General features: G+C 50.9%; 1 protein-coding gene across 2 annotated transcripts; it reads right to left on the bottom strand.

Moving 5' to 3' along the window:
• Window positions 1-24,513: 24,513 nt before the first annotated feature.
• On the bottom strand, window positions 24,514-69,251 carry LOC138497664 (myelin P2 protein-like). Of its 2 annotated transcripts, none has more exons than XM_069621271.1 (4): window positions 69,099-69,251; window positions 31,711-31,883; window positions 25,896-25,997; window positions 24,514-24,736 (listed from the first exon to the last, which is right to left on the bottom strand). In XM_069621271.1, exons 1-4 carry the CDS (start codon window positions 69,166-69,168, stop codon window positions 24,686-24,688), a joined length of 396 nt encoding a protein of 131 aa, XP_069477372.1. In that variant the 5' UTR covers window positions 69,169-69,251; the 3' UTR covers window positions 24,514-24,685. The 2 variants fall into 2 exon arrangements, with proteins under 2 accessions (XP_069477372.1, XP_069477371.1); XM_069621270.1 differs by lacking the exon at window positions 69,099-69,251 and adding an exon at window positions 33,403-33,565.
• Between the last annotated feature and the right edge of the window lie 2,687 nt (window positions 69,252-71,938).

Below are 71,938 nucleotides of genomic sequence, written 5' to 3'. Positions count from 1 at the left end.
ACTAAAATAAGGAAGAAAGAAACATCACCAGAAAATGTTAATAACATTAAAGTTCATCTTCATGTACACAAATTAATTGTGTTTGAGGCCTGCCTATTTCCCCATGTATCTGCACCATGAGCTGAGACCAAAGCGTAAGGAAAGTACTTAAAAAACACATGACACGGTTAACGTCTAGATATATAGCACCTTTTGAATTTTAATATTATGACTGTCAGTGAACAAAGCCACCTGGCCTAGATATGTCAATAAACAAAAACAAGCTCCCCAGATATGCGATGTCATCAGTGATGTCACCAATGACATTTGTGATGTAATCTTTCAGGGTACTGGGCGTTTGTTTTAGCAGTGCACGGCGGTGCAACGAGTTATCGTTGCTTAGCTTACCATAACTGGCAAATTTCTGCCACTTTTCAGTTTTACTTGTAACCATAACGGCCTTTTAACAATGTTTTTTCATTGAATTTCATAGGTTTTTATTAGTGCAATTTAACAATAACGTCCCTTTAATGTTGTTTCAGTATATATATATATATATATATATATATATTGTTATTGTTATTGTTATTGTTATTTTGCATTTGTATAGCGCCTTATATACCATTGGTATGGTCTGAAGGCGCTAGTAGGTTGAACGCCCTTGGGAACCGAAGTTCGGGTCAGTGGAAAGATTAGAGAGAGTCCAAAGGTGCGTGTGCGCACCGGTATGTGTGCAGCTGGTGCGGAATTCATGTGGTAGCTGCTTCTTAGCGGTAGGTGTGGTGGTTGAGAGATCAGGGATATGTGTTCGGTCTGGCTGGAATTATCCAGACCGAGTGTGGCGGCGTTAGGCCTGAGGAGAAACGCCTGGCTGGGGGTGTGAGACCAGCCATGTTTACTTAGAGTGATGGGGGGTGAGCGGCAGATGTTGATATGAGAACAGTTATACCGAATGGTGTCATAGTATCTCTGTGTTCTAGTTGAATGGTGGTGTAAGGAGAGAGTAAGCGTGGGGTCTGATATGCAGTATGCTCTTTCAAAGATTCCTTGCATTCCAAAAATAAATATGCACGTCGCGCAATTCTGAGCGGTCAGGTCCGTTCTATGTGTTTTGGTTCACATCCGCTCTATGCACTATTCACCCATACACTCATTTGTTCCATGCGTTCGTTCGTTCCGCACCCTCAGCCGCTCTCCGCACCCTCAGCCGCTCTCCGCACCCTCAGCCGCTCACTCCACTCTCGGCCGCTCACTCCACTCTCGGCCGCTCACTCCACTCTCGGCCGCTCTGCACGGTCCTCCGCTCTGCACGGTCCTCCGCTCTGCACGGTCCTCCGCTCTGCACGGTCCTCCGCTCTGCACGGTCCTCTGTTCCGGACGCTCTTCACGCTCCTCCCCTCTCTGCACTCAACCTCTCTCTACACTCAACCTCTCTCTACACTCAACCTCTCTCTACACTCAACCTCTCTCTACACTCAACCTCTCTCTACACTCAACCTCTCTCTACACTCAACCTCTCTCTACACTCAACCTCTCTCTACACTCATGTGCTCTCCACATTCATCTGTCTTCCACATTCATTTGCTCTTCATATTCGTCCGCTCTTTACTCTCAACCATCCTCCACACTCATCCGCGCTCCACATTCGTCCGCCAGCAGTGCTCCTCCTCCACGCTCATCTACACTCATCTATATTCATTTGGTCTCCTATTCAGCTCTCATCCTCCGCACTCATCCGCCCTCCTCATTCATCCGCCCTCGACACTCATCCGCCCTCGACACTCATCCGCCCTCGACACTCATCCGCCCTCGACACTCATCCGCCCTCGACACTCATCCGCCCTCGACACTCAGTCGCTCCCCCCACTCAGTCGCTCCCCCCACTCAGTCGCTCCCCCCACTCAGTCGCTCCCCCCACTCAGTCGCTCTCATGCTTCTCTGCTCTCCATGCGCCTCCGCTATCTACGCTCCTTCACTCTGCACGTTCCTCCGCTCAGCACGCTCTTCCGTTCTCCACGTGCCTCCGCTCTCTGCACATAGCCGCTCTCCACACTCGACTGCTCTCTACACTCGACGTCTCTCCACACTCTTCCGTCCTCCAAATTCATTTGCTCTTCAAATTCATCCGCTCTCCACACTCATCCGCCAATAGTATTCATCCTCCAACACTCATCCACAACTCATCTATACTTATCCACACTCATCCTTACTCATTCGCTCTCCCCACTCATCCGCTCACGTCCTCCACACTCATCCGCTCTCCACAGTCATCGGGTCTCCACGCTCATCCGCTCTCCACGCTCCTCCGCTCTCCACGCTCCTCCGCTCTCCACGCTCAACCGCTCTGTACATTCATGAGCTCTCCACATTCATCGGTCTTCCACATTCATTTGCTCTTCATGTTCGTCCGCTCTTTATACCCAACCGTCCTACACACTCATCCGCCAACAGCATTCATCCTCCACACTCATCTATACTCATCACAGTCATTCGTACTCCCCACTCGTCCAATCACGCCATCCACACTCTTCTGCTCTCCACGCTCGTCCGGTCTCCACGTTCATCCGCTCTCTGCACTTTCTACATTCCCAGTGATTTATTCCTATTGTCCACTTCACTGTTTTAGATCTACATTACTCGTTTTAGTTCGGTTTGTCATTGTAGGTTACAGTCTGGTTAGTTTAGCTGTACTTTATTTATTTATTTATTTTGTGGTTTGCTGGGTCGGTGTTATTGTGATGATTGATGTTGCTGGTTTGGAACCGGTTGGTTTTAGGGAAAGAGCCAGGTTTTTAGTAGTTTGCGGAATGCCGTTAAGTCCTTAGTTAGGTGGATGTGGGGAGGGAGCGAGTTCCATAGGGTTGGGGCCAGGGCTGAGAATGATGCTCCGTCTGACCTGACTGAGTTTGTCTTGGGAATTACTAGCAGGCCGGCTGAGCTTGATCTAAGGGTGCGAGTGGGGTGATAAGGTATTAACTTTTCTTGAAGATATTGCAGTCCAGTTTTATGTAGTGCTCGATGGGTGAGGCATAAGGTTTTGAAGGCCACTCTACGGGCTACTGGAAGCCAGTGCAGTGTCTTGAGGGCTGGGGATACGTGGTCTCTTGGACCGAGCGCGAGAAGCACTTTGGCCGCCGCGTTTTGGAGTTTATTCAGTTGGTAGGCATGAATTCCGAGGTATAGGGGGTTTCCGTAGTCCAGTCTTGATATGACGATTGATTGGACCGCGGAAACTCTGTTGGGAAATGAGAGATATGGAAAGATGCGCCTAAGGTTTTTGAGGTGGTAGTGGCAGGACTTTGAGACATTGTTGACTTGGCGCGAGAGTGTTAGGTCGGAGTCAAGGGTGCATCCAAGATTTTTCACTGTGTTGGAGGGGGTCGGTGAGTTGCCCATGGCGGGTGGCCAGGGTAGTGGGTGCGGTAGAAGATCAGAGTTGCCGCAAACCATGATTTCTGTTTTGGATGGGTTTAACAAGTAGTGGCTTTGGGTCATCCAGCGTTCTATGTTCAGGAGGCAGGATGCAATATCAGGTCGGGGGTTGGGTTTTGCGTTCAGGATTTTTAGAATTAGTGGAGTGTCGTCGGCGTAATTGTAACACAGGATGTTGTGTGAACGAATTATTGGTGGGAGGGTGATCAGGTAGAGATTGAACAGGAGGGCGGATAGACATGCTCCTTGTGGGACTCCTGTGTCGACTGGTCGGGCTTGGGAGGTAAAGTCGGAGAGTGTCGTTATTTGGTGCCTGTCTTTGAGGAACGAAGCTATCCATTTAAGGGCGGTTCCACGTATCCCTAGGGAGTGGAGGCGGTCCAGGAGGATTGAGTGGTTGATCGTGTCAAAAGGCGGCCGATAGGTCGAGAAGGATTAGTGCGGCGCATCCCGCGGAGTCAGCTGTCATTTTAAGGTCATCCCAGATCGAGGTTAGGGTGGTTTCAGTTCCATGACGGGTTCTGAATCCTGATTGGGCGGGGTCCAGGAGATTGTTGGCTTCAACAAAGGCATTTAGTTGGGAGTAGGCGGTTCGGTCAATGAGTTTGGCAAGGAACTTGGTGTTTGAGATGGGGCGGAAGTTTTTGGGCTCGAGAGGGTCGAGCGAAGGTTTTTTAATTAGAGGTTTGACGTGCACCAATTTGAATGCGTCTGGAAAGATACCGGCGGAAAGGGAGGCATTTATGATAGATCTTGCGTGTTCTCCTGCGAAGGTGGAGGCAAAGATTTCTTTTAGGGTTGTGGCTGGGCAGGGGTCCAATGGTGATCCAGATGGTTTGCGGGCGGATAGGAGTTTGAGAAATTGTTCTGGTGATATTGGACTGAAGGATTCGAACGTTGGTTGCGTAGAGGTCGCAGCTGATGGGCTGGCCGGTACAGGCGGAGGATTGCCAGGTGGCTGTAAGAGAGCCAGTTTGGTGGTTAGAGTTTTTGTCCTTTCGATAGCCGTGGAGTAAAAGTGGAGGGAGAGAGAGAGTCACACAGTGATTGTGACGCAATCGGGATGGTTGTGTTACAAGCCGGATTGGTGAATTCGGAGATAATTTTGTGAAGTTCTTTGCTTTGGTTTTTGCAGTTTAGGATTCGGGAGTTGTAGTGGGCCTTTTTTGCTTTCCGGATTTCGGCTTTGTACCGATACAGGTGTCTGGCTAAGGAGGTCTTGCTCTCATGGGTTTTCTCTTTCTGCCATTTGCGTTCTAGGTATTTGTATTGTCGTTTAGTGGTCTTCAGCTCAGGGGTGAACCATCTGGGGAAAAGGCCACGGCGGGTTGATGGTTTGCACGAGGGGGTGAGCCGCATCAGAGATGCGTTGAGCCATGAATCAAAGGCCTCAGGGGTTAGTTGGTTGTTGAGATAGCAGGTAGGTGGTGGAGACTGGAGGAGTGCCTCGGCTAGGTCCGGGATGATTATTAGTTTCTTCCAGCATTTGCGTATGTTTGGAGGTTCAGATGTGAGTACGGGAAGGGGTTCAGGTGAGTGGATGGCGAACGAGAGAATGAAGTGATCGGAGCAGATGACAGGGGTGGGTGGCATTAGATGGGTCAGGGAGTTGGAGCTAAAGATGGCATCAAGGGTGTGTCCTTTATAGTGAGTCGGGCCGTTTATGTGGGGTTGGAGATTAATTGCATCTAAACCGTCAACCAGGGAGTATGTCATGGGGTTGGTGGGGATGTCGAGCCATATGTTGAAGTCTCCAAGAAGGATGAGGTTGGGATGGTTTAGTTGGAGGGTGGCAATAGAATCGCAAAGGTTGTTTGCGAAGTGTCTATCGTAGCCAGGGGGCCTGTACATTATTAGGAAGCTGTGTGAGAGCGACGGGGAGAGGGATAGTTTAACGAGGAGAGATTCGCAGGATGGAATGGAGGGTTGGTTGTCGATGATTGAGGCGCGGAAGAAAGATTTGAAGACGAATGCTATCCCCCCTCCCCTGGACGGACGGTTCAGTGGGATGAGGGAGTAGTCAGGCGGAAAGGCTTCATTAGCGATTGGGCCGAAGTCGTCAGAGAACCAGGTTTCTGTGATGAAAACTAGGTCTGGTTTGACTGAGACGAGGAGATCAAAGATGCAATGTCTGTTTTTTGCCACAGATCGGGCGTTAAATAGGATGCAGTTCACATCGGCAGCCAAGGATGGTCTTGGTGCTGGAGCGGGATGGGGCGGTGGAGGAGCGGGTGGACGGAGGGGAGTAGGGTGGGTGATGATAGATGGGAATAGTGGGCGAGCAGAGAGATTGGCAGGCTTCGGGTGGGGTTGGAAGGCTGCGTGTGATAGGATGATCGGGTTTGGGTTGGGGGATTTGAAGGAGGGGTGTTGGCGGTTAGGAGTTTCAGTTGCAGGTGATGTGAAGTCGAGGGAGAGGGGTTTCAGGCAGGGAGAAGCCATGGGGGAAGGAGGAGATTGCAGGATAGAGGTGATGGGTCGAGACAAGGGAGGTGAGGAGTGCTGAGAGATTGAAAGGGACAAGGAACGTTTCCTCTTTAGTTTCTTTGCTGCGACTGGTGTGTGGGAGAGAGTAGGGGGGTCGGAGGGGGAGAGGGATGCAGCTTCGGTTCTTGCTAGGGCTAGGCATGCAGTTTTTAGGGAGGGGAAAGGGTGTGGTCGGGGCAGGAGGGTGGCAGGGGTATGAGGGGAGGGTGGGAGTTGGGAGAATGCAGGGTGGGGTGTGCCAGGAATTATAGAGAGGGGAGCGGGTATGGGTAATGCTGGTGGGGTGGGGGTGGGGTTCAGGGGATGAGTGGTCTTGGGGTGAGTGGCTCGCCATCATGCCCCCCTGGCTTGGTGTTTGGAGAGGGGAAAGGCAGGGAGTGCGAAGGAAGTTGGAGAGATTTGGCAGGGGGGCGGGAGGGAAGGCAGATCGGAGAGTGGGGGTGGTCCACGGGGTTCGTTTCTGACTGACTCTTGAGGAGTGGGTGCACTCATGATTGGTGCGAGCTTTTAGGTTGATTTAGGAGGGCTTTCTGATTGTAGTTCTGAGGCGCGGTGGTGGTGACACGCTTTTAGGCACACCTCAAGGTTCAATTGCTTGAAGATGATACTAGACTATTGGTGGTTTTCTAGATAGAATTGTAAACAGAGGTGATTTTAGTTTATTGGGTACACTTCTAAGTTCACCTGTACATAGAGAAGATATTCGGTCAGCCTCTAGATTCAATTTGCTTAGAGGGGGTATTAGATTATTAGTCACAGTTTTAGATTCTATATTACACAGATATACTGTTAGTTATACTGTTGGGATTGAATAGGGCACGGTAGTGGTGGACTTCTTTCAATTCACCTTTATACAAGGAGGGTATTAGGCATGGATCTAAATCAGCTTTGTAGTTAGATTATTAGTCACTGTTTTAGATTCTACATTACATAGCTATGCTGTTAGTTATTTCTAAATCAGAGTTTCACCGAAAGGTTGTTGGGCACAGATTTAGATTCTATATTACACAACTATGTTTTTAGTTATACTAATAGGATTGAATAGGGCACGGTAGTGGTGGACTTCTTTCAATTCATCTTTATGCAGGGAAGGTATTAGGCATGGATATAAATCAACTTTGTAGATTATTAGTCACTGATTTAGATTCTACATTACACAGCTATACTGTTGGTTATTTCTAAATCTGAGTTTCACAGGTTGTTGAGCACACTTCTAAATTCAACTATCACCGATAGTCAATTGGGTGCACTTATAAATGTATAGACAGGCTATTGGGCACACTTCTAAATGTAACTTTCGGGGTGGGTAACTTTCTAAATTCAACTTTCACAGAGAGGTAAGTTGGGCACACATCTAAACGGACTTCTCGTGTTCTGTTCACTTCTAAATGCAACTTCTAAATGCACTTCTGAATTCAACTTTCACATAGAGGCTATTGTGCACACTTCTAAATGAGCTTCTTAATTCAACTTTTCACATAATGGCTGTTGGGCACACTTCCAAATTCACATTTAGTCTATTGGGTACACTTCTACTTTTGACTTACCACAGACGGTCTGTTGGACACACTTCTAAATGCAACTTCTAAATGCACTTCTTAATTCAATTTTTCACAGAGAGGCAAATTGGCACACTTCTAGATTTAGCGAGGCAATTGGGCACATTTCTAAATGCACTTCTTAATTCAACTTTTCATAGAGGGAAATTGGGCACACTTCTAAATGAACTTTTTAATCCAACTTTTCATAGAGAGGCAGGTTGGGCACACATCTAAATGGACTTCTCGCGTTCTGTTCACTTCTAAATGCAACTTCTAAATGTACTTCTAAATTCAACTTTCACATAGGGGTTATTGGGCACACTTCTAAATGGACATCTCGTGTTCCGTTCACTTCTAAAATGCAACTTCTAAATGCACTTCTTAATTCAATTTTTCACAGAGAGGCAAATTGGGCACACTTATAAATGCACTTCTTAATTCAACTTTCCACAGAGAGGCAGGTTGGGCACACATCTAAATGGACATCTCGCGTTCTGTTCACTTCTAAAATGCAACTTCTAAATTCAACTTTCACATAGAGGCTATTGGGCACACTTCTAAATGAACTTCTTAATTCAACTTTTTACAGAGGCAAATTGGGCACACCTCTAATGAACTGGGTGCAATTTGAATTTAACTTTCTCAGAGAGGCTATTGGTCACAGCTTATAAGTGCACTTGGGAGCCACTTCTAAATACAGTTGGGTACACTCCTGAATGCAATTGGGTTCAACTTTCTCAGACAGGCTATTGGTCACAACTTCTAAATGCAATTGTGTATACGTCTGAATTCAGCTTCTAAAGCACTTCAAAATCAACTTTCGCGGAGAGGTACACTTCTAGATTCGCTTTCAAAGAGAGGCTATTAAAGATTCCATCAAGTGTGGCATATGCTAACATTCACACTTCTGCTTAGAGGTGGCGCAGGCTAATTTGTGTGGTTCTTTCGGGCTACTGTACTAGTTATCATTAGACTGCAGACTGCAGTCCATGATGGGTCTCAATCCCCCGTCTTTCTTCGAAATCAAAAAATAAGGGGAATACCATCCCTTGTTCCTCTCCGCTACAGGCACCAGTTCTATGGCGCCTTTCTCCAGCAGGGCTTGAATTTCCTGCGCAAGGAGCAGATCCGGACTCTTCAAAGAGAGGTTCCCTGGTGGATTGTCGTGATGCCTCTGCCGAAAAGGAAGTCAGTAGCCGTGGGTTATGATCTCCAGAACCCACACATCCGAAGTAATGGCTTGCCACTCTACAAGATGCTGCGCCATCCTTCCCCCAACCGGCGATCCATGGGACCTGGCCTCATGACTGAGTGGTAGCGGCTGCGGCGTTGCCGGAGGGCAAAGAGGCAACTGCCCGAGTGGCCTTGGCACCTCGAGTACCTTTGTTTCCACCTCTGGCACTCTTACGATGGCCTCTTTGACTGCTAGCTCCCTTCGCTTTACTGAAGGACGAGTAATGGCGAAAGGAACCTCCCCTCCATTGCTGTCCCCTAGGACGAAAAGGCGGAGGTTGGCGAACTGCAGTGCCCAACGACTTTGCTGCAGCTTTGGAGGTCTGCAACCTCTCAAGGCTCTCGTCAGCCTTGCTGCCAAAAAGGTGTTCACCGTCTAAGGGCATGTTGAGCAGCCGGGACTGCACATCAGGAGCGAATCCAGACTTCCGCAACCACGCAAACCTGCGCATTATGGTGCTCGCCGCCATAGACCGGCTGACACAATCTGCCAAGTCCAAACCCGACTGAACGGCCTCACACATGGCAGCCTTGCCATCCTGAATCATCGCAAGGAAACCATCCCGTTTGTCCCCTTCGGTAATATGTTCAGCCGCTAATGCAACACAGTTCCACAGAGTGTGCGTGAAACGAGACAAGGCACATATGGAGCTGGCCGCCTGAAGCGCCATACCCTCTGAAGAAAACACTTTCTTCGCCCAGCCGTCAAAACGTTTGTCGTCCCTATCCGCAGGGATGGTAGGATACAACGTCTGCTTTGCCGAAGCCGAAGCCGCCTGCACCACCAAACTCTCCGGAGTGGGGTGCCTGGACAAGTAGTAGGGGTCGCAACTGGCTGGATGGTATTTTCACGACAAAGACTTGCCCACTGCCGGGAGACTCTCCGGAGCAGTCCAAGCTGCCGCCACCCTTCTCTGCAGAGCCATATGAAAAGGCAAAACCGGGTCAGTGGGGGGACCGAGATCAAGGATGTCCGTGAGATCATCCTGAACGAACTCCCCTGGGGGAGCTGACCAACCCAAGTACTCGGTGACCCGAAACATAAGGCGCCGATATGAAGAATCGGCATGAGTGCCAGGCTCCGCCCTACAAAATTCCACCTCCGGAGAGGTGTCCAGTCCCCACTGGCATCATGCAGCGACTGCCGCAGGTCATCAAACTGGCTATCGCCCGAGATAAGCTCATCCGTAACCGGAACCGGAACTAAGCCGCCATCAGAGCCATCATCACCCTCTAAAAATGTACTCTAGGCGGGGAGAGGAAGACCTCTGGAGGCCAAAGCAGTGCCTGACCTTATTAGCCAGAGCCTTTCTAGGGGCAAACCCTGTGCCACGGGGCCCCTCCGACACCACTGCCTCGAAAGGCATCGAGGGCGCCGAACGAGTCGGCGCCGGCGTCGACAGATAAGGCGTCGACGTCAGCTGCAGCGCTGCCAGCATCGGCGGCGTCGACACAGGCCTCGAAGCCGGAGCTCCGAGCGTGTCTCTCGACGACCTAGGTGCGACGGCGTTGACGACCCCCTCAGAGGCGGAGCCTCAAAAGAAATCATCGACGACCTTGGCGCCCCAGGCGTCAACGTCTTTGAAGACGGCACAGGATCACGCGGTCTCGAGCGCATCGAGGACCGGGACCTGGAACGGGCATGGCGAGAACGGCTACCCTTGTCCGAGCGGGACCTCTCTCGCGAGCCGTGCTGACCACCCGAGCCCGAAGGCGTACGAGCGGCGTCTCTCGACCGGTGCCGACCGACCCCACTCGGAGGCGCGGACAGACCGGTGCCCTGCGATTCCAGAATCGCTAGCATCTGCTTCCCGAAGGAAGCCCATTCCTCTGGTGTCGCTTGCATGGAGGGATAAGCTACCCGCTGACGGGCAGGAGTCCTCGGAAGAGGACGGGGAAGGCGACCTATGCCGGCGCTTCCGGGAATGCCTCAAAGAGGCAGAGGAGTGGCGAGACCGACTCCTGGAAGGAGACCCACTGGACTTCCAACGATGACGCGGAGAGTCGCCCCTCGAGTCATCCGTCGAAAGCCCCGCAGACCTCGACTTCCAGGGCTTAGACACCCGGCCTTCCCGCAAGGCCTTTGCCGTGAGCGACTGGCAGTCGACAGTCGTCCGTATCGTGGGCCTCCCCGAGGCACCAGAGGCAGGCGTCGTGCGAGTCCGTGACCGACATCTTGGACCCACAGTCCCCGCATTTCTTGAAGCCCGGACGCGGGGTTGAAGACGAAGTAGACATCGCCACGAACAGGTCTTCACAACAAACCGAACAGGTTCAACGAACCGAGAATAGAAAACAGCAAACTCCAACGAGTCGAGGCGTACCGAGATTCATGAAGCGAACACGTTCGCGGAAAAAACGGAACTGAGGCTATGGGCGTCGTGCGTCCTACTTATCACATCGGGTGACGTCGGCCATCGGAGGAGGTCCTCGGGGATGGCGCATCGACGTCATTGACGCAGGACGCAGATGCCAAAGATTTTCCGAAGCAGCACAGCTGTAGACATTACCTGTCATAGATATGGAATACGTCAGAGGACCCAATCCCCTCGAAACTAGTTTATGGTCTAAACGGTCCAAAAGCAGATTGGGTGTTAGGTTCTGCAGGCAATAAAGTCAAGGAAACCGAAGCATAAAAGTACAGTAAGTACCACCACCCTTAAAGAAAGTTATAAATTGTGTATCAACTCATAAATCATGCAGGTTATGCACCTCGAGTAATATAGCGTAACTCAGGGAGCTGACTGCTTCCACTAGCGTCTGAGCGGAACCTGTGCAGAATAGGTTTGAGCCCAGCCTCAGATCACTCTTAGGTGGACTGAACAGGGCCGCTGGGTAGGCTTCCATTTTGGATGGAGAGCTTTTTTGCTGCCTCAAATGTCTTTATTCTGGCAAAGTCTTTAAGCAATCGATTAGTGACATGTTTCTCGAGCTTAGACAAAAAAACAAAAACAAGCAGTTATCATTCCAGGCTAAATATTGCTGAGGTTAGGTTAGAAAAACAAACCCCAGGCCTTCCGGCATAGAGTACAAGTATCCCAATAGGCTTGTGTATTGCACAAACAGATGGAGTCCCACTCAGTAGGGGAACACGGAATCTATTTAAAAACGGTTGGGCTGTTTGCTTTAAATTGTTATTAAAATATAGTTTGGCTCTTTCAGGTAAACACATTGTATGCAGCACTGTCAAAATAGTAAAAAGGGCACCGTGATTGCAGCTTATAAAATGCCAGGTCTTTCGGAGTCTTTCAGAGGAGAGGAGAGCCATGGACAGAGTCTTAAGTTTTTACTTTAAACAAACTGTTTTTCCAGAAATAAAAGCCATATAAGAACTGCAAAGCCGACTGTACAATAGCCTAGCAAAAATGAAACGGTGACATAAAATAAGCATAACAGTTCTCATGAAATCACAGATAACAAGGTGCGCAGAAGACGCCTGAAACCACATTTCTTCATACAGAAAAGCATAACAAATCCCTTACATCTATGCAAGTACAACGTCCACTATCAAGCGCCATCGCTTCCAGAGTCTTACATTTCTGATGTTCGGGCATCGTTACAAATGTCTCGCTCCACTTATCCCCGATACCCGACAGAATAACAGTTTGGTGGCCGTCTTCTCCACTGTTATTATGTGCCACATCTTTTTCCACCCTAGGCCAGCGCGAGCGGATTTTTAGTTCTGTGCAAATAAAAGCCTGGATTCTACAAGTCAGCATGTCATAAATGTATTCGTTTTTTAACCGAATGGACTGACTATTCCACTAAATCCGAGAAGTGTATCCGCTCCTGCAAGGATCGGGATCTCTGATTTAGCCGTATTTACTTCTAGGCCCATCTTCTCTGTGTAGGCTTTCAGGGCTGTTAGTTTCCATTGCAGACCTATCGGTGTAAGATCTAATAACACAATATCGTCTGCATATAGGAGTAGGCTAATTTGAGTTCCATTCAAAGTGGGCGGTGTACTTCTTACGCCCTCAAACGCTTTCCCCACTTCAACTTTTATATCTCCGAACAGCGTCGCACCCAAGGGGCACCCTTGTTTTATTCCTCGGGCGGTTGGAATTGCCTTTGAGTGATGGCCTTGGTTGTCCAGCTGGATCTTCACCGTGGTTTGTGAGTATATATGTTTGTGAGTATATATATATGGCCTGTAGTAGTGGCCCCGTAGTTATGGTTAAATTGCTCAACTCATAGGAAGATCACTTTTCACCAAACTTTGCAAAGAAAGTATATGGCCCTCTTGGAATAATTTTGGGAAGTTTGGTGCAGTTTCGTCCAGAGGGCGACAAAGTTAAAGGGGGCTCCCACAATTTTTTAAATCCTCATAGACGCAAAGTTTTTAAAAAATTGCTTGCGCCTGTATCCCAAACCGCTGGATGGATTTTCAGCACATTTTTGCGGCAAGAGTGGTGGCTTGGTCTCGAAAGCATGCTTTTACAAATTTGCTGTAAATATGTCCAGTAGTTCTTTAAAAAATTGCCAAATATTTGCGTGGAAAATTAGTGATATCTCGGTCTGGTCCACAGACACTTCCTGATTCAGTGTCTGCTGACCCCTCTGGACCAATCAGAGAGCAGCGTGATTTTCGCAGACATTATACGCACCCACTGATTGGTCAATTAAAAACGTGAGGCGCGTCAAAACTTTCGAAACAGACGCCATGTTGGGTTTGCAAACTGCACCCGTGGTCAGCAAACATTGTGGTTAAAACCTATTAAAAAACACATTGCACTTTTCAAACTAATTAAACAATCTCTGGGGAGGTGAGAGGTGATGAAAATGGCATGGGATATGGCCAAAAATAGGGTATTTTTTCTTCTACCAAGCCCGCGAACATCTCAGATGTTCATGGGCATCCATGCATATTTCTGCATTTCAGTGTCAGTGAAAAGCAGTTTTTGCATGGCTTATAACTTTGACGCCACTCAATAAAACTGTATGATATTTTGCAATATCATTTTAGGCCTGAGCCTGAATGGTTCTGCAAAATGTGGTGCTGTTTCACCAAGAGGGGAAAAAATTAAAGTGGGGTCCCAAAATATTTGAAAGGCTTATAAATTTGATGTTGTTTGACGGATCTGCACACATGTTTTCAGAAAGATTGTAGACCCAACCTTGAATGTTTGTGCAAAGTCTGAAGGGATTTTGTCACGTGGGCGTTAAGTTATATGACTGTTTTTGTATGTACATTTTGACACTTTCCATAAACTAAAACATGGATGGATTTGCAGCAAACTCGTCCTAGGAGCATTGGCAACTACTCGAAAGCATGGTTTTTCAAATGGGTCCGCGTTTTCTTTTTTTGAAAAGTGTCATAATATGGATACAAAAAAATAGTGAAATACCTTTGTTGACTGAGGTATAGCCTGTGACCAGGGGCAGTGGCCATCTAGCCATTGGCCATAATCAGGAGGGACCGGCAATGAGGCTAAAGTGTGCCTGGCCACCATGGACCAGCTATGTGGTAACATTTTTCTAAATCGGGATAGGTTTGAATGGGAAAATAAATTCTGCTTGTGACTACAGCCGGAAGTACTCGGCAAGATTGCAGCAAACATTCGCGAGAAACATCGCCTAAAACCTCAGAACATGGTTTTGCAAATCTGTCCTGTGTTTTATTTTTTCTAAAGTGTCAAAATGTAAGTACAAAAAATAGTGATATAACTTTGCTGCCTGGGTAGTGGCCCAGGCCCTCGGAAAGGACAAATGTCTACTCCAATTTGCCTATTGGGGAATGCATCCTGGCCAAAGCCCATGCCCCATGGACGGTGGGGACCAGCCATGGCAGTAAGCCATGAGCACTGACCATTGGTCACATTATGAAGGTATAGTGGACACTGAACTAGGATGCATGGTAGGTGTAGTGGGTAAGCGGGGTAGTTTGGTGGGGCTGGGGTCATGATTGAGCTGATAGGATACCATGGCCATACCACCAGCTAGCTATCAGATCCCAGAATGCCATGTGACAAGCCAAGAGTGACAGATATTATCTTGCATAACATGCTTATTACCGGAGGAGACTAGTTCCTTTAGCGCAGGATCTTCTTTCGAATCTGTGTTGTTCTCTGTGGTCTCGCTTCCCACACAAACAAGTGGCCCCGAGCTATCCCCGAGGCCGATATGGCAGCAGAATAGAATGCGGAGCCCAGTGGGACCCTTGAGGCTAGCAAAACTGCCCCATCCGTATGTCTGGCAAGCCACCCAGCATCTGGAGGGCCCACTGGCTTCGAGTTCGGCTAATGAGGCACAGGGGAGGAGATTGTGCTTCTTGGACCCCCTTGGTTCCCAAGATTTGCCCGGAATGAAGTGTGGATTCTGACCGAACGGAACCAAATCAAATTGCAGCATCAGGATATGTTGACTGAGGTACCAAATACTCGACCCTAGAGATAGAAGGGGAACCAGAGTATTCAAGAGTTGTGAACAAGTATAATTTGCAAGTTCACAAATGGACTCAAGCTACTGCACTGAGATTGGCCAGGTGTGTGTGGAGGACTTACCCAGTGCAGGACCACTGACTGCCATACTCTACCATACTGCTACAGAGCAAAAGTGGAGTCCTGAAGCAGACATCATTTTGGAAGGGTCTGCACAGGGTCCAAGAACACCTTCAGGTTTTCACTGCAAAGTGTCTGCTTATTTAGATTGCAATGAATCCATCCACATTTCTTTTTAACCCCAGCACTGCTGAGCGCTTGTGTCACGGCTTACCTTCACTTACAGCCAACGTGCACTGCAGACAAATGCACACAACCGTAGAGAGGTTGCATATTAATATGGTAAGCAGCCAGGCCATCACTGGTCCCACTGTATAAAATGTGGAGTGATTATATTCTAGTTCACAAGCAGAATTTGAGTGCAAAGTATGTACAAACTACTTTTCTTAAACACAATGTTCCTTTCAGGACCCACCCCAAGCTCTTTGTTGGCTGGGAGTCCAAGGAAAAGAGGAATGCAACATCATTCAGCTAGCGGGTTGATTGAAAGCAAGGTGAAAGGGTGTATAAGCACAGCACCCGTACAGGATCAATAGGGAACTTGGGGGTAGGGAACTCTGGCCTGGTTCAAGCCAATGACATCACATTTGGGAGCCTGGCGATGGCTTTGCATATATTGATGATATGGGGTAAAATCACACACCCTGTACACCAATAACCAAGTGGGCCAGGATGTTAGCCGGGGCTGCCCCGCCAGTCTCCCAAACCCTTGATGGAGACAGGTATCTGCTGCCACTGTTTTACTTGCCATGCGCTGCTGATGACAAGCCAGTGTCGCTTGACAGTCTATTGAAGAAAAAGGGGGCTAGGGGGAATGGGGGGAATGCGAAGCGTTTCCCCCCCCGGGTTACTTTGGCGCTGCACAGGCCAGTGAGCTGGCCTGCGCATAGAGCGCCCCCCCTCCGGGGTATTTAAGGGTCGGGGGAAGGTTCTTGAGCAGGCGATGGTTGGGACGCATGTCTGACAGGTCGCCTGCTCCAGAGCCTTTCCCTTTGTGGGTTCTATAGATAGTGGAGGTGAGGGAGGTTAGGGTAGTGTATTCATGTGCAGGGGCTTGGTTTTATTTCTTTAAAAAAGAAAAAAAATATATGTATAGTCGGAGGTGCTGTAGATAAGGTAGCTCCCTTTCCCTTGGAGTATCGTTTCTTTGGCTCGCCCTTTGTCCCTTTGGGGGTGGGGTGTCCTGGTTTGAGGTGGGCGGCCTGCATTGCGGGCTGCTGTGGCGAGGGTTTTTGCCCTTCTTCCCTGTTTTAGTGCAGCCGTTGGGTGGGGCTCAGGCCGGGGGGCGCTTCTCATTGAAGCAGCTTCTTTTTGTATTGGCCGTAGTTCTGTGTTGGCCGGCGCTCCGTGTGTATTGTGGGGGCATTAGAGAGCCAGAGGTGGCTGTCTCCTGTCTGTCAAAGGAGCCGCACGCCTTGACCTTGGAAGGATGAAAGGCTGAGTTTGGCCCCGCCGGGATTCACAGGTGTCAAGGCGAGCGCTCTACTTGCTGTGCCACTTGACTGGCTTGACCAAGCACCTCATTCTGTAATTTTTATATTTTCAATGTTTTAAAATTTGTCACAGCCTTGTTTCTTGGGTTAATTTTATCTGGCTTATTAGCCCTTTGGGGCCCTTTCTGTCAGCTGCATTTATTTTGCGGCAAAATAAAAAAAATAAAAATAATAATTGTTATTTCAATTAGTGCCTGATACTAGAAATTATTACATAGTTCTGGTTAGTTAGTTTGTTCCTTACAAGTTATTGTTTTCCTTTCCCTGAAGACCTGCCTGGTTAATTTCTTTAGTGATTTATATCTCTGGTAGTACATACCACATTTGGGGGGTGTTGGGTTTCTTTCCACAATTGTAAATATAAGAATTTTGGGCTTATTTGGAGGAAGCTATTGTCAGTAGAGTTAGCACTGTGTTCCTCTCTTTTTTTGCATTGTAGGGGAAAGGCTCTGTATTAGCCAGGCAGTACAGCAGGGCAGTGCGCAAGTGCGCAGTTGCACTGCTTAGGTAGGATGGTGGGTCAGGGTGCTAAGAAGAAGGGCCTGGTGGATGCTAAGGCCCTCAGGAAGGCTTTGGAGATCATTAGTAGGGCATCCAAGGCCCAGCTGGAGGGGGCTGTGATTGAGGTTACAGGGGAAGGCGAAGAGAGAGGGGAGAGGCCGCAGCGGAGGGCAGCAGCAGAAGGAGCTCTCGTGGCAGTAGTGGCTTGTAACCCTTCGGCTGGTAGAAAAGAGGTGGGTGAATCTAGGGGAGGAAGATGAGAAGGGAGATTGAGAGAGGGGCGTCCAGGGGGAAATGTACTTGGATGAAGGGCAGGATTTGGGTGTGGGAGATAATGATCGGGAAGTTACAAGGGAGGTTAGGAGTTCACTGGAAGGTGTAGGTAGGTCAGAGCATGAAGTTGGCAGGATAGGGGTGCGGAGAGGGGTGTCAGGACAGAGGGGCTAGGGCGTTAAGTACCTGCAGAAGAGTGCAAGTGAGAGAAGGAGGGAGCGCTCCCCATCAATTAGAGAGGTTAGGGTGGGGCGCCGAACGGCCCCGCCAGCTAGGAGCAGTTCGGGTGGAGGGCACGGAGCAGCCCCTGCTCTTTTAGAGGAAGAATATGGAGAGGGTTTAAGAACGGCCCCTCCTCGAACAGCGCGAGGACAGTCTAGAGGGTGCAGCACGGCCTCTAGCGACGAAGGCAGCAGGGTGGAGGAGAGTACACCTCGCCTGAGAGAAGAGGACCAGGAAGGGGTTTCTGCGGCCCACTGAGAAAACATCGGAGTGGCGGGGCGGATGCCCGGGCTCGCAAGAAGAGGATCTACTCAACCTGAGCATGTGCTCGCACCAGCAATGGTATTTCAAGGGTAATGAATATAGGAGGGATGAATATGTGGAGCAATGGGAGGATGAAGGACATAGGGAGGTAAGAAGGAGGGGGAGGGTGAGAAGGGTTGGTAGAGAGGTTTGTGAAAGACAGGAGCATGGGGGTTGGGGGGCAAGTGGTCAGGGGAATATTTGGCTGGGTGAGACTGCTGACATGTTTTGTCCCCACAGCAGCGGCCCGGTAAGGAAGGAGATGAGGAGCATCGGAGTGGAGGTCAGGCCGCAGACAGGCGATGGCAGGGCGGAAAGAGGTGAGCGGGAAAGGGACGGGTCAACTGCATGGCAGAGGGGGGACACGAGAACAGGGGCAGGAAATGAAGGGTCTGGATTGCAAGGGGTAAGGAGAGAGAGATTGGTGTACAGACTATTGGAGCCATGGTGGGAGAAAGGGAAAATTGCTTTGTGGAGGTACAAACGGACAAGATGATTGAGCCATTGGTGCTTGAGGTACAGATTTCAAAAGGAAAAGAGGTTGAAGTGAAGGGCAAGGAGAAAAAGCTACCATACATGGGCATCACAAAACCTTTGGGAGCGCACTAGATGGCAGCGACGAAGGATAAGATTAAGACAGGAGAATTTGTGGATGTGTTTAAGCTGCTTCATAGGGGAAGTGAGAGCAAAGGAGGGTTCTAAGGAGGAGGAGAGAGAACTAGCCTTGCACCCAAGGGTACCATTGACAATTGAAAATTGGCCGTCAGCATTTATTATCTACGCGAGTGTCTATTGCGAGAAATTTCCAGAGCGATGTGTGGCTCTGCTAAAATACATGGATGTGATCAGAAAGGCAGTTACAAGTTTTGGGGGCTTCGCGCGGGTGCTTTATGACGAGGAGTTTAGTGCATGGTTGGCGGAGGACAGTCAAGCGGTTTGGGAGGAGATAGATATGGATCTCTGGTTGCAATGGATGGTGCCGACGAGGCCAGCTCCAACGGTACACACAGCAAGCGGCTTATCCGTGCCTTACCGGCCCTTTCTTGGTCACCCCGCCCCAGAAGGGGTGCGGGTAGGAGGCAGGGGTCAGCCCTCAACAGCATGTTGGGCTTTCAATAAAGAAGGCTGCACGAAGATGATGTGTAAATTTAAACACGAGTGCAGCAGATGTGAGGGGCGGCATCCGATTACATATTGTCTTAAAGCAGGGGACAGTGGGACAGGGCGAGGAGCGGGGCGAAGGGGTGAGTGGGTAGGACCGCATGCCATTTAAAGTAGGGGGTTCCTGTAGGTCGGGCATTAGTTTATCGGAAAAGGGGGGGGCGCAAAGTTTCAGGAGAGGTTTTGGGGGTGCGATCTCAAGGGGATAGGACAGGGGTGAGGAGGAAGACACTTAGGTAGGGCAGGGGAGGGCCACGGGGGAATGTAACTGTGGAAAATGGGAAGGGTTGGTGGCCGTCAGAGGGCGGGGAAGATGGTGGCGAAGCCCTCACGCCAGGGTGAGCAAGCTTTAGGGGAACATGAGAGGGTTATTAGCGGCACAGAGTAAATACGGAGAGACTGACGGAGGATAAGAGGATATCGCAACTTCGAGCGTACGGTAGTAGCCCCGGTTCACAGTAGGGGCAGGAGACAGGGCACAGGATAGGGCGGGAATTTAGGATGCACATCACGGGAGGAACTTGGCTCATTTGAACTGGAGCAGCTGGGGGGGGGGAGAGAGGTGACTGCATGGACGGTGGTGTGGGAGCACCCCTGGTGCGGCAGGGGGAAGTGATGAGAGGGGACTGCATGGACGGGGATGCACTAAGGCCCCTGGTGCATGTGGGAGAAATGGGGTAATGGATGCAAGGTGCTGGAAGAGTAAGTTATATGGATTGGACTGCATGGACGGAGGTGCAGGTTTGGCCCCTGGTGCATTGGTGGAGAGGAGTAATGAAGAAAAGGGCCTGCATGGACGGGGTGCACTTAGGCCCCTGGTGCAGGTGGGAAACTTGGGGTAAGGGACGCAAGGAGCTAGAAGAGTAAGTTATATGAAGTGTACTGCATGGACGGGGGTGCAGTTTTGGCCCCTGGTGCAGTGGTGGAGAGGAGCAATGAGGAAAAGGGGCCTGCATGGACGGGGGTGCACGTGGGCCCCCGGTGCAGGGTGGGAAACACAGGGCCATAGTAGGAAGATGATGGAGGGTGGGGCAAGGGTGAGCAGGAGGGTAATAGTATAGAGGAGAAAGGGGGTTTAAGTGGGAGTAGGTGCATTGTTTAAAGGAGGGGTTAAAGGTGCAAAGTACAGCGGGACAGGTAGGAGAGGACCGGGGTGTTTACATTATCCACATCTAACAAAATACAACTAAAAACACTCTCCTTGACCTACAAACCCTTAATAACATAGCCCCAGCTACCTCATAGATAAACTCCAGAGAAGAACCTCTCTCAGACCTACCAGAACTGGGAATGTTAACTGTCTGACCATACCCAAATATAAGCTCACCACTATCTGGGGCAATAGCTTTACTGTCAAGGCAGCTAAACTCTGGAATTCACTGCCTCAGGATCTTAGAGCAGACCAACCCTACCTACATTTAAGGAAAAAGGTAATAAAACATATCATCACTACTGACCCCTAGTCTCCCATTACCCACTGGGGACCTGCCCACATCCAAAGAGACCTGTCCATTCTGCATTAATAGTGTACTACTGCATTAACTCTGAAGACCTTGTGTAATGTAACCAACCTGGGAGCCTAAGTTTTACACAAAGGGCCCCATTTTTGTCATAAATATCCCTTGCACAGTGTCTATTGCTTATATCTGTAACTACATTGGCTATTCCCTGTCTTCGCCTCTATTCTGTACATTATGTATATCTTTTATCATGTAAATATTTTATTTCTCGTTACTATGTAATTACTGTATCCTGTGTATATTCGTAACCTTTGTAAGCTTTGCATTTCCATATTGTTGTGCCCTTTTACTCACGAATCTGGTGCGCCTAACAAATGAATAAACAAACAAAACAAAGGGAATAAGGAGATGGCCAGGTGAGGATGCGTTGCCATAGGAAGATGTTAGTAGCGGTGGGGGAAAGGTGGAGGAGTTTGGAACTCATTGAGGTAGGATGGGTAAGGCATCTGAAGGTAGCCGGTTGGGTTTATAGGTTGATAAGGTGAAGACTTTAGGATGGTGGAGGTCTGGGAAGTACAAAGGGTATATTAGGGCTGGGGTAAAGGGGCTGTTTGAAATATGGTCAGGGGTTTAGGGGACGGTGGAATGTGGTAGGGTGGTTGTGACGGGAAAGTGACATTGTAATTTCTTTTTCAGATGCTGCGGAGGTCGGGGGAGATGCCACAGATTTACTCGTGGGCCATTCTATTGTTAAATGGGTGGGGAAGGAAGCAGAGAAAAGGGTTTTTGGCAGGCAATTGTGTTGCAGCTATAAAGAGGCATAGGTAAGATGGTCCGGGTTAGGGGGGCTTTGCTGGGATCAGCTGCTGCCTATGTTGGTGAGGTTGAGGGAACACTATAGGTCTCCAGAGGGGGTGATCATTCATGCAGGAAATAATTACATGTTAAGAAATACAGGTGTGGCTCTTCCTAGAAAAATGAAAAGGGATTTGGTATGGGTCTGAGAATTGTGGCTCAAGCATGTGTAGTTTGGACTAAGTTGTTGCTGCGGAGAGCTTGGAGGGGAGCGAGAAGTGAAGGAGCGATAGAACGGGCAAGGAAGGGGATAAACGGAGAGATGGTAAAACGTTGTGCCTCAGAGGCGGTAAAGGTTTTTGGATCAAAGAAATAGTTTATGAAGGATTCATGATATTGAGAGAGGATGGTCCACTTGTCAGTTTTCGTGAATAGTTATTATTTGGCGGATTTGACCTTGCTGGGTGGAGATATCGTAAGGAGTTGGAAGTAGTGAGAGATGGTAGGGGTGGGGCAGAAAGAACACCTCGGTGGAGGGTTTTCTGTTGCTGGGGGCATGGCCCCTTTAGATGTGGGGGAGGGAAGCACAATGGGGGAATGGCACGGGAAAGGATGGGGTGGTGCTGTTTGCACAAATGGGCTGCCCCGGGGGAACATGTATTGAACCTGGAGGGGCATGGCCCTGGCGAGAAAGCGGGACGATTTGTGAAGTTTATGGAGACGGTAGGGAACAAGGATAGGGAGGAAGGGGAACTATTTAATTATTTATTTGTTGAAGAAAATGTAAGCGTTGAGTTAATAATTGGTTGCTTAAATATTTTGTTAGTCTGTAAGGCCAGGAGAGCCAGGTAAGCGGTTATTTGTAAGCTTTGGCCTGTCACATTAAAGTGACCTTTTCCACCATAAGCGAGTCTGGGTGTTTTGTGCAATAAGCCAAAAAGGGGGCAGGGGGCGAAGAGTTTCCCCCCGGGTTATTTTGGTGCTGCACCGGCCAGCGAGATGCGCATAGAGTGCCCCCCCCCTCTACGGGGTATTTAAGGGTTGGGTGAAGGTTCTGGAGCAGGCGATGGTTGGGACGCGTGTCTGACCCCGCCCTCCCACCCCTTTGTTATGGTATGTCAGGATTCCGGCTTGAATTTTTATTTGGGGGGGGTTCCTCTTCATTTAGCGGGGCTGGTTTCCTGTTTTTTCTCATGTATGGGTTTAGTATCTGTTATGTTCTTATTGGTTTTGGGCAGTTTTTCTGTGACAGGTTAGGGCATTAGTTGGGAAATTTGTGATGTAAAAATTCTGTTGCTGATGTGGCAGGTCAGGCTGGCTGCTGGTCAGAGGGAGGGGAGTTTGGGTAGAAGGGAGTTTAAGGGTTTGTAGTTGCTTAGTTGCTGGGGGCATGGCCCCTTTAGCTGTGGGGAGAGGGAAGCACAATGGGGGAATGGCACCGGAAAGGATGGGGGAGGTGCTGTTTGCACAAACGTGCTGCCTCGGGGAACAGGTATTGAACCTGGAGGGGCATGGCCCTGGCGAGAAAGCGGGACGCCTTGTGAAGTTTAAGGAGACGCTAGGGAACAAGGGATAGTTAGGAAGGAAGGGGAACTATTTAATTATTTATTTGTTGAAGAAAATGCAAGTGTTGAGTTAATAATTGGTTGCTTAAAAATGTTGTTAGTCTGTAAGGCCAGGAGAGCCAGGTAAGCGGTTATTTGTAAGCTTTGGCTTGTCACATTAAAGCAGCCTTTTCCGCCATAAGCGAGTCTGGGTGTTTTGTGCAATAAGCCAAAACAAAATGAATTGCGCACCAATTAAAACAGCACAGTGCAATTTGACACTGGCTTAGGGCTCGAGTGAATCACCATCGTGAGACCCAACAAAAAAAAAACAAATTGTCCTGTGACAGGGACTTAAAAGCACTGCTAATGACCAGTTAAAGCCACACCCCTGCCAGCAAGGTGTGGCGGTTCGGTCTGCAGATTCCAGGCTTGCTGGCCAACCTACAGCTGCCCCATATCTACAGGGTATGTATGGGTTCATCTCACAGCATAACTCATGGCGTCTGGACTCCACTTTGCAAACCCCCGTGGCACCCTCCTGCTACCGTCAGATGCCAATAGAGTCAGACATGAAGGGGTTTGAATACAAGCATCCAGGGTCACACTGGTCAGCAGTTGCTTTCTAACAAGCGAAAGATCAGGTAGGTAGCACAGGCCTACACATCCTTACAGCCGCTTCTCAAGGAGGCAGCTCCAAAAATCTCCATCATTTACCCCACATGGTACTTCTACTACCTCTCCCTGTGTTGCTGACGCTCCACAAAATGTTGCCTAACTCCAGAGCAAACCCTCTGTAAAAAGCTGTCACCAACAGCCTATCACTTGACCGCACACGAATATTATGCCAGCTCAAGGAGGCAGAGTGCTATAGGCTGAGCGAGTACCACGAGGTCTCGTATCGAGAAGCGGGAGACAGCAGGGGTGCAATGTATGGCTCAGCTGTTCGGCTCAAGCCTTTGATATCCCCACTTCCAGACACAGTCAGAGTCACCTGACCAGGACCGCACTCCATAGCAGCAGGTGCTGTGTCCTGCATGGGGTAAGTCCAGGAGAGTTGCTAGGTCTGGAAAAGACCCGGGGCTAAGCTGATGTCGGAACTGTTGGGACTGGGGGCTAGCTAGTCTTGGCTGTAGCTCCTGAGATTCTATCTGGGGCTACAACCAAAAGATCAGGGGCTACAGCCCCCTTAGCCCCCCCCTAGCAACGCCCCTGGGTAAGTCATTTCATTTTGGCTCACACTTCATGTAAAATCTACTTGTAAACATTGAGGTAAGTTAATAATGAACCACAAGCCACACAATCGCTGCAATGTGAAATGATCCACTCCAGGCAATGGTCAATTTCCATTGGTAGCAAAAGTGAGGCCAACCAGCAGTGCCATTCCAGGCATTTGCACTGGAAGGGTTTTGTTGTTGCTTGCCACACCAATCTGCAGTGCAGACCATTTGCCCGCAAGTAGCCACCGTGAAGTTTAAAGAGGGGTTGGGGGTTGACAAGACAATGCTAAAGCCACTTGGTGCAGGCATTCCAACGCACAACTGAACCGGCCCCAAATAAAGTCAAGCGGCCCCAATAATGCCACATGATCAAGTCCAGAGTTGTTTTATTTAAGAAAGAAACATAGCAGATTAGGGCCATCAATAACAGTTAAAATAAAAAGGCAAGCTAAAAGGAAAAGAAAAAAAAGAAAAAAGGTTCTGTAGTGCAGGCTCATGGAACTGAGCTTCTCCTTGAAAGTACACGTCCAGTTTGGACTCCTCATACTTTCTCATAGGTCCGAACGCACTTCACATCACCCATGATGCAGGTCTAGGAAGAGAAGAAACACAAGTCAACCAGAGGGCAGCAAAAGCTTAAAGAATCGACTGCAAAAACTGGGCGGTGTTGACAGAAATCGGGCACATCGTGAAGTCGCCCCCAAACTACATGGGTTATATTCCATCAAGGGTTCAGAGCGACACCAAGAGTTCAGATGTCACTCACAAACCCCTTGGTGGAAACATATGCAGATTTAGGGTTTTCATATTGTGTAGCACTACCTGCACCCTTAACTCCTCCTATCAAGCTTGCCTTTGCACCCTCTGCCGTCTACATGCACCAGCACGACATGCAGTGAGGGGGGGGGAGCCACAGACAAGTGGCGCGGGCACTGGGATCCCAACTTCCCTTGGGTCTTACAAGGCCCAAGAGAGAACCTGCCGTGCACCCTGCTGTGATGTCACAGCTCCCCTCCTCGCCCACTCTCTTCCCCTCCTTTTGAGTAAATTGTTCTACATACTGTACCACTGGTTTGTTTCATGTTTGTAAATATGCTTCTTTCATTATTGTACCTTGTTATTCTGTAAAGCGCTTTGGAGTAAAGCGCTGTATAAACTCATAACCGGATGTTCCCAAGGGAGCATTCACAAGAAAGTAGTAAACTAGTTTCCATAATCCTACATCCAAAACCCATGACATCTTCGGAAACACTGAAGGGGGGGTTGCGTGCAAGAGATTCTAGGGGCAATCCTGACTGTCCCTCATGCCACCTCCACGGGTAGAGCACTGCACACGCAGCCTTCAGTGTCAGGATGGATCCTGCCACAGGCCTGTGTGCAAGGGAGATGCACCAGAAGACCTTTGCAACAGTTCCCTCCGCCGCCCAAGTCACCCTTAATGGCTTTTCTGCAGCAAGCCGTAGCCATCGTTCAGTCGGACACACTAAGCCCCGTACGACTACACCCCTAGGGTTCTTGGTTTGGCTAGCAGCTCAGAAAGGGTGCGTTGCATGCAGGTTGGCAACTGCCATTCCATGACAAGGGACACAAGACGGATTGCTCAACGATGTACACAATTGACACTTCCACCGCTCCCAAAGAATGCCACGCCTTCCAAAGTGCTTCAAAGAACAGGTGCACGACCCCCCTCCCCTGGGCTTAGTTCACATGTATATGCACGTTAAGGACTCCCTTCACATCAAATCACTCACCACAATAAGTTTCCCATCCTTCAGCTCCCTTCTGATGGTGGTTTCCTTGCCATCCCACTTCTGATGTTGAACCAGAACGCCATTCTCGCACGTGATGATTGTCTGGGGGGGGGAGAAAAGAGCGTTTACTCCCTTGGATACATTCCACAACCCCTAGGCAGTAGTTTGCAGGATAAAGGGATAGGACAGCCTTCTGAACAGTCACGCATGCTCTCAAACAGTATCAGGGTGTTCCCAAGCGCCACGCCCCGGCTGCACCTGCCCTGTGCAAATACTGCAGATCCGACCTGGCAGGGACGGCAGCAAGGAGACCAGAAGGAGTGCGCACAGCGTGGCAGCTAGAAACGGACGAGAACGGGGATGCTTGCACAGTGAGAACGCGAAAAGAGAACCACATCAGTAGAGACAATGGTGGTCCGGCATTTTCTTCCATGAGGCCCTGCCGCCACCCTCCTGCACGCAGCAGAGCGCAGCAGCAGAGGTGCACGCCAGGGATGGCAGCAGAGGTGTATGCCAGGGATGGCCCACCTGTTACGAGAAGCTCCTTCTCCTTCCACTGCGGGCAGTGAGTGTCTACAAATGGGACCACTGCTGCCCCAATCTTCCCGTCCCATGGATTTCAGTGGTTTTGGGGGGGGGGTGGGGGCAGACAGGCTGTAGGAAAGGCGAGCAGAATTGCTCCGCAAGAAGAGGCGCTAAACCAATAGCGGTGTTCACATGTACATTCATTTGCCAGTGGGCCAAGCTCAAATCACGGCGCGTGCTGAAGTGCCAGTTGCCACCATGTGACATTAGGCTAGCGGTCTAGCTTTAACAACGGATATATTTAGCTGTGGCACAAAGCCTGCAACCAAAGGCCCATGGCGTTTGATCTCTGTACAAAGCAGCATTTATCAGTGTGCCACCTCCAAGTCCCAACTACCTGGGCTGCAAACATTATATACAGTGCTTTAGGTGGGATTGGAACGAGGAGGGGGATGGGGGTTTGCTCTAGTTAGGGGTGTGGCCTAAGGACGTCGATTAGGGGGGCGGCTGGTAAAAGAGGTGGAGCTGGGGCACACTGGCATCATTACCTTTGATGCGCCCAGCCCCTCCTTTTAAACAAAAGGGGCTGTGCACAGCAAAAGGTGTGATACCGGTGTGCTCCAGCTCGCACCAGCAGTCAGCCCTTTAATTCAAGGAGCCCGCTTTAACCACGGGCTCCTTGAATTAAAGGGCTGCCTGCTACTGGTGTCTATGTACTTGAAACAGTAGGAGGGCTGGAGGGCCCAGTCTTTTTTTTTTTATCAGACCGCCCAGTCTCTCCTTTTGTTTCGAGTAACTAGTCATGACCCAGCATTAGTTACTCGAAACAAAAGGAGAGCTGGGCAGTCCAGCCCTCCTCCTGTTTCGAGTACATAGACATCAGGCAGCCCGCACTGCACGGTTACACCTGCTGCTTGCAGGCGTCAGTACTTCGGTTTCGAAAAAAAGAAAAAGGCAATGCCTTTTCTTTTTTCTAAACTGAAGTGCTCACACCTGCAGGCAGCTTGTGTAACCGTGCAGCCTCTTACACGGGCTGCCTAAGGAGTCAGCTGGCTGGGGCTATTCGGGTGGGGGGTGGGCCCCGGGGGCGGGGGGGCCAGTAGAGACACATACGCTGAACTGTACTGCATGCCACCCAAGAGGGACCGGGGTTAGAAGGATCCTATGGTTGCTCTTGTGTCCGAGGAGGGGGTGGGGGCAAGTGAAAACATTATGTGAAGTAAAGTAAGAATCCCCATATGTGTTACTCCCCCCTACTCCGCTACTCTGCTCTCCCCCCCCCACCCCAGGGGAGGAAAAGTGGCTGCCCCAACTGTCCCTTCCCTCTTGGCCTCTCCAGGGGTTCCCTCACGAGACAGACATGCAGTAGAGTAAGAGTATCTACAAGCCACACTCCCCACCCCACCATGAAATCCTTGTCTCCCACCGCCCCAATGTAACCGGTTAGTGGTACCTTTCAGTGAGTTAAACACATTGCTGAGCTGCCTAAGTAATTAGAGGTTAACCGGTGACCCCCTCAGGTAAATAAGACCCATCATTTGCGTTCTACAACCATCTTCCCATAAACATGCAGGCGTGCATTCGTGCAGACCACATACAACAAAAATACACCAGAGAAAATACAACGGAGAGTTCAAATGGGAACTAGAGTCCTTATGTCAGGTGTGGTATACTATATATGTGTACAGAAGTGCCATGATCACTAAACTAAGTGCAAGATATGTGGCCCACTCTTAACAGCTAGGGACACCATCAAGAAAAAGACCCTCACACTGAGAAATACCTAGGTCAGTTGGCATGTAAAGAGAACAAGAGTAATAACTTGGAACCCTTCTGTGTTTCCCCCCACCCCCTTCACCAAGTAGCGCCTATACTAGAAATGCAGGGTTAAGCCCTATTTGAAATGACAGCATGAAGGGCTCCTTGCAATTTCAGTAGTGAAGACTTTGCAACCCTCCCACCTGCCCTAAATGATATGCTCCCGACAGCTGTTGCAACAGTACTGAAGCAGTGGAATAGCTTATTGTACCAAACTGGTCCCGCCACTGCATCTACTCAAACCATTTAGGAGTGATTTGTAAAAAGTGGAGAGCATCTGATAGTACAGGGTGTGGGAAACCAGTGGTCGAGTGCTCCGGGGTACATAAATAGGCAGTCTGGCATAGCTGTTGCGACCCATTGCTTGGTGTGGATTGCCACGACCAATAGGTAAATGAAGCTTTAGATTTTAGCCCACAAGCCTAGATTCCCCTACATTCACCTGGTGTAATCGGAACCCAAAACAAAGTATTTCTTGGAAAAGAAGGCCCTCTCCATTAATTCAGTACCAGACCAAACACCTGAAGAGTGTTAATCCCCAAGCAGACAAACACTGCCTACAGAAAGGAGTGCTCAGAAACCTCCATGGTTGCAGAGGTGCTTTCTGCGAGGAAAGCCATTCACTCTTGCCAATTCCCCTGGAATTAAACAAAAAAGGATGTGGTGGGGGTAAATCAGAATGGGGGAGGGGGGCAGTAAGCGTCTCTGGCCTAGGGTAATCTAGTATCTCCATATTATCTGGTGGGCTGACAACAGTTTCTTAAGGTCTATAATGGTGGGACAGTGGAAAGGACACAGCTTCCAGGACATCATCTCCTCTGCTAATATTGTCAGGACACCTCCAAGCAAGTCAACATTGGCCAAAATTAAGAGCTTGAAGGAATTTGGACTATGTAAACCACCCATCCGTCTTGTGATAGTGACCAAAACTCGAGCACCTACAAAGTAAGGAAAGACTACGCATATGGAGGGGGGGTGGCTTGAGAACCTCTTGACACAGACAGAACATTATTGTACCTGATGAGGCGAAGCAAAAATAAATAAAAGCAAACAGGCACAGCGTAGTTTGCTGTGCATAAATAGTTAGAGAGCATATTTTAGATTTGGTTAGGAGAGTACTGGTATGTTCTCTCCAAGTACATTTTATTAAGATGCTTGCATTGCTGGTAATTGCAAATATCGCACACTCTTGCATGGATCCAAGATTGGGCTATCTAGCCCAATTGCTTATGTAAAGTTGGTTGCAGTCGGCAAGGCTTTAGGGCCCTACAGCGTCAGCCATGGCTTCAAGTTAACCCCGTAAAATGTGTCAACTCAGGTTTCCTGACATCCAGCTCACCTTTTTTTTTAGGACTCCCCCATTTTATTCCATGAGAGCTAATGAAGAATGGGCCACAGGTTGAGAATTAAGCGGCCAGCTTGGGGTGCTCAATCGCCAGAGCACATACCCATTTAGTGTTGTCAGGCAAACTGCTTGTTGCTGAAGAGATTCGTTAAATAAAAAAAAAAGAAGGAATAGCCATGACCCTCCCAATGAGGACCATCCAGGTAATTGCAGAGGCCGTGGAGTGAACCTTGACTGACATCTTTAAAGAAGTTCATAAAGCTTAATCCTACCACGCTATACTACTTTACAATGTTACTGTGCCACTACCTCAAACAGCATAAACCTTGTCCGAGGGCATGCAGGCACTCCCAGGAACACAGGAGCTTAATCTTGAAGGCATGAGCTGGAAACATCGTGCGTTATAGACTGAGATAGCAGTACTGTGGCAAGAATGGTGCGGCTATAAAACAGGGAAACTATGCAAGGACGTGCTTGGCGTGGAGGTGTTGCGGGTGCATATGTACGAGTTCGGGTGGGGCTTGGAACTGGCCAACGCACGTTGCTCTGCAACTTAGACTTCATCTGGGCTAAGAAAATGAAGGCATACAGGATACTAGAAGTTCCCTGTACAGTTTACAAAGGTCAGCTTAAAGTTAGAAGGGTTCGTAATAAAAACAAAATCCTGGTCATGTCATTTCATGTCATGTGACAGCAGTCTGCGGATCTACATAATACCATTATGCACCATGTATTCTGAACAGGAGTAAACTTGCTTCTTGTTAGAAATATGGCCAGTGTAAAATGGTTATGTTACGTTGACAGAAAACTAGGGGGAAAAACTTACAAGCTCAAACAATATGTAACCTGAAGCAATTCCCTATACAAGCGAGGCTCATGAACCAATGCTTAAAATTACAAAAAATGATTTGCAGACTTAAGCTGGTCATGACTTCCCATGTTGGCTGTGTTTCACTGTACCTCAACTAAGGAATATATATATATACACACACACACACACACACACACACACACAGACACACACACACACACAATGACTGAGCAAGCTGGTCACAGATGCGCGTTCTGCAACCAAAAGACTCAAGGAAAGGATGTAGCTCACACCTTTCCAATGACAGCAACATGAAGCTTTGCCTTTGAGAGCAAGGCTACGAACATGAAGTTGACATTTGTAAAGGAACAATTCTACAGAATATTTAGCATTTATGATCAATGCTCTGAGGTCCGAGGAAGCACGCGTTGGCAAGAGGCATGAACTTTAGCACACATTGTTGCAGGTAGAGATGGTCATGAATGTAGTCACTTGCAGTCTGCCAGACCTTCACAATAACATGGATGATCATTGGGAAGAGCAGTTTTCACACACGTAAAAAGGCTAGTAACTGTGAGAAGGGTAAAAGTGGAAATTGGCAAATCCATCTAAAGTGAGTAAATAAACAAGTGCAAGGTCTTAGTCGGGTTACATTCCACATAAGAATGTGCAGGCAAAATGGTTTCCTGAATGCTTATCACTCGCCCGCCCCCCACCACCCCTCCCCACTTGAATGACCTCCATGAAAACCGTGGAGGTTAGAGCTTGAGCAGGAGACGGCGGCTGATTCAGTATTAAAGAGCAGGCCCAAGTACATACATTCTGTTAGTGTCTCAACTAAGACTCCCTCAAGAAATCCCGACTGCCCCCCCCCTCCAACACCTGTTCCCCTGGTCCGAGTGGACATCAGAAATGGCCGGGAAGGTCCGTGGTTAGCCCATTCGTCACTTGGAATGCAGGCAACAGGCCCAGCAGTTTGAGTAGGGCCGAGTCAATCGTTAGGATCACGTTCAGGCCCTGCCCAAAGGCTACCCAGGACAGGCAAGGAAAGCATTAAGGGGTTAAGGAAAGTGGACAGAGCACCAAGTCTCCCAACTGCATGCCAATGTCCATGGCCCATGCAATGACCGCTCCCTCCCCAAATCAAATGCACCCCATCATGACAAAGGCAGCAGGAAGAGTGGGGAGAGGGGAGAATGCAGGCATGAAGGGGAGTCTCTTGTAGGGTCCCAAAAGCCCCCCACCCAATCCAATGAAGCCCATCCACCAGCAAGAGCCACTAGGTTGGCCCTCGTGGCGAGACTCCCGGTCCTCACCTTAGTTTTCCTGCTGTCTGCTGTGGTCTCCTCAAATTCCTCACCGAGTTTGAAATCGATCTCCGTAGACTTGAAGGTACTCTCCGTTTTGAGGCAATACTTCTCCCCATTTTTACAAATGATCACATTGGGTTTCACCATCGCTGCCGCCTTCCTCGTGGGAAAGGGCACGCCTGCCAAGTAGATAACAAAACACACACATCAATGATTGCATTGCACTATGGCCTGCGGATACTAAAGGTAGGAAAAACCCGAGAGTTGGCGTGATACACTTTTGGACATGACCATAGACACCCTGTCGGTCAGTAATCAATGTGGCGGGTCCTGGTCCAAGGTGGTTTAAGAATCTGGTGCCCAGGTACACCAAAGTAATAGAAGTGCGCCCATTTGAAAACTAGGCCATGCCCACAAGGAAAAGTTCAAAGGAACTGCAACACGATTTGCCAATAACGTAACCCGTGTAGGCTGGGTGTAGGACCACGCCTCCATTCTTCAGTATTCCTACAAGCCCTCGCCCACAGGGGCCTACTGGCGAGTGGCGCAGTTCAGAGCACGACCGGAGCCTGCGACTACTGAACAGAGGGCACTTCAGTTCTGGCACGAACCCCCGTCCCCTCCCCCCAGCCACCCTCTGCCTCTGCATGCACTAACGTCTTAATGAGTTGAAAGTATGGTGTGTGCCGATACAAGTTAGCACTATCCTGTGACTGAGAATTGGTACCACGTGTGTTCTAATGGAAGTGTACACGAGACATATATGTGTTCTGGTAGTAGACATGCGCCCTCGCTCTGAAAGTGTCACCATTAGAAATAAGTGCAGGGCTGTGTATACAGTTTCTCCATAATGGAGCCTCAAGAGTCACCATTTAAGACTAGACTCCAGAAAGTTCACGCGCAAACCGTGCAAGATGGTGTGAGACATCGGGCGATGCGTCATTTTCACCCACCAGTTTGCACTTGGGCCGAATCGACCAACACGCAGGGCACCGTTTCCCGCAAGAACTCCAAAATCGATAGGGAGAGTTGGAGGAGTATGCTTTAAAGTTGTAATTATGAGGTAAGTCACACACAGTTCTGTTGAATGTTACCCACTTGATGATATTATATGGCATGTATGCTATGATATGGCATTTAATGCGAGCGCCTACACAAGTGTTTCAAGGCGCGATGAAAAGAAACTAGAAGTTCAAACCCACCTCCTTCATAGTTCTGTGAGGAGAGCCGTGCACTATTCTGTGGCAGATCCAGGAAATGCGTTCCAGCCAGGGTTAGACACTACCCCTTACACGCCTCGGAACAGAGTTCTATCTAAACAGGACTAGAAGTGTATGGAGGGGCTTGGTGTAGATTAGAACTGATATTACCCCCCCCCCCCACCCCCCGCCGCCCACTGGTAGACCCGGGTATAGCGCTGCAACCTTGGGACCAGTCATTTCGGGGCGGGCGAGAGTCCACTGAACCGGTGTTCGCAACTTCTTGGCCCGCCCGGCATTTGGTACATGCCGTGAAGGGGGCAAGATGACACGCACCGCACGCACCATTTCATTCCGTGCGGGTGGCACTTGGCTTGGGCCACACACACGCGCGCCTCGGCGGAGTGTCGTGCGTGTTTTGGGAGGGGGCCGGGGGGGGATAGGGGGAGGGGGGGCGCACCTGCCTGCCTGCCTGAGCGCGCGCCCTGGCCCCTCTCACCGATGCTCTGCATGTACTCGTCGAAGCCCTCGCTGCTGCACAGCTTCCAGGTCCCGAGCAGGTGGTCGGCCATTTCGCGGCGGATTCGGCGCGGCACGGGGGGGGGCGGTTATGGGCACAGGTCAGGAGGCGGCTTGAGGCGGTGTAATCCACGGGGCGCTGCAGCGCGGCCTTTTAAAGCGGGAGCGGGCTCTCGCCATCACGCCCCCGGCAATAGGCGGCCCCAACACGCCCCTAGCCGGGAAGTGCCGGGTCAGCAGCATTAGCCAGCCAGCCAGCCAGGCCCAAGCCGGGCGAGACACCAGGGGGACGGAGCGGCACTGGGGGACAGGGCACGGGCGGACAGGCCGCCTTTCCCGAAGAGCATCACATGCGCCCCCCCTCGCCCCCACCGCAGTCTCTGGCCGCGTGCACAGCGCGCATGGCCAGAGCTAGAAAACAGAAATGCAACCACTCCGGCTAAAGCCACCAGATGAATCCAGCAGACCATCCCCGACCTTTCCCTTCACAACTTATCCGTGCTTATTAACCTCGTGTGTTGATTGGAAGTTCACCAAAAGTACAACACCCAGAATGCACTGCTCTGAAAGCCAAGGCTGGAAACGTGGTGCCCTGGCCACGCAAAATCTGGCAGCGCCCTACAAAAGTACCAATTGGTGTATGGGATGCAAACCCCACAGGATGAGGACAAGAAGGCGACATGTGGGCCTATTCCTGGAGCCCTGTGCTAGATTTACTTGGTGTTTTGGTGGCCCTCCAGCAGCAGCAGGGATAGGGAGCCGCAAAGGTGCAGGGGGACAAATCACAGAGGGGAGAGGAGGCGGCCAATGGGCGTAATTTTAGTGGGCGAGCAGGGATGCTTTTCCCCCGCCCCCAACTTTCATGGCACACCATGTTGTCCCCATTCATTTGGCTGGGGCACATTTTCTTCAGATGTCATGTCCCCCCGCCCCCACCACCAACATTTTCTGAAAAGTTACTCCACTAAGGCGCCCACAGCACGATCATCCACCAGTGCTGGTGGCCACAAAGGGGTGTTGGGTGACAAGCCCCTGACTCTGGGCCGGTGCAACCATCTTCCTGGCCACCATGTCTGGCCTAGCACAGCCTGACCCAGTGCACCCCCGACAAGCAGTGGCGCTTTACCATCACTAGCATAGCCGACTCTTGGTGGTGGTACTAGAGTTCAGGGTGTGATGCCATTTCGGCAGAGTGATCAAGTGGCACAGTGAGTAGGACTCGCTTTGATATCCGTGCAGAGCCTGCTAACGCAGGTTCGAATCCCGGCAGGACCAAAACTCAGCCTTTCACAGCTTTTCATCTTTCCGAGGTCGATAAATGAGCACCACACACTGTGGGTAATAATAAGCAGCCCTCAGATACCTGAGGGTCCGTGGCGCTATATAAATGCCAAATTATTAATATTACAAACATACTGCATGCATATCCTGACCTCTTTCAGTTGGGCGGAGCCAAATAAATTGAGCATGAAAGAAAAATGAAACGTTTACTGCTGCAATGCTCTCAACTACTGCTATAAGGATCAAAGACTCCACCATATTTCCAATGCCGCTCCGGCCACATGATTGTACCGAGCTGGCTGAGATATCTACATTGTCTGAGGATGCAGTGGACAGTGGTGTGGTCCTTCATGAAATGGGTCAGGTGTTTCCACTCATGTAGCCTTCGGCCAGGTGATGCTTGTTCATTTTTATGAAAGTAAAAGATCTCAATTTGGTGTAAATTAGGCACATCCTATAGTGTGAGACAATGAACTCTGCACTAAATATCCATTCACATTGAATGCTGGCCAGGGCTGGGCTGGCCTCTAGGGAACTCTGGAGATTTCCCACTAGGCCTATGCACCCTGGCCAGGGCTGGGCTGGCCTCTAGGGAACTCTGGAGATTTCCCGCTAGGCCTCTGCACCCTGGCCAGGGCTGGGCTGGCCTCTAGGGAACTCTGGAGATTTCCCGCTAGGCCTCTGCATCTTGGCCAGGGGTGGGCTGGCCTCTAGGGAACTCTGGAGATTTGCCGGTAGGCCTCTGCACCCTGGCCAGGGCTGGGCTGGCCTCTAGGGAACTCTGGAGATTTCCCGGTAGGCCTCTGCACCCTGGCCAGGGCTGGGCTGGCCTCTAGGGAACTCTGGAGATTTCCTACTAGGCCTCTGCACCCTGGCTAGGGCTGGGCTGGCCTCTAGGGAACTCTGGAGATTTCCCGCTATGCCTCTGCACCCTGGCCAGGGCTGGGCTGGCCTCTAGGGAACTCTGGAGATTTCCCGCTAGGCCTCTGCACCCTGGCCAGGGCTGGGCTGGCTTCTAGGGAACTCTGGAGATTTCCCGCTAGGCCTCTGCACCCTGGCCAGGGCTGGCCTCTAGGGAACTCTGGAGATTTCCCACTAGGCCTATGCACCCTGGCCAGGGCTGGGCTGGCCTCTAGGGAACTCTGGAGATTTCCCGCTAGGCCTCTGCACCGTGGCCAGGGCTGGGCTGGCCTCTAGGGAACTCTGGAGATTTCCCGCTAGGCCTCTGCACCTTGGCCAGGGCTGGGCTGGCCTCTAGGGAACTCTGGAGATTTGCCGGTAGGCCTCTGCACCCTGGCCAGGGCTGGGCTGGCCTCTAGGGAACTCTGGAGATTTCCCGGTATGCCTCTGCACCCTGGCCAGGGCTGGGCTGGCCTCTAGGGAACTCTGAAGATTTCCCACTAGGCCTCTGCACCCTGGCTAGGGCTGGGCTGGCCTCTAGGGAACTCTGGAGATTTCCCGCTATGCCTCTGCACCCTGGCCAGGGCTGGGCTGGCCTCTAGGGAACTCTGGAGATTTCCCGCTAGGCCTCTGCACCCTGGCCAGGGCTGGGCTGGCCTCTAGGGAACTCTGGAGATTTCCCGCTAGGCCTCTGCACCCTGGCCAGGGCTGGCCTCTAGGGAACTCTGGAGATTTGCCGGTAGGCCTCTGCACCCTGGCCAGGGCTGGGCTGGCCTCTAGGGAACTCTGGAGATTTCCCGGTAGGCCTCTGCACCCTGGCCAGGGCTGGGCTGGCCTCTAGGGAACTCTGGAGATTTCCCGGTATGCCTCTGCACCCTGGCCAGGGCTGGGCTGGCCTCTAGGGAACTCTGGAGATTTCCCGCTATGCCTCTGCACCCTGGCCAGGGCTGGGCTGGCCTCTAGGGAACTCTGGAGATTTCACGCTATGCCTCTGCACCCTGGCCAGGGCTGGGCTGGCCTCTAGGGAACTCTGGAGATTTGCCGGTAGGCCTCTGCACCCTGGCCAGGGCTGGGCTGGCCTCTAGGGAACTCTGGAGATTTCCCGGTAGGCCTCTGCACCCTGGCCAGGGCTGGTCTGGCCTCTAGGGAACTCTGGAGATTTCCCGCTATGCCTCTGCACCCTGGCCAGGGCTGGTCTGGCCTCTAGGGAACTCTGGAGATTTGCCGGTAGGCCTCTGCACCCTGGCCAGGGCTGGGCTGGCCTCTAGGGAACTCTGGAGATTTCCCGGTAGGCCTCTGCACCCTGGCCAGCGCTGGTCTGGCCTCTAGGGAACTCTGGAGATTTCCCGCTATGCCTCTGCACCCTGGCCAGGGCTGGGCTGGCCTCTAGGGAACTCTGGAGATTTGCCGGTAGGCCTCTGCACCCTGGCCAGGGCTGGGCTGGCCTCTAGGGAACTCTGGAGATTTCCTGGTGGGCCTCTGCACCCTGGGCTTCTTTTATGTGGTAACCTGTTTTAGTTCCATATTTTCTCATAGGAAAAGGGTTGAGCTTGCTCAAAATGTATAATATGGGGCCACTTAGAACATTATTTCCAGGGCCTCTTTTGGTTCCAGTCCACCCCTGATGCTGGCTTGGGGGCAGCTTAGGCTTTCCAGAGTTCAGTGACCAAGTACATATGGCCACAATGGCCGCTTGCCAAGCCAACATTGCAGTGGTTCGTCATCGATACCCAGCTGCATTGCGTCAAGAACATTGGCACTAACAAGCTGTTCTGCAGTGGGCCTGCTGAATTCTTGTGGGGACCCTGATTCATACAACAAGCCATGGCGGCGGGGGGGGGGGGAGTGTGTCCCACTGCCTCTTACATTTTCCATCCCTCAAAGTCTCACAGTGGTTCTGCCCGAAGTATTGTCACGAATTGTGGAGAATGAGTGTGCACCGCTGATTAATGTCTCAGCAGTGGTGGAGTCCACAACAGGTTGTGGATCTCTGGCATCTGTTTTCTCTTCTTCACCCATCACGCTTTTAAACATCTCTTAAGTGAATCCTTACACATGGCTAGCATATCCTCTTGCGATTGACAACTCTGTTTTCCTCATCCTCAGACACTCTGTTTAAAACTTGCCACATTGACTTTAAACCATGAGTCAAGTAACAAAAAGGCAGGGGCTACTCCATATTCCTGACCATCACAACAATGCCTGCATCCTGTCAGAGGGTTGCGAGCAGATTCATGGCCAGTTGCTTTGCTTCTGAATTGCCAGGCAATTCATGTTCATGTATTGTGTTGGATAGTTCTATTTTCAACAGCTTCACCAGTGGCAGCACCCAGCTGAGCTATGTAGTGTGCAGGCTATCCCACTGAGTGGCCTTTATTTCATTTCATTTATTTTATTTATTGGATATTTGTAAGGTGCCTATACAACAACTGGTGTTTCAAGGCGCAAAAAGACAAAAAAGCTAAACCTTCTGACATTTGGATCGTGCAAGTGCAAAACAAGCAGGGTAATTCATAGAATTTCACACAAAAGTGGCGCACGCGGCTGGCGCACAGTGTCCCCGTGCGATACACTGCGCCAGCCGCGTGCGATAAAATCCTTTTCATCGCACAGCGTATTCATGGATTTTAGCCTCAAAAACCAGCCATGGCGCAGAGTGGCGCAGCGACCCTGCAGCAGCGCAAGTTACGCCCCCAAGAACGCCCTCGCGCAAGGAAAAGCCTTCAAAATTCCCAAATCATCGCAAAGGGCTGCGCTAACCCTGGACCAGTTCACAGGGCAGCCAAACAGCAAACGCCAAGCGGGAAACGTGTATTCCTGGGGTGAGCGGGAAGTGTCACACGCAAAAACAGCAGGGTACGTGCATTTCAGGGGTGCGCAGGAAGTATCACACGGGATTCCATCAGGGTACGTGTATTCCAGGTGTGCGCGGGAAGTATCACACCAAAAGCAGCAGGGTACGTGTATTTCAGGGGTGCGCGGGAAGTATCACACGCAAATCCATAAGGGTACGTGTATTTCAGTAGTGCGCGGAAAGTATCACACGCACAATCAGCAGGGTACGTGTATTTCAGGGGTGCGCGGGGAAGTATCACACGCGATTCCATCAGGGGACGTGTATTTCAGTGGTGCGCGGGAAGTATCACACGCAAAATCAGCAGGGTATGTGCATTTCAGGGGTGCGCGGGAAGTAATACACGCGATTCCATCAGGGTACGTGTATTTCAGTGGTGCGCGGGAAGTATCACACGCAATTCCATCAGGGTACCTGCATTTCAGGGGTGCGCGGGAAGTATCACATGCAATTCCATCAGGGTACGTGTATTTCAGTGGTGCGCGGGAAGTATCACACGCAAAATCAGCAGGGTACGTGCATTTCAGGGGTGTGCGGGAAGTATCACACGCGATTCCATCAGGGCACGTGTATTTCAGGGGTGCGCGGGGAGCACTACATGTGAATTGCCCGTGTGGGTCCTCCCAGGTGTGCCCTCTACACCCTCCACGGCCCCTGCAGGCGGCCCACACCACAGGGGACTACCCTGCACATGTCCCGCAGGCAGCCCATCCACCATGCCCCCAGCCAACCCACATGTCACCTTGCACTACTGCCCACCAACGCATGTCCCCCTGCACCCCCACGCCCCAGAATCCAGAGGCCCCCTCCACCATGACCCCACTCATGTCTCCCTGCACGCCCACCCCCCACCAGTCAGGGGCACCCTCCACCAGGCCCCCACTCATGTCCAACTCATGTCTCCCAGCACCCCCACCCCCCTGCATCCAGGGGCATCCTCAACCAGGCCCCCACTCATGTCCCCCTTCACCCCCACCCCCCAGCATCCAGGGCCACCCTCCACCAGGCCCCCACTCATGTCCACCTGCACCCCCATCCCCCAGCATCCAGGGGCACCCTCCACCAGGCCCCCACTCATGTCTCCCAGCACCTCCACCCCCCAGCACTGTGGGGCACCCTCCACCAGGCCCCCACTCATGTCTCCCAGCACCCCCACCCCCCAGCACTTTGGGGCACCCTCCACCAGGTCCCCACTCATGTCCCCCTGCACCCCCACCCCCCACCAGTCAGGGGCACCCTCCACCAGGCCCCCACTCATGTCCCCCTGCACCCCCACCCCCCAGCACTGTGGGGCACCCTCCACCAGGCCCCACTCATGTCTCCCAGCACCCCCACCCCCCTGCATCCAGGGGCACCCTCCACCAGGCCCCCACTCATGTCCCCCTGCACCCCCACCCCCCACCAGTCAGGGGCACCCTCCACCAGGCCCCCACTCATGTCCCCCTGCACCCCCACCACCCAGCAGTGCAGGGCACCCTCCACCAGGCCTGCACTCATGTCTCCCAGCACACCCACCCCCCTGCATCCAGGAGCACCCTCCACCAGGCCCCCACTCATGTCCCCCTGCACCCCCACCCCCCACCAGTCAGAGGCACCCTCCACCAGGCCCCCACTCATGTCCCCCTGCACCCCCACCCCCCACCAGTCAGGGGCACCCTCCACCAGGCCCCCACTCATGTCCCCCTGCACCCAGCAGTGCAGGGCAGCCTCCACCAGGCCCCTACTCATGTCCCCCTGCACCCCCACCCCCAGCACTGTGGGGCACCCTCCACCAGGCCAGCACTCATGTCTCCCAGCACCCCCACCCCCCTGCATCCAGGGGCACCCTCCACCAGGCCCCCACTCATGTCCCCCTGCACCCCCACCCCCCAGCATCCAGTGGAACCCTCCACCAGGCCCCCACTCATGTCCCCCTGCACCCCCACCACCCAGCAGTGCAGGGCACCCTCCACCAGGCCCCACTCATGTCCCCCTGCACCCCCACCACCCAGCAGTGCCGGGTACCCTCCACCAGGCCCCCACTCATCTCCCCCTGCACCCACACCCCCCAGCACTGTGGGACATCTGCCAGCAGGCCCCCACTCATGTCCAACTCATGTCTCCCTGCACCCCCACACCCCTGCATCCAGGGGCACCCTCCTCCAGGCCCCCACTCATGTCCCCCTGCACCCCCACCCCCCAGCATCCAGGGGAACCCTCCACCAGGCCCCCACTCATGTCCACCTGCACCCCCACCCCCCAGCATCCAGGGGCACCCTCCACCAGGCCCCCACTCATGTCTCTCAGCACCCCCACCCCCCAGCACTGTGGGGCACCCTCCACCAGGCCCCCACTCGTGTCTCCCAGCACCCCACCCCCAGCACTTTGGGGCACCCTCCACCAGGCCCCCACTCATGTCCCCCTGCACCCCCACCCCCCACCCGTCAGGGGCACCCTCCACCAGGCCCCCACTCATGTCTCCCAGCACCCCCACCCCCCAGCACTTTGGGGCACGCTCCACCAGGCCCCCACTCATGTCCCCCTGCACCCCCACCCCCCACCAGTCAGGGGCACCCTCCACCAGGCCCCCACTCATGTCCACCTGCACCCCCACCCCCCCAGCACTTTGGGGCACGCTCCACCAGGCCCCCCTCATGTCTCCCAGCACCCCCACCCCCCAGCACTGTGGGACACCCTCCACCAGGCCCCCACTCATGTCTCCCAGCAGCCCCCACCCCCCGGCACTTTGGGGTACCCTCCACCAGGCCCCCACTCATGTCCCCCTGCACCCCCACCCCCACCAGTCAGGGGCACCCTCCACCAGGCCCCCACTCATGTCCCCCTGCACCCCCACCCCCCAGCACTGTGGGGCACCCTCCACCAGGCCCCACTCATGTCTCCCAGCACCCCCACTCCCCTGCATCCAGGGGCACCCACCACCAGGCCCACGCTCATGTCCCCCTGCACCCCCACCCCCCACCAGTCAGGGGCACCCTCCACCAGGCCCCCACTCATGTCCCCCTGCACCCCCACTACCCAGCAGTGCAGGGCACCCTCCACCAGGCCCGCACTCATGTCTCCCAGCACACCCACCCCCCCTGCATCCAGGAGCACCCTCCACCAGGCCCCCACTCATGTCCCCCTGCACCCCCACCCCCCACCAGTCAGGGGCACCCTCCACCAGGCCCCCACTCATGTCCCCCTGCACCCCACCAGTCAGGGGCACCCTCCACCAGGCCCCCACTCATGCCCCCCTGCACCCCCACCACCCAGGAGTGCAGTGCAGGGCACCCTCCACCAGGCCCACACTCATGTCCCCCTGCACCCCCACCCCCCAGCACTGTGGGGCACCCTCCACCAGGCCAGCACTCATGTCTCCCAGCACCCCCACCCCCCTGCATCCAGGGGCACCCTCCACCAGGCCCCCACTCATGCCCCCCTGCACCCCCAACCCCCACCAGTCAGGGGCACCCTCCACCAGGCCCCCACTCATGTCCCCCTGCACCCCCACCACCCAGCAGTGCAGGGCACCCTTCACCAGGCCCCACTCATGTCCCCCTGCGCCCCCACCACCCAGCAGTGCAGGGCACCCTCCACCAGGCCCCCACTCATCTCCCCCTGCACCCACACCCCCCAGCACTGTGGGACATCTGCCAACAGGCCCCCACTCATGTCTCCCTGCACCCCCACCCCCCTGCATCCAGGGGCACCCTCCACCAGGCCCCCACTCATGTCCCCCTGCACCCCCACCCCCCAGCATCCAGGGGCACCCTCCACCAGGCCCTCACTCATGTCCCCCTGCACCCCCACCACCCAGCATCCAGGGGCACCCTCCACCAGGCCCCCACTCATGTCTCCCAGCACCCCGACCCCCCAGCACTGTGGGGCACCCCCCACTAGGCCCCCACTCATGTCTCCCAGCACCCCCACCCCCACCCCCCAGCACTGTGGGGCACCCTCCACAAGGCCCCCACTCATGTCCCCCTGCACCCCCACCCCCCACCAGTCAGGGGCACCCTCCACCAGGCCCCCACTCATGTCCCCCTGCACCCCCACCCCCCAGCACTGTGGGGCACCCTCCACCAGGCCCCCACTCATGTCCCCCTGCACCCCCACCCCCCAGCACGGTGGGGCACCCTCCACCAGGCCCCCAATCATGTCTCCCTGCACCCCCACCCCCAGCAGTCAGGGGCACCCTCCACCAGGCCCCCACTCATGTCCAACTCATGTCTCCCAGCACCCCCACCCCCCTGCATCCAGGGGCACCCTCCACCAGGCCCCCACTCATGTATCCCTGCACCCCCACCCCCCACCAGTCAGGGCCATCCTCCACCAGGCCCCCACTCATATCCAACTCATGTCTCCCAGCACCCCCACCCTGCAGCATCCAGGGGCACCCTCCACCAGGCCCCCACTCCTCTCGCCCTGCACCCCCACCCCCCAGCACTGTGGGGCACCCTCCACCATGCCCCCACTCATGTCCCCTTGCACCCCCACCCCCCTGCATCCAGGGGCACCCTCCACCAGGCCCCCACTCATGTCTCCCTGCACCCCAACCCCCTGCATCCAGGGGCACCCTCCACCAGGCCTCCACTCATGTCTCCCAGCACCCCCACCCCCCAGCATCCAGGGGCACCCTCCACCAGGCCCCCACTCATGTCTCCCTGCACCCCCACCCCGCACCAGCCAGGGGCACCCTCCACCAGGCCCCCACTCATGTCCAACTCATGTCTCCCAGCACCCCCACCCCCCTGCATCCAGGGGCACCCTCATGTCTCCCAGCACCCCCACCCCCAGCATCCAGGGGCACCCTCCACCAGGCCCCCACTCCTTCCTACCAACCCCCACCCCCCAGCAGTGCGATTTGCCTGTGTACGTGTATATCAGGGTTGCGCGTGTAGTCTGACACGCAATATCAGCAGGGTACATGTATTACAGGGTTCGCGGGAAATTCCACACGCGATTGCCCTGGGTACATGTATTTCGGGGTGCGCGGGAAGTTCCACATGCGATTTCAGCAGGGTACGTGTATTCCAAGGTGCGCGGGAAGTTCCACACGCGATTTCAGCAGGGTATGTGTATTCCAAGGTGCGCGGGAAGTTCCACACGCGATTTCAGCAGGGTACGTGTATTCCAAGGTGCAAGTGAAATTCCACACGCGAATACAGCAGCCTACGTGGATTCCGGGGGTGCCGGCCAGTCCTACAAGTGAATCCGCCGTGTGGGTCCTCCCAGCTGTTCAACCAACCCCCTCCACGGCCCCTGCAGGCGGCCCACACCACAGGGGACTACCCTGCACATGTCCCGCAGGCAGCCCATCCACCATGCCCATGCCCCCCAGCCAACCCAAATGTCACCTTGCACTACTGCCCACCAACGCATGTTTCCCAGCACCCCCACCCCCCAGCACTGTGGGGCACCTGCCAGCAGGCCCCCACACATGTCTCCCTGCACGCCCACCCCCCTGCATCCAGGGGCACCCTCCACCAGGCCCCCACTCATGTCCCCCTGCACCCCCACCCCCCAGCACTGTGGGGCACCCTCCACCAGGCCCCCACTCATGTCTCCCAGCACCCCCACCCCCCTGCATCCAGGGGCACCCTCCACCAGGCCCCCACTCATGTCCCCCTGCACCCCCACCAGTCAGGGGCACCATCCACCAGGCCCCCACTCATGTCCCCCTGCACCCCCACCACCCAGCAGTGCAGGGCACCCTCCACCAGGCCCACACTCATGTCCCCCTGCACCCCCACCCCCCTGCATCCAGGGGCACCCTCCACCAGGCCCCCACTCCTTCCTACCACCCCCACCCCCTAGCAGTGTGATTCGCCTGTGTACGTGTATATCAGGGTTGCGCGTGTAGTCTGACACGCAATATCAGCAGGGTACGTGTATTACGGGGTTCGCCGGAAGTTCCACACGCGATTGCCCTGGGTACGTGTATTTCGGGGTGCGCGGGAAGTTCCACATGCAATTTCAGCAGGGTACGTGTATTCCAAGGTGCGTGGGAAGTTCCACACGCGATTTCAGCAGGGTACGTGTATTCCAAGGTGCGCCGGAAGTTCCACACGTGATTTCAGCAGGGTACGTGTATTCCAAGGTGCAAGTGAAATTCCACACGCGAATCCAGCAGCCTACGTGGATTCCGGGGGTGCCGGCCAGTCCTACAAGTGAATCCATCGTGTGGGTCCTCCCAGCTGTTCAACCAACACCCTCCACGGCCCCTGCAGGCGGCCCACACCACAGGGGACTACCCTGCACATGTCCCGCAGGCAGCCCATCCACCATGCCCATGCCCCCCAGCCAACCCACATGTCACCTTGCACTACTGCCCACCAACGCATGTCTCCCAGCACCCCCAGCCCCCAGCACTGAGGGGCACCTGCCAGCAGGCCCCCACACATGTCCAACTCATGTCCCCCTGCACCCCCACCCCCCTGCATCCAGGGGCACCCTCCACCAGGCCCCCACTCATGTCCCCCTGCACCCCCACCCCCCACCAGTCAGGGGCACCCTCCACCAGGCCCCCACTCATGTCCCCATGCAACCCCACCCCAGCACTGTGGAGCACCCTCCACCAGGACCCCACTCATGTCTCCCAGCACCCCCACCCCCTGCATCCAGGGGCACCCTCCACCAGGCCCCCACTCATGTCCCCCTGCACCCCCACCCCCACCATTCAGGGGCACCCTCCACCAGGCCCCCACTCATGTCCCCCTGCACCCCCACCACCCAGCAGTGCAGGGCACCCTCCGCCAGGCCCCCACACATGTCTCCCAGCACCCCCACCCCCTGCATCCAGGGGCACCCTCCACCAGGCCCCGACTCATGTCCCCCTGCACCCCCACCAGTCAGGGGCACCCTCCACCAGGCCCCCACACATGTCCCCCTGCACCTCCACCACCCAGTACTGTGTGGCACCTGCCAGCAGGCCCCCACTCATGTCCAACTCATGTCTCCCTGCACCCCCACCCCCCACCAGTCAGGGGCACCCTCCACCAGGCCCCCACTCATGTCCAACTCATGTCTCCCAGCACCCCCACCCCCCAGCACTGTGGGGCACCCTCCACCAGGCCCACACTCATGTCCCACTCATGTCCCCCTGCACCCCCACCCCCCAGCACTGTGGTGCACCTGCCAGCAGGCCCCCACTCATGTCCAACTCATGTCCCCCAGCACCCCCACCCCCCAGCACCGTGGGGCACCCTCCACCAGGCCCCCACACATGTCCCCCAGCCAACATGTCATCACAATCTAGGTCCTTGGCCCTTAATGTCAGCCTCCAAATGCCAAACACCCACCCGAGTATTGCATCCACCCACTTAGAAATGGCAATAACATGATAGAACCCCAATTGCAAGTTTGGAAATGAACACATGTCCCTCACATACACCCAATGGGTGTCAGTGAATGTCAAAACCCATATCATGATATGCATGAAACCAATGAGATGATACTACACATTGAAGTTTGAAGAAAAAATATGTATTAAAAGCAACATAAATTGAATCAAAAATAAACAAACAAAAATGGGAATTAAAAAAAAAAAAAAAAACAGCATGTCCGGGAAATAATGCAAAACCACAAATCATAATCCAAAGGAAAGGTGTCCAAAGTCACAGTCCACAAAAGTAAATCCAATGGAAAACTAAAATCGGAAACCATTGCTCCATGGGTAAATCATAAAAAAAAATGAAAATCCAACAGTCAACTATATACAGATAAACAATCCAGGGTCCATGATCCCAACAGAAGAAATGAAACCTATCTAATAACACTACCTAATAAAAAAAAACTATATACAAAAATGTGGCCCATTGTCCAAAAAAAATGCAAACCAAAGGAAACCTAACACTAACTACAGAACTATTAACAAGGGCAGCGGGCTAGTCCGACGGCTCACTTCGGGATGTTCCGGGCCAGGGCATCATCAAACTCCTGCTCAATGTCCCGGAGGCGGTCCTCCTCCATGGGCCCGAGGGTCCGCAGGGCCGTCGACATGTTCACCTCCAACTCCCTGCGGATTGCCTCGAGGCACTCGGCCCGCCTCAGGGCCCTCCGCATGGAGTTCTCCGCCCTGACCATCGTGAGCCGTGCCTCTTCCGCCCGCTGCCGCTCCGCATCTATGGCGTGGCCCAACCGCTGCCACACGGAAGACACTTCCCGTCCTGGGTCCTCCTGCCCCCCGGCCGATGCCTGCCCCTCCGATGTCAAAGGCCCCGAGCCATCATGGCTCCCACCTCGTTGCTGCTGCTGCTGTGCCTCTGCCCGTGCACTGCCTCCTGCTGCCTGCACATCCTCCACTGGCTGGCGTGCAGTCGTTGATGTGGCCACCCCTGCTGGACGTCCGACTCCCGACTGTGGCAGGGATGCCTCCTCCACCAGCCTGGCCGCACCGTCAGAGGCAGCTCCACAGGACACCCAGGTGACTAATGGGTGGGAAGATGGCATGGAGGACGACTGGCGCATAGGGGGTTCAGTTGAGGAGGGGGTCTGAGCAAGCCCCATCAAACGGAGGAATCTGGCCTGGGTGACCTGTCCCAGTAGGCCGACGCGGTCAACGAGCCATTCGAGATGACGTGCAGTCTCCTCATGAAAAGACTGCAGGTCACCTCGCATGGCCCATTGACGCAACGCCACACCAGTCAGGACAGGCTCAACCCGTACCTGGATAGCCACGTCCGCAGGCAGAGGAAGGCCAGTTGTTGTGAGCTCATCCCCTGCCTGAAAACGGGTATGGACGTAGGCATCCCTGCTAGTGCAAGATGATGCAGTGACTGGATCAGGGACAGGATTGCACACAGGCACCTCCGCGGCGGCCTATGCTGCCTCCTGTCCCTGGTCCTGCACTGCACCACTAGCACCAGTGGAATCCCCACCTCCAAACCCCGTCTCTGTCGCTTGCACGGGGTCCTCCTCCACCAAACCCCCCACCAACCTGAATGACTCTTGTGCCATCTTCCCCCGTTGGGCCCTGTGGGGTCCCAGCTGCCCCTTCTGCTGCCGAGGAGTCCAACTCCAACCTCCGCCTCTTGGACCTCCCCCCGGCAGCTGCGGCCTGGGATGCGGCACCGGACTCCTCACTCCCCGACGAGATCACAACCTGGGAGGGGAGCCGGGCTTTGCGTCTCCGGCTGGTGCTGCGATCCCCGCCGCTGTGCTCCACAGCACCTTCTCTGCCCTCTTCATCAGTTGACGCTGCAGACAGGGAGAAATAAAACACAGGCATCAGGGCACTGTACAATGGACACATACACACATGACAGTTGTACATGATTGGCATTGGCAAACCTCAGACATGGCATCACAATCGCCAACACACATGTCATTTCAACTTGCGCACATGAGCCATACCACAGCCATATCGCAACTGCCAGCACCATCCATACACATACAACAGCATGAGCAGGCAAAGGTGAGCCAGACATCACATGCAACACAGGGAGTGCACTACACATGCACACACACCACCACACTTGCATGCATGTGTACACCTCTGCCAACTGTTGCAGTGTTCAGATGGGCATCCATGTCACATCTGCCAATCAGGCTTCCACATCCCGCTGTCACATGCATCCATGTTGCATCACTGTTGCACCCTTGTCAAATACACACACATGCACATGTACACAGTGCTGATACATGCAGCTGAAAACAACATACATGCGTGACATCACGAACATGCCTACTTACATACACATTCATCCAAACATGTGTGCCCACACAACTGCATTTGGCATGCAAGCCTACACACACAAGCACCATCCATGTCTCACACATGACAGCCCTTGCATGTGCTAGCCTCACGGCCCTGTACACCCTCACCCATACTCGGCCCCATACAAACAGATGTGCAACCTGCACACTACTGGCACATCACCACACACACAGCTTACAATCATGATGCATGTACACTTACCGCTCGACTCCAGACGGGTCTGCCTCTCAAGGACCTGGACGTGGAGCGCTGGGGATATGCGTTCCAGGACCCTCATCTGATCTTCCGACAAGTGGCCCCGGCGCCCCTTAGCATCCGCTGCCTTCAAGAGGCGCAGGGCCTTGTTGAGGGTCCTAGACCTGAAGTCCTCCCAGCGATATGACATGTTGGAAGTCGCGGACTGCCACCCCCTCCGCGTTGATGGCAGTCACGATGTCCGTCCAGATCCGAGTCCGTCCTTCCTTGTCAGCGCGGGAAATTCCGAAGAGGGCATCATACTGCCCCAGGACTTGCTCCACCAGGACACCAACTTCATCATCAAAGTAAAAGGGTCTGAGTCTCAATCTTGAATGAGGTGATGGAGCATAATGTTTGTCAGGTTCTTCATTCTCTTCAGTTTCAAAGGAAATCAGAAATCAGAGGTAGGACATTTTCAGGAATCGCCTCATGATACTCATCCGTGGATTGCTCTCTTTGCTGCTGTGCTGATATAATCGCTCCTTCCTCTTGTGCCTTAATTGGTGGTGGCTCAACTTCCTCTTCGTTCTCCTGAACTCCGTCCCCTGGCACCCGATAGATGTTCAAAGGGACAGCATGCACATTTGCATTTCTTTTAAATGTGCTAGATTCCTTTGAGGCATATGCCCCTATTTATTTGCAGAGGAAGAGGTCTGAAGCCACGAATCGACTGGAGTGTCCAGCGCAGATATGCACTTACTATCTAGGCTTCTCTAACGCACACAGACACTGCTATAGCAGATAAAAATGCCCAACAGATATAATAATTCTGCAACCGCTACGACAGTACCAGATTTGGGTACTGCTACATATTCAGACATGTTTAAATCACCTCTTATCTTCAATACGTACCATTTAGGCTTCTCAGTGCTTTGGCCTTCTCCTCTGCCTACTAAACACATGTGGTATTCTCTCAGTGCCTTAGTCTTTTCCTCCTAAAAAATGTGTGCGGGATTCTCATAATGCTTTGGCCTTCTCTTAGACGTACTAAATGCATGTTGGGTTCTCTCTGTGTGTTGCCCTTCTCGCTTCTGTTACAGCGCCTCCTTCGTGGCGGCTCTGGAGCAAGTGGAGGCTGCGCCACCATTAACGCTCTGCCACGTATCCTTTTGAACGCGGCTTAGCGGTCCATGCACTTCCAATATGGCCGCGGCCACCGGCTTCTTATTCACTTCTACACCAGCACTCGCTGCATTGCAACCCTTTCCTTTTGGGCTATATGCTTTATGATTCTCTCTCCTGAGCTTGCGCTCAGCCTTCTTTCCTGTGCCTCTCCTCTTGCCTTCTTCCACTCATTGCTTGCTTGCCGCCTCCCGCTGACACTGCTAGTGCTTCTCATATGTCTACTTTGGTCTCATGCTTAAGCTCACCTTTGTTTATTTCCACTGCTTTTCTGCGACTGCCCCTCCGTGGCGCTTGTTGGATCCTCTCCTGTTGGACACTGGACTTTGATGTCTACATTCATATGCTGGGGCAATCTCCATCATCCAGGTTTTTTTTTAGCCTTGTTGCTTTTTCCTCCTTACCAGCTGTTCCGAAAGGGGGTCCTGTGTTCAGACACATGCCCCTTGCTCAAACACCTGCTGATCTGGCATAGTGGCTTCCTTCCGTGGCAGACCCTATCTCCACAGGGATAGAAGAACCACCAAGAACAAGTAGATCGTCAGGATACCCCGGCAAGACCCTTCATCTTCTTCATCAATTGATGACTCAGTTGAGGAGGAGGAAGGGGTTTTGACAGCTTCTTAAAGGCACATGATGTTCTCAGTGCTTTGTCCTTCTCGACCTGCTCAATGAGCATGGGTTTCTCATGGTCTTTGGCTTTCTCCTCCACCTATTACATGCAAATGGGTTTTCTCAGTGCTTTGGCCTTCGCTGCCTACTAAATGCACATAGAATTGTCAGGGCCCAGGGCTTCTCCTCCGCCTACTAAAATAATGTGTGGTTCTCATGTTTTGCCCTTCTCAGCCTATGAAATGCACATAGGGTTCTCAGTGCTTTGGCCTTCTCATTTGCCTACTAAATGCACATGGGGTTGTATCAGTGCCTGGATCTATCCTACCTAATAATGTGGGGTTCTCACTGCTTAGGACTCTTCCACCTACTAAATGCACACATGGTTCTCAGTGCTTTACCGTTTTCCACCCACTAAATGTGTGTGGTGTTCTTTGTGCTTTGACCTTGGAGCTTAGGGCCCTTTAGGAACATGCATGTAATAGATGGTATCACACAGATTAACTCTGAGTCCAAATAACGTACCAACCCAGTAAGGTGGCAAAGTACTGTTTATTAACAATTATCTAAAACAGGGAGTTACAACAAACATCAACGGACGGATGCTCGATTTCTCTTAGCGCTCTTTTCACAAAACAAAACTTATATATCAAAAATACATCAGAGGTGATGTCATACTACATGGCAAAAAATGAAAAATCTACTAAGGATCGGGATTGGCTTAAGGGAACATCTAAGTATATTATCTATATGAACTAGGATTGTAATTGGCAGCACTCTTTTCACAAAACAAAGGTTATATATCAAAAATACATCAGAGGTGATGTCATACTACATGGCAAAAAATGAAAAACCTACTAGGGATCGGGATTGGTTTAAGGGGAACATCTAAGTAAATTATCTATATGAACTAGGATTGTAATTGGCTGCCCACTGTCAGGTGGACAACATATGCCTACCTCCAAAACATGTAATCTTCAGAAACATTAGATACATGGTTTCCTAGTGGTTTTCAAACTATAAGGTCCTTGGTTATATGTGCCATGTCTTGAACATTCGGTTCACTTAGCAGCACATAAGCCCAGACCCAGCTACAAGGAGATAGGACATGACACTACCTCCCCACCCAATTAGCCCAACATCTCTCGTCACCCAAGCCTTCTGCCATGAAGATTGTCTTTGAATTTGGCCTTGCAAATGTATACATGGGAGCGCGGGCTCACTATCGTGTTCTGGGACTCCAAGTCCGAACTCTGTTTTTTATCCTTGGCTCACGTGACAGGAGACCATGATTTGGTCCATTTTGCAGGTTTTAAATGTCTTAAATGAATACAACTTGGCACTCTTGGTGTTCTTTCTTTGCACCTTAACGAGGGTTAATTCATCCTTTACACATTCGCTCCTTTCCAGAATAGGTACCCGACCTTGGCTGCTTCAATCTTGACTCTGGGCCAGACAGCCTCACCATGCAGCTCCACGATTCAGCTTATTCTTGCTGCAACATAGTTTTCCTTTCCTTCTTCATGGGCCCTGGCTTACTAAATTCATGATACCGATGAGAATGGGGAGCATTTTTTACCGGCGCCCGCAAATGGGCAAATACTAGGTCTGGCAGGACCGTAATGACCCCGTAATTGCATATTCACGGGCGCCGGAAAAAAAAATGACACTGGCGGCAGGCGATGTCATAATGAGGCCCATTGTGTTGTTTATATTGTAGGGTTTAGTGGGGTGTTTGTTAATTATGTTATTTTATCCCTTGTTGATTTGTATTTGTAAATCACACAGCTGCCATAGTCAGCAGATCCAACACCACCAAGTAGCTGGTGGGAGTTGCAGCATTAACCCCAAATATGTTAACACTTTTGAGAGCATTCGTGCATGGTAGCTACAGTGGGTGGGGAGCTGCATGTCCCAATGTGCCACAGGCATGCTAGAAAATGTTTGGACCCTGGCCCTTTCTTCTTTTTACAAATTAAGCAGTGTGCCTTTGTACTCCTATTTGACTAAAATGCTCAGCAGGAGGCCCTGCCATGTTCTTGCTGCAACAATGAACTTGGCAGCTTGAAGGAGGCATGTAACAGACAAGAAATCAACAATACATGAGCAAGCGCAGCTTCTGACCCCCTGGAAGGTGAAACAGTAATATTCCCTCAAGGAGTAGAACTTCCCATGCAAAATCCGTGTGAGGTGCTGCAGAAACACTATTACAGCGGGAGGGAGGGCATGGGACGGGGGGGCTGAAATCATGATTTTAAAACCTCAAAAAGTCAACCAGAAACCCCATCCTGGAAGTACTAGAGGTTGAGGGTGCTGCAGCAAATATCCAGGCTTCAATGGGGCTCATTACGGGGAGCTGGTAAAACCTGCCGGTAGGTGGCGGATTACCGGCAACCCCGCTTACTGCCGCCTTACATCCCGGTACCACCGGGATATCACAAGTGGCGGCGGTAACGGTGACTCCCCATATCCATGGAAATGCGGTCACTGAAGCACCGGTCTGGAAAGGGTGCCGGTACGTTGCTACAGGCACCGTTATTTCCGGACCACCATACTCGGAATCAGGGCCAATGGGCCTCATTACAAGTTCGACGGTAGCCTTGCCGGTAATGCCGGCAGGCTGCCACCAAACTTGCGAATTTTACCGACGCCCGGGAATGGGAAATTACCGGGTCATTACGGCTCTGCCGGACCTAGTATTTGCCCATTTCCGGGCGCCGGTAAAAAATTTTCCCCATTCCCATCTGAGCCCAATAGAGCTCAATGGGAATGGGGAGGCCGGTGCATCCGACATGCTCTGCTCGCGGATGCCGGATCGCCAGCCAGACGAAAAGTCAACCGCGAGCAGAACTTGTAGTTTGCCGGTCCTACAGGGCATTCCACAGCAGATCGTTGCACTGTGCATGGAGTCTGGGTAACGTGCTGCAGTGGTCCTTAACTTGGCACACGACAACGCATGAAAGCCTAAGCAGAACAGATTTGCAGGCCCTGTGCTGTTGATAGTAGAGGTTTTAGTGGGCTGTTTGTTGTTCTTTGTAGCCTGGTAGTTTTATTCAAATTGTTTGCCATTAACCCCTCTCGTCTTCCACTTTATCAACATAGTCATATAGCTCCTCTTTTGATTTGGCCTCATTGATCAAGGGATTGGGCTGCAGATGCAGTGTGTGTGCGCGCGTGCGGGTGCGTGCATAGTATTCTATAGATCCAGCGTTCCCTTGGGATGCTGCTGGGATGTAATGCATAACTTTCCCTCTGATCTGTGAGTATGGCAAGAATACGTGATCCACAAGTGGCGTGGGAACTGCCCTGGGCTGCATTGGGTGGTCGGGAGTGGCTTGAAGGCATGAAGGATTAGGTTGGAACGTTCATGTTAGGGCTTCTGGTGGGGCCTACCTAGGCTCGGGCTGGCAGGCCGTTACAGCCCAGCGCGCTGCACTTCAAGTAAGCGGGGTGATTGCTACGTTATGTCCATGTCTAGGCTATCGTGTGCTTGGGTTAAGCAGAGCGATAAATCCGTAGTTTTTGGGATTGGTTCTGTTTTAAGCATACTTACAAGAGTTTCCCAAATGCTTTTTACCTGTTTCTGTTAACTCGCTGAGTATGTTTTAAAGATAGGAATCGCCCATTCCTTTGCACGTATCAGATTAATCTGCGCAACTACTTTTTTACTGTTAATCAATAACCAGAACTTCCTAGAATCATTATTGCGCATTATACTAAGCGCATTTCGCCACTGTTTAGTTGTTAGATTTTTCTTGTAAAATAACAAAGTTTTTATATGCTGGCACAATTGCGCATTTCTTCTTTGAAAAATCATGAAGTGTCAAAGAGCAGTCCACCACTAAGCTCTCTATTCTGGATTTCACTTATTTTCTGGGAGGTTTATATTATGGTCCTATGTGTTTTTGTTAGGCTTATCCACAGACAGCTTCCCATTTTCTAAATACCCTGGGATTTTAGGAATGATGGTTTTATCCCAGGTGGGAAAATCATGAGGCTCAGTAGACCAGAATTGCTTCAGGTTATTCCGCTGGCATGACTGCATGTGACTGCATGTGTAGTCTAACTATCTCCCCCATTATCTTCATATTCTTCTCCATGTCATCTGGTCTCATCCCATGTTATCGTACATGGTCCCCGCTAGTTTTTGAAGGGCTACTGCACTGCTTTTCCTTTTGATTGCTAAACTAAGAGGGTGCATAATCACTGCATGTTTTGTTATTAATCTCCATTTCTTTTAAATTTTGCCCAAAACCCAGAGCATTAACAATGTAGTAGTCAACTAAGCTCTTAGCTTAAAATGCTGTTGTTCCCCTTCTGGTCCATTCCCCAGCTAGATCGTCTGCAATGCAGCCATTAGCCACATAAATGCCCCAGTCCGCAAAGACTTGTGACAAAGACTCCGTGTTTTATCATGGTATTAATGTTTTTATTAACTTGGGTATTTATGCAGAAAAGGTGACTCACTATCAACTCATGACTTCAGGACATTTTGAATATAAGTCCCCTGCTATGAGGGCTAAACCAGGGCTGCCATTCACATATTAATCTTCTAGTATTGCTATCATAAATGCTACTGCTTGGTAGTGTCAAAATGAGTTGTGGGCGGAGGTCATAGACATTTGTATCCTCTCTTAAAACCATTTTGCTCTCAATTCGTAGATGTACCGATAAGCAATTTGCTAGGCACTATTTACCAAATATTTTCATGGTGAGTGTGTTTTTTTTTTGCTGCAATCTAGAGACCCCTGCCCCTGTTGTCTGCCATGTTTCCCCCTGATATCATAGAGTACTGTGATGGATCTGGACAGTTTCACCCTTCTCCCTAGAGGGGAGCCCGGTACGCAAGTCCCTCCCTAGGGGTCTTGGCAAGTGGGACCTCACTGGGAGGGACTCGCCTCTTGGGGACAAGGACTCCGATTACAGAGCAGAACTCCCAGTCTATACCACTGTGTCTGCATATATGGATGTAGAAAAGACTTGAATATCTCCTGCAATGACTATATTCTACAAATATCCTGCTTTACATGTATTGGCTAAAGGCAATGCTCAAAACAGCCTGAACGGCATGGTCAGCTGAGAAAGACAGCATTCTGTTTATTCCTGTGATATGTGTAAGAGAGGAACGTCCTACAGAAGGAAGAGAACTGCTACACAGAGGCGTACCTCCGCATCATTGAGGTCATAGAGGTTCTGAGGCACGCTGCACCATGGAGCCAGTGGCAGCGAGGAGGGCGAGCAAGCCGTAAGACGAACAGCTGAGAGGTGGCGTTCACCGGACCGAGGAGAGGGAGCATAGGCAGGAATGCCCACATCTCATCTGGTCGCATGACCACAAACAACCTGTGGTGGGCCAGTAGACTGGTAACGGACCCCGAGACCGGGTCGTATAAGGGAGCCTGAGTCCCTCGAGCTCTGCATACATTGAACCGTAGCTACAATTAGCCACAGGGAAAGCCGACGAGGTTACGGGATCCTGAGAAACCCGACGGAGAGCATATTGTTACAAGGTATGAACGTTGTGAATAACAGCTGGGAAAGCTGTGAAGTGTATGGGAGCCTGGGAAACCAGAGTGTGCATATACCCTGTGAAAGGGGGATTGATAAGTAAATGAACATTGTGAATAGCAGCTGGGAAACCTATCAAGTTTATGGGAGCCTGAGAAACCAGAGTGTACAAATAAGCTATGAAAGGGGGATTGAGGAAGAGATATTAACACTTTGAATTAAGGCTGAGAAAGAAACAGAAGGTACAGAACTCTGGTAGGACAAGGTGGACACCCGCCCCACGTGAAACAACTTTGGCGACAGAAAATAACTTGTATGAGAATAACAGGACTTTGGGGAAAACCCAATGCCTCAAAGGAGGAAGTGTTTTTTTGTTTATTTACAAGAAATCCTGGAGGAATGGAAATGTACACAAGAGACAGTTTTCTTTATTAACAGGAGAGAGTGAAACCAATACTTTGATACAAAGACTGGGAAAAATCATGTTGTGGAAAAAGTAACTTTGAAACCCAAAAACCTACCAAGTATGAATTGGGCCAGGCAGATACCCTGCTGAGGTTATTGTACCAAGCCTACCCTTTCCCTTTTAGTTAGATGTTTATTCTAAAGTGGTATGGTCCGTTAGTTGGATAGGATTCAAACAGAATAACTTCATTTTGGACTTAAAGTGCACCCTTAGTTTTTGTTTTACTAGGTAAGGAACCTCCATCATAGCAATAGGGCTAGTTGGGCATTTTGGTTCTTTTATTTTAATAAAACTCCTTGAAAATGGCCTCTAAATGTTTGAGTCCTTCTGGTTCACCACAGTACCCATCAATAAATGGGTGTGAGGGCTGATAACCCCACTTCCTAGAGGAGGAAGAAATCATGTGCCATTACATTCAGGCCGTCTAAATGATAAAGTGTCAATGGTCCCTTCTATTACAAGATAAAGTATTTATGACATCTACACAATCATTAGAAACAATGTTTTGCTGTAAGTCACAATGTGTGAAATAACAAAGACCAATAAGTATCTAATTTTAGATTTGCTATAGGATCTATCTGCTTTACTTTGAGGACCGCCCTTTTGTTTGACCTTGTAAACCAGCAGTTTATCTTTAACTTATCTATATGTGCGCACCCAACAAAGTCCAGACCTTTGCTCCCTACTACAACTGATGTCCCCACATGTTCTGCAAAGTCGTGTATGTACTTTTCTCAGTCAGCATGTGTACCCATCATTTGAAAGGAGTTTGTGTGACCAAGTATTATTTTTCCTGTTGGCATAGTTTTACAGTGTATTTTCAAAATGTTCCAGTTGTCATTATTTATGAACTCTACAAGGGTCCAATGCTGTAAGGAGTTCGCTCATAGTGAGGGTACCTTGTGCAATAAGTTAATTATTCTTCCTCCGTTCAAGGTTGGGTTTTTGGGGTCCGTGAATAATTCTTTTAAAATGTTTATAGGGTCATATAATATGATATGATATGATATGGCATTTATAAGCGCCTATACACAAGTGTTTCAAGGCGCGATGAGGCAAGGGAGGGGGAACAGAGGGAAGACAGACAACGATCCTACTAGGCCAAGTGTCATTCAGATCGCGCAAGTGCATGGGAAGGGAGAAAGGGGAAGTGCAGGGGGGCAGGGGAGTAGGGGGAAGGGGACAGGGGGCAGTGCAATACATGGGATAAAGAATAAATAACAAAGTGATGGAGATTGGGAGATAGTTAGCCGGGCTGGAGGGGTCGGCAGAGTGTTTCTTAAGAAGAGGGTGCACAAGGGAGTGCACTGAAGTGTGCTGGAGGGAGCCTTTCTCAATATTCATAATTAAACTTCACAGGGAGCTCTTGGGCAATCGATTGAGGCCTTCATGTATCCCCAGTTGTTCTTGTGCTCTGGTTGAATTATTTGCCTCGGTGCCAAGAGAACATTCCAAGAATTATCTCATCCATGCAAAACAACTCCTGTTTGGCCACCAACAACTCAAGCCAGCACATTCATACCTCTATTCAAGGCATTCGGACTCAGCAACAGATGCACACTTGCCAATGACTCCAAGCCCTCGAGGCAGCCTGTGCCCAGCGTCGATGGGCTTTCATTTCTCCTCCACCCCCATCAATGATGAATCACAAGAATGACCCCCAGTGCAAGGCATGGGCAGTTCTAGTCAATGCCTTTGGGGTCACCCAGCATAAGGCCCACTTCACGAGACCAGGCGGCACCCAGCACCAGCCTGAAACACCAAAGATATTATGTTGTGTCAGGTTGTACGGGTTGTATGTGTGGCAACTTCCGGGTAACGTCTCATCAGTCACCCTCTGCTGACACAAACCTACTTCTTATCCCTGTTGGCCGCAGTCTAGTTTAGAAACAAGTGGGTCATTAGTTGTTTACAACATTTAAAATGGTCCCATGTGGATTACAATTTGTCTGTTAGATGCTAGGAGCATGCCTTACAAACCTTCTGCCATGAAATCTACGTTTTCTTCTTAATGTAATGAGTTTGAACGGGAATGCTCATTGTGAAAGTAAATTCCCGTTAAGAACAAAGTGCACAAACGTCTTGTTAATCAACGCAGGTCTGGTGTGTTCAAAGGCTCACTGGATAATGAACAGGGCCTTAAAAATCACTCTTTTATCGCCTGGGGTCCAATGAAGTTACTCAATTGCTGAATAAATGGAATCCGTGGGACTGATGGTATCAGTCTTGCTGCCACATTCTATGATCTCTGAAAATGGGAAATTAAAAAGGTGGGGGGGGGGCACGTGCACCCCATTTGTGTAATCCATAAGCGATATCACCAGTACACCCTGTTTCTTTCATTTCTGCTTTAAGAATGGAAAGATCTGCTTTAAAAGTTAAAGTAGCCCAACTTCACGGCTGCTTAGATTTGAGGTTCCATTGACATCTTGCTGTCCAACAACACTCTGAAGTGGTTCCTTTGTACAACAGGTACAAGATATGCCACCCATCGATGGATGGGCCCTTGGAGTGTTGGTTCAGCCAACCAATCACTAAAGTCATGGCTACCAACTCCCTGCCTGGAAAGACCCCTCCTCAGTGAATGCACCATTGTCACCAAAATCCACACAAGTGGGGAATTCTCCCCGGGCTACCTCCAATCTATACAGCCCTTGTGAAAAACCTGAGGGTATCCTCACACTTACTCCCCTTGGATCCTCTTCTCAGGTGGCCAGGTAAAGGGCATCGCTTTTGGATCCTGACCCTGGGGGTGGAGAAGCAAGGGAGGATCACAGGTGAGACATGGTTTTCCCGTTTTCCTTATGAGAACCAACACCCCCCATACCCTGGCCTTTGTAGGCTGCTGCAAACCATCTTCTCTCATTTCCCCTCATTCAACCCACTATAGTACTGGGACGAAGAAGTAGCAACTAGGAGTAGTGAACACTAGTAAGTCATTTCACCACTCTAGTACTGAGATGAGGAAGAAGCCTGTAGCGTGTTGTAAAGGTCAGGCATGTCCCAAGTGCTCCACTAATCATGACCAGGCAATTACAATTATGGACTCACACCTGCAACCTGTCAAGTGTCTGCAGGTGTATAAAAGGTAGAGAGTCCAACAGAATGGAGAGCAGCAGGAGAGAGCAGAGGCTGATCGTTGCGAGCCTGGAGGGAGAATCCTGCATACCAGGAGGCAGCCGTGATGGGTCCTGCAGGAGGGCCAGGATGCTGGCAGACAATCCCAAGAAGCTGTGGAGCCAAGGGCTGGGCAGGCTGCAAGATGGCCACAGGTATGGGAGCCTCACTGGTCAGAGGTCCTCAGCTGGACCTGCGGACACAGGAGAAAGGAGCAGAGTTACCGACAGCATCTGCAGGGAGAAATCAGAGCTGCCGGTGAGACACGAATAGAAGGTGAAATGCAAGAGGGGCTTGTGGTCACAGGAAAGCGTGTTGGTGGAGCAGAAGCCAAAAACACAGCCGCCCAGAGGAGACGCCGGGGACCCATGAGTGAGAAGGGAAGAGCACTCGAACAGTGGTGCTCCTGGGGGCTGTGCGGAAGCCAAAATAGATGCTGAATGAATGAAAAAGCATGCACAAGATTAAATGATCCCAAGGCAGCGGGTTCAGAGGAAATATAAGGATAATATAAAATGCAGCAGCAGATTAAAAGATCATGGTTATTGAATCTCAAACTAAATTAAGGCTTTTGGCAAAGTTATGACCTGGTGATAAGTCTGTGTGATATTCAAGTACCGCCTATTGAAAGACAAGCACGAGCCAAATGAAATGCAATGGAAAGCAAGTATGAAAGATTGCTAGAAAGTATGAAATCAAGGTGGTGAAGGAACAAAAACACCACAAAGTGATCTATATGCAAAAACATGTTGTGGTAACGCACAGAGACTGACAAAGGAAAGAATACATTGTGGAAAAGCCAAGAGGCTGACCAGGAAAAGTCAAGCGAATGTGAACCATCACACGATGTGGGTTAAGGAGCCTAAGGTTCCTGGTTGCACAACCTGTGATAGGCTGACCGTATGGTCCGACAACTGCACCTATACAGGGGAAACCCCAACTGTGAAAGCCAAAGAGGTTGCTGAAGTGAAACAGGAGAACGCAATCGTATTGGACTGTTAAGAAACCAGAAGGAGTATAAAGTTGGTTTGGAGGAGTTGTTGAACATTGCAAGATTGAGAAGGAGTGAAAGTTGTCAAGCTGGGAAAGGGAAACCCGGGGCTTTGTGGCATGGTCTTGAACTTGGGGAAGGGAACCCCAAGACTTTGTTGAACTTTCTTGAACTTGGGAAGGGAACCCTGAGATTTTTGTAGAACTATCTTGAACTTGGGGAAGGGGAGCTGAAAAGTAAGCCAGGAGCTGGAAGAAGCTCAGAACTTTGTTTGCTGACATCACTACATATTGTTTAGCTTTCTTATGAGGGCAAGCATAGGTTTTGGACACAGACAAACTTTTAAGTTGAACTCTTTGACTCAGACTTTCCTAAGTTTCTTTAGGTAGGGAAATCCCACCTTTGCATAGGGGAAGATAGGCCTTCAACCACCCTGACCTTTGGGTTAATAAAACATTTATTTTTGAACTTTGAATCTGTTGGCTGTGTCTTGTTTCATGATGCCTTCCCACCCTGCACCAGCCAGAGGTAAGACTGGAAGGTGTCTAGACTCACCAATAGGGCACAGGCATGTGGGCACAGTACAGGCCTCACAACGGTACAGGCCTCACAACAGTACAGGGATCACAACAGTACAGGTCCCACAACAGTACAGCTACCCAAGGAAGATCATAGGATCAGCACATGACAACCCAGCAATCCTGAGTATGTTCTGTGCCCCAGCTCTCTTCTGATAGCATATGTACATAAGATTGGGGCAGTCGTGCAGAGTTGTCACCCTATACATCAAGCTAAAATGGCAGATGGCATCGAGTGACTCTGAGCCTGCCCGGCTTTAATGAAAATTGAAGTTCCACCTTCTGTGACCCGTCCTCCATGCGAGTATTTTTTTTTAATGAAATATATTTGAAACGCTTTCTTATTAGTAACTACACATATATTGTGCATTCTAAATTGATGCTATATGTATAAAGTTTTTATTTGGACAATAATGTTTTTAAACGTATTAGCACCTGGGGTGGGGGAGCAACCAATCAGGTTGATTGGATCATGGCATGAACCCCACGATTTAAGCCTGCGATCCAAGCAACCCGACAGCTGCTTCCCCTGTCCCACCATTTTACCCCACCCCTCCTTCCGTTTCCTATAAATGTCCCCCCTCCACAGCCCCACTTACCTGCTTACTGTGGCATCAACACCCCCAGCGGCCGCTGCTTCGCTCAATCTCCTTGCTGCACGCCACCATGGAAATGGAAGAGAGCCCCGCCTTCCAGCTCTGTAGCGGCCATATTTTCTATCAATGAACGGGAGGCCCAAAGGCGTCCCATTCACTGAAAGAAAATACTTTGCTCTTAGCACTTAGGTTTTCGGATTTGAAACTTGGAGTGCTAATAGCAATAATCACCCGTTCCAGCACGTGGAATGGGTGATCATTGCTTAAAACAAATAGATTGAAACAGAACAAGTGTTGGGATTTGTTTGCTTGGGCTAAGCTTTGTCAGGTCAGAAAACACCCACCCTAACTTGAGTGGAGGAACATGTATTTCATTCTTTCAGGAAGATGATTGGTGACAAACCTGAAAAAAGTACATTAACAACGGAGTACCTCCTCTAAGGAGAAACACCTTATGTATTTTGAATCTGGACACCTGTGGCTTGAATAAAGTATTTTATCTAGCATGTAGTTGAGTTGTTTTTGTGTTCACTTGGGAGCGAAGATGAGCAGAGAAATTGAAAACACAACTTTATTCGAGGCAGATTTGTGTCTGGTCAATTTTAAGAAGATTCCCACTTGTGACTTTTAGAGCTACTAGTTCGCACCAGTAATAAAGCTATGTTTCTATTTAAAAGGTAGTGATTTCCCCAGAAAGCCTTCCTAGGTGCTGTGTGCAAACCAACTGGGTTTCAAAGGACCTTTCAAAAGCTATAAACAACGGATTGTATACACCAATGGAGAGGTTTTATCATATTGATAATAACGTGGGCTGATTCAAAGCAGTGATGATTCAATATTGTAATGCAAATAGACATAAAAAGTGAGGAACGCAAATCTTCTTCTGGCCAATGCCAGACTGAGACCATCATCGGGACCGCATCTGCATCATCTCTCACTGTGGGTCTGAATCATCAATTTGCATGACCAAAACTGGACCAGAGAATGTGTTACACCAGTAACCCTACCGGTGAGGTCCTAATGGTGTAGCAGGTGGTTCACGGGTGGTGGAGCTGCCTTGGGGGGACCAAGCAGAGCACAGGGACCTGTGACTAGGAATGATGTCCCTTTCCTGACTTTTAAAGCTACTGGTGTCCACCAGTAACAAAGCTTTATTTCTCTATAAAAACCTGTCGGCTGCACCCCTATTTTGAATTGTTTTGGAATGTATAACCAGTTCTCACCAAGAGCTTGCCAAGAGTACTGGTACGGCCTGGAACATATCCAGGATGGGACCAGCAGTTTTTACCTGGCATGATCAGCATGTACTGTCTCTTTGTTGGCTTTAGGTCGTGTGCGTCTGCTGGTGAAGCCAAGAAGCAACATTTAGGAAGGGGCGACTTGGATCTTCTCGGGCCCCCAGTTTCGCTACAGTTGAAGGAGAGGAGGTTATGACAACAAGGGTCGTGGGCCAGTGCTGGAAAGTTTTTTTGTGAGCTTCTCGGAGCTTGAACATGGCAGATTCAGGCACTAATCAGGAAACAGAAACGAGGACCAAGTTTGCACCACCCACGTTGGTGCTAGACAGCTCCAATTTGCAGACCAAGCAGCCTGATTACAAGTTTGGCAGTACTGGCAAAACAGATGGTTATTGTCTTTCCCGGGTGTTTTACCACATCACTAAAGTATGCATTTTATTTTATAAACTCTTTTTTTCAGCTTGTATCGTGTGACAGATTTCACCACTGCACAAAAGCAGCACCGCATAGAGTAATTACCGCGTGCAGTTTTACCACATGTTGCAATTATCAGACCTCCACTGAGTCCTATGAGACTCCAAAATGAGGAATATTCGTAGTGTCTGCATGACTCATTATCGTGCGGGCCTACTCGGGCACCCGGTAATTCCAGCATGCGGTGACGTAAACGCGCTTGGGGGCTGTACCGGATGTAATACCTCCAAACTCGTCATTAGGCCCCACGTGTTTGAAACAGTGTTTTAACACCGTAGACTGGATGAGGACCGGTCTTAAACCATCATTTTGGATCTCCACAATAGGTGACAGCAGTGACATTGCCTGACTGCTTTGCAGAGCCAAACCAGGTGAAATGCTGAGGAAATGTTATGACCTCAAACCTCTTTGACATATGAGAGATTCTGACTTGTTGGAAATCTCTAATGGCAAATAATCACCTCTACAGATCCATTTGGCCCGACTGAGAGGAACAGTTAGCACCCACAAAAGTACCAACAGAGAGAAGCTACCATTCAATATTGAGGCGCCCAGTTAAGATCTCTGGTCATGTCGGATCCCACCACAGCCAGCTCCGTTGCCCTCAAAGCTTCTTGCCTGTAAGCACCTAGAGAGCCCACCCAAAGACATAAAGACTTCACCAAGCATTGGTTCTATTCCAGAGAACATCACTCCATCCCAGCTGAAACAGTAACTGCCTTCACCAGTGCCAATCTCACCCACATGCTGGCGAGGGCACCTCCAGGTCTAGCCATTGAACACTATACTTATTATTGCCTCTGTCGTTTGTCTCCAGTCGTTTTGGGGGAATACATTCTGATTTTGTTTTGAAATGTCTTTATGCTTAACCTTTTAGTTCGGGCTGAATGGTGACAAAGCCACTGTTACTGAAATAATCCTGGAGCACGAGCTTTCGAATTCACGTAAGGATACGGAAGTAGCTTGGGGGTTGCTGTTGCCTTTCCAGCAAGCACTCCTCCAGTCGGACACTTCCTGAATTTAACATGGCACATCCTGATTGGATGCATACGCCTGGCACACCAGTCCTACCGCCACCGCAGGTTCCTCCACTCCCTCCCAGCTCCATGGTTTATACAAGCGAGATGTACTCTCCCAGAGGATTTGCTAAACTGCTTTTTGGCCCCAGACAGACAGTAGAGCAAAATGTGTTCATGCATGTATGTATGATTCTGGAAATCCATGTAAACGGGTCTCTTCACCTGATACACACCATAATCACCTGTTCAGTCGGATAAGTTCAAATGTATTTATAAATTGATTATGTACTTCAATGTATCAATGTACAAACATATGTATCTATGCATTTCCCAGCTGTACCTATCCTGTAACTAAGTTCCCCGCAAGTAACAGCGCCTCGATGCCCAAGGGCTGCTGTGCACTAAACAAATGTAAAGAATAAATAAATAAATAAATAAATAAATACATAAATAAATAAATAAATAAAAATTACTTGTTGATTTATAAGCCAGTAACTATGCAACAGGTCAATGTGTGTTGGCATTGGTTATTTATTGTAGCAAAGACAGCAAGCATCACATACACAATAAGTGTAGGAGCATGCACAAAGGCCAGCAGGCCCACAACACAAGCCCTCCCAACAGAGGGTTGAGCATGTAGAAGACTATGAGGGTCTCTGGTGTAGACCCTTTCCTGACAATCGCTTGCCTCCCTGCATTCACGTGAGAAAGGGGAGCCAGTGAGGAATCGAGGAACCAAGCAGAAGTACGAAAAGGTGGTTTTGTGCAAACATTTGCATGCACATATGTGTGGATGTGTGTGAGACATGATGCAGATCTTGAGCAGGGAGGGCAGCATTGGGGCAAGCACGGGTCATCATTGTGGCAGAACCTAGATAGGGGGAGTAACATTGGGGCAGCAACTGGCCAGGTAGAGCCACATGCGGTAGAACAGAAGCAGGGAGAGCCATATGAGACAGAACTGGGGCAGAGGGAGTTGCAGTGGGACAGCACACAGACAGTGACAGGGACACTGGGGCAGAAGTTAGACAGCGAGAGTCTCATCGTACAGAACTAAGGCAGTGAAAGTGGCATGGGGTCAAGTGGGGTGGCAAGCCACCTGGGGCAGAACTAGAATAGTGATATCCACAAGTGAGTGCCTTAGGGGACAAGAGAGGGGCAGTGAGAGTCACCAGAGGGAGAACCGGGGGAAGGGGAGCTACAGAGAGCAGAACTGTGATAGAAACACTTAGGGCAGAACTGAGGCAGAAATGGGATGTGAGTCACATGGGGCAGAACTGGGGCAGTGAGAGACCCAATGGCCAGAAATAGGCCCCATTCAGAGCCACGTGGTGTAAAGCCGGGGAGGTTTGAGCCATCTAGGGCAGAACTGTTCCACTAAGAGTCACACGAGAAAGAGATGGGTTAGTGAGAGTCACATGGGACAGAACTGGGACAATGCAATGGGAAGCCACATTTAGCATAACTGGGCAGATGGAATGGCATGGGCAGTACTCGGGCATTGAGAATGGCATGAGAGAAAATCAGTGGACCACAGAAGATGGTATCTGGTCTGTTGGAATATTTGATGTGCTAGCCTACACAGCTGCTTGGAAATCCCAAATTCACCCAGAAATTGGGCTGCAAAATTCAGCAATTTCACCATAAAATAAATCCTAGTGGTGAGCCCCCTTCAGTCCAAACCTCCCAGGTAGGTTTGGCCTCAGTCACTGTGCTTGTACTAAATGTGGGTGATTTAGGACATTCACACCCGGCCTTTTAAAAATTCAGTAACTGGCCCTGATGTATCAAGGAGCTTTGAAGTGGCTAAACCTCAAGTTCTGTCTTTTGGAAAGAATCCAATGACACAATGTTGTCAACGTTCCTTACAACAACTGGCAAATACTAGGGGAGTCACAGAGACACGAAGAAAATGTTTAACATAGCTCTTTCGGAAAGAATTCAAGATATCCTGGCCTGCCTGGATTTTATCCTGGTCTGCCTGGATAGCTCGGCAACCCCAAAAGCATAGAAAGGTTACCCAGTTGGTAGTACACTACGGGGCACTATCATCAAGACTCCTCCAGGGCAGAACGGCTGTATCCTCAGCCAGAGGTAAACAGGAGGCTTTGGCACTGAAAGGACACACAGTTCTCCCAGCTTCTTCTGTCAGTGGTTTTGGATACCTTTGGGGTTGGGAAGGACCCTGGACACCATGATATGATTTGATAGGTTATTTATGACGCGCTTAATACCCAGAGGTATGCATTAGCACCTATTCCAGTGATTAACCCCCTGCGAGGTGCCGGAGCGGGGAGGTAGAAAAGAAATGTTTTGCATCCTGCCCCTGCACCCCACCCCCTGTTGACCAGGGGCGCGTGGGGATGGGGGCACAAACTCGTTTAGGGCAATGCTGCCGCTAAGGCCGGCTCTACCTGTAGGTAGGGTAATAAATCATTGTGCCCAGCCGCTAGCCCGAATATCCTGGATGCGGGAAACCTCCCGATGGTACCGAATAAGAGGGCTCCCACTGCCAAGACAAGGACGGTGCTGAGCAGGATCACACTGGCAAACCGGTGTCCGTGTGGCACCCCGCTCTGAGCCACTGCAGCAGCTGCAGCATGGAGGAGTGCGGGACAGAGTTCCTGTGTGCCCCTCCAGCTCCAGTCCTGAGCGCATTCACCAGTCAGACTTCAGAAAGAAATTATCTGACTTCAGGAATCATTCCAAACCCTGCAAAGTGCAATGTGCAGAAGAATGTGATTCATCGATAATGAATAGACACAATGACATCCATACACACAAACTCACTCGCACAGCAACAGAGGTGTACTCACACACAAAGTAAACATTCACACATGGGCACAATTGCTATTTTGTGCAAAAAATCTTTCGATAGACCAGTAATTTATATAACAGCTGGCACCATGCATGTGAAATAGCCACGTGCCATTGCTCTGTAGAACGTGGCACTGTAGTTACTTTAACACCTTCTGATGACAATTGCACAACCACACTAAAAAGGTGCATTTGTTCTGATGTTCAAGTTCCACGTGCCTGCTCGAGTTTCGGCCCCGGGGTTTGCGCTTATAAATAAACCCAGCCTTCTTCAGTGCAAAACCTTTTAGATTGTGGAGTGAGATAGCAATGAACTGCCTCTCGTCAATTAGGTTGCGTGGAAATGCATTTCCATTCTTAAGAACACTGAGTTCAGGGGCTGAGTCCCCGCCTTTCCCTCACGCGCCGGCCGTAAGCAGACGTGGCAGCAGGGAAAGCGCACAAAAGGCAAGGCAAACAGGGCGTTGTTGTCATGGCTGCAACACTCCAAAGATTCCAATAGTCTGCGCAGTCCCCATGTCCGCCCTAATCACACAAGGCTAATCACACTGCTGAGGCAAGGAGACCACACTGCAGACCGATCAGTGGCTGAAATGTTTGCATGTAAAAAGTTCTGTCTAGCAAGGCCCAGACTGCGCATGCCCCGTGCAGTCGTAGTTTCTTTAAAATACTCCTAACTAGGCCTCACTCGACATTCTTGCACCGTTCAGCATGGACAGCTTGCCAGGTATGAGTTCCCCTCCCACACAGGGCCAACCTGCTGGCTCCACATTTCATCCTTCCTGAGGTCAATGCATCGGGTGTCATTGAATTACGAACATGACTGCTAGAGCAGACAGAAGGGACCTGCCATTCAGCACTAAATACGCTTACAGTACATGTGCTGTATAAAGCGTTCTGCTACTCGTCGGAGTGGAGTCCACTTACGCATACCTCAAAATAAATATGTATGCCTTTTATAGAGTGACAGATACTACAAAAAAAGGCCCAGCGCGTGGTCCAGGGCGGATAACACATGGGTTAAGCACTCTCCCCGCCAAAACGGGGCAAGCCTGCACTTTGTAAGTTCACAGACCTGCATGCCATTGAGTTGGGTAATGAGGACAGTTTGTATTACAGCTCTTAGAAGGGGGGGAATGTGTGAATAAGTGGCATGTAACAAAAAAAGACGAGGAGGATATCACGGGGCAACCTCCTCGCCTGTTAAACAAGACAGCAGCGGGCATCCCCCGTCCTGGCTTAGAGGCTGGAGTCCGGCATGTAGCGTTTAAAAAAAAAAAGATATTTTTTTGTAAATGATATTATTTTCATGTGAAAAAAAGCAAGGCAAATGTGTTTGCCTTTCCTGTGCCCGCTGCTAAACTGTTATATGTGAAACACTGGTTTCAGGCTGCTAATGCCCCCCACTTGCCACCCTGTCCTCTGGCTCAGCCAGCGCATTCTGCGCGCGCAGGCCGAGGGCCTGATTTACAAACGTTCTTCAATGCGAGTGCGAGATTAAAAAACTAGGGCGTCTCCTTCATTAAAGTTCAAGTCGTCCACCTTCTCCAAAGGCACCACAAACGATGTTTATTGTGTGGGTTTGTGCATAACCGTGCCACAGGGGCACCTTGGGAATTGAGCAGAATTAGGGCGAGGTAAGTAGGCCGCTCAGCCAGTCAGGCAATGCTGACATTAGTTCATGTGTTGGGTCATTGCGGTTTCTATAGCGCACTGCCACCACTTTCGTGCTATCTGGGCACTTGAGGCCTGAAAGACACGGGATTGGATAGTAGGAGCAGAGTAGAAGTAGCGAGATTGCTTTTCTGTGGTGTTGCTGAAGGGCCTCGGCTCTGGGTGCTGCGGTAGGGCAAGTGTGGTATGTGTATGCAGAAGGGAGTCCCCGGTGTAAGGACACTGATTGCTGTGGGCCTCACGACGCGTGCCATGCGAGCGGGGATGGGTTGTTTGCTGGAGGGCTGTGTGTGACAAGCTGGTGCGACGAGGCCGCTATGGCGACTGTTCTGCTGGAGTCACCTGCGGCGCGCGAGTGGCTAGTCACTCCATGTGTGGTACAGGGTGGGAAGTGGAACGGTGAGCACATCAACGAGGGCCGCAGACAAAAAGCCATACAAAACAAGGTAACAGCGTAGCAATCTAGAATAATGAAAAACAAGATACAAGCCTTACACAATTCTTTCATGTACTCATCAAAGCCGACGCTGTCTGTTAATTTCCAAGTTCCCATAAGGCACTCCATGTTGGCCTGGCTGCTGCCGGTAATGGGACGGCTTCTTCTGCAGTGTGGAAGGAGACGACGATATGTCCCGGAGACGAGGTGAAGTCTTACATTTAAGAACTGCGCCAAGTGCTGGCGCGCCACAGGGACCAATCAGCAACCACGGAGTCGCGGCCACACCTTCTCTCCGTGGCACAGAGCCAGCCCAGGGCCTCAGGTGAGTCTGTGTGTGGAGTGCGTCGCTTCATCTTGTCATGATGGACAAGTTAAAACAAGAGCGTGCCTGCCAGGAGCCAGACGCACTCTCTGACAAACGCCTGTGCTCATTTGCTGGAAGGCACGTGTTTTAAGCTTAACATCTACGTGCAAAGTTCGTCATATGGGAGTAAACGTGCCTCTTTTCTTTTCTTTAGAAACAGCACTATGTTGCATCGGCACAACCACCATGATTAAAAGTCAGGTGGCACTGGGTTGGGCGAGGAGACACAACCATCCCCGGGCTGTTCCAGGTCAGCCTTCAAGTTTGCATAAACACGAACAATTGATATGCAAAATGTATTGTGGTGGGTGCGGACCACGCGCTCTCTTTAACACAATATGTTGTGTAATAGTCCACAAAGTATCTTGATTGAAAAACTTCTTCAAATCTCATATGTTTGCTTTAGAAAGAGAAATGTATTCAGAGCTTGGACAGCCGACACGTGTTTCGACCTACGGGTCGTTCTCAAGGCTGTGTGATCCCCACATTCCAAATTTATACATTATTGAACACCAATAGACATGAAAGGTCAAATGAAAGAATTGTCCAATTCGCAAGTAAAATATAAAGTAAATTGATGCACTACATGGACATTATAAATCAGTAACAAAACAAAAACCACATACCAGTTGTAGCAGGGGCGGGTTCAAATGAGTGAAGTGACGTAAATAACGTAATGACGTCACACGCAGCCCGCGTCTGACTTCATAGTGTGAGCAAAGAGAATTTGATTCGAAAGTGTAAAAGCACCCATGCGAATCGTACTCGAACAGAAAGTTTTATTGAATCCTTCCATACGGACACATATGCAAGACAAGGGCAACTTTAGGAACAATTATTTACTTTGTCACACACATTTGTGTTTTAATCTCGATCACTCTGGGTTGTTAAAGTTGGTGAATTATGAACCTTAATTTTATTTGGACCTCTATTGTATATATTTTTCTTTTGTAACATTCTATGGCTTTTGACCTTCACTCATTTGAACCCGCCCCTGCTACAACTGGTGTGTGGTTTTTGTTTTGTTACTGATTTATAATCTCCATGTAGTGCATCAATTTACTTTATATTTTACTTGCGAATTGGACAATTCTTTCATTTGACCTTTCATGTCTATTGGTGTTCAATAATGTATAAATTTGGAATGTGGGGATCACACAGCCTTGAAAACGACCCGTAGGTTGAAACACGTGTCGGCTGTCCAAGCTCTGAATACATTTCTCTTTCTAAAGCAAACATATGAGATGTGAAGAAGTTTTTCAATCAAGATACTTTGTGGACTATTACATAACATATTGTGTTAACGAGAGCGCGTGGTCCCCACCCACCACAATCATTTTTGTCTGTTCAATTTCACCAGGTCATAGTGGATGAGCTGGAGGGTGTGGTGATCACGCTGCCAGTTATACTGAACCTTTCTCTCTTTCTTCTCTCTTTTTTGAGCACACATTTAAAGAGTGGTCAATGGCACACAGCTTAACTTTATCGAATCCACGGTTTTCTGAACAATTGATATGTTTACATGCAGGGCTGGAATTGGGCCACATTTTCGTGGACTCGAAAACCAGCAATAATCGTCTCTCTGGATACTGAATCTGAAGACACGGATAAAGCACATACCCGGCCCAGCCACGACACCACTGCACCAGAAATGGCCTGCTGTTCCCAGCCACGACACTGCACCAGAAATGTCCTGCTGTTCCCAGCCACGACACTGCACCAGAAATGCCCTGCTGTTCCCAGCCACAACAAACTGCACCAGAAATGACCTACTGTTCCCAGTCACGACAAACTGCACCAGAAATGACCTGCTGTTCCCAGTCACAACAAAATGCACCAGAAATGACATACTGTTCCGCCACAACAAACTGCACCAGAAATGACCTGCTGTTCCCAGTCCCGACACACTAAACCAGAAGTGACATGCTGTTCCCAGTCGCGACACACTGCACCACAAGTGACCTGCTGTTCCCAGTCACGACAAACTGCACTAGAAATTACCTGCTGTTCCGCCACAACAAACTGCACCAGAAATTACCAGCTGTTCGTAGCCAAGACACACTGCACCAGAAGTGACCTGCTGTTCCCAGTCAAGACACACGGCACCAGAAGTGACCTGCTGTTCTTGGTCATGACACACTGCAGCAGAAGCGACCTGCTGTTCCTGGTCACAACACACTGCACCAGAAGCGACCTGCTGTTCCCAGCTAAGACACACTGCACCAGAAGTGACCTGCTGTTCACAGCCAAGACACACTGCACCACCAGTGACCGGCTGTTCCCAGCCAAGACACTGCACCAACAGCAACCTGCTGTTCCCAGCCAACACACACTGCACCAGCAGTGAACTGCTGTTCCCAGCCAAGACACACTGCACAAGAAGTGACCTGCTTTTCCTGGCCAAGACACATTGCACCAGAATTGTCCTGCTGTTCCCAGCCACGAAACACTGCACCAGCAACGAACTGATGTTCCCAGCCAAGACACACTGCACCAGAAGCGACCTGCTGTTCCCAGCCATGACACACTGCA

Source organism: Ambystoma mexicanum, chromosome 5q, assembly GCF_040938575.1.
Source record: "Ambystoma mexicanum isolate Mex_15411 chromosome 5q, UKY_AmexF1_1, whole genome shotgun sequence".
Classification (NCBI taxonomy): Eukaryota; Metazoa; Chordata; class Amphibia; order Caudata; family Ambystomatidae; genus Ambystoma; species Ambystoma mexicanum.
The sequence above is the reverse complement of the archived record's forward strand: the minus strand, read 5'-3'. Positions and strand labels throughout refer to the sequence as shown.

Bases quoted from the DNA above. Each gene is read 5' to 3' on its own strand.
- LOC138497664 (XM_069621270.1), bottom strand. From the start codon at position 33,475: ATGGCCGACCACCTGCTCGGGACCTGGAAGCTGTGCAGCAGCGAGGGC. The intron at 25,998-31,710 runs GTGAGGACCGGG...TCCCCCCCCCAG, and splicing joins CAGACAGCAGGAAAACTAAG to ACAATCATCACGTGCGAGAA. The intron at 24,737-25,895 runs GTGAGTGATTTG...TTCTCTTCCTAG, and splicing joins AGGATGGGAAACTTATTGTG to ACCTGCATCATGGGTGATGT.